Source organism: Lacerta agilis, chromosome 9 (genome assembly GCF_009819535.1).
Source record: "Lacerta agilis isolate rLacAgi1 chromosome 9, rLacAgi1.pri, whole genome shotgun sequence".
NCBI lineage: Eukaryota > Metazoa > Chordata > Lepidosauria > Squamata > Lacertidae > Lacerta > Lacerta agilis.
Window position 1 is genome coordinate 10,390,039 of NC_046320.1, and position 67,535 is coordinate 10,457,573.

The 67,535-nt window shown below is 47.1% G+C and overlaps 2 protein-coding genes across 2 annotated transcripts; one reads left to right on the top strand and one right to left on the bottom strand.

Moving 5' to 3' along the window:
- Positions 1–8,645: 8,645 nt before the first annotated feature.
- On the top strand, positions 8,646–21,870 carry CCDC33 (coiled-coil domain containing 33; the record flags this gene model as incomplete). Its single annotated transcript, XM_033160717.1, has 9 exons — positions 8,646–8,862; positions 10,242–10,330; positions 11,532–11,663; positions 12,763–12,853; positions 14,851–14,978; positions 17,073–17,159; positions 18,118–18,237; positions 19,669–20,298; positions 21,808–21,870. Coding segments are annotated over 8 exons (990 nt in total), but the record flags the coding sequence as incomplete, so codon positions are not given.
- A 1,260-nt stretch (positions 21,871–23,130) lies between these two features.
- LOC117053395 (cholesterol side-chain cleavage enzyme, mitochondrial) lies at positions 23,131–39,386 on the bottom strand. The gene is made up of 9 exons (XM_033161087.1): positions 39,112–39,386; positions 33,253–33,408; positions 31,759–31,958; positions 30,167–30,370; positions 28,102–28,262; positions 26,872–27,038; positions 25,878–25,956; positions 24,658–24,849; positions 23,131–23,683 (listed from the first exon to the last, which is right to left on the bottom strand). The coding sequence occupies exons 1-9, from the start codon at positions 39,384–39,386 to the stop codon at positions 23,561–23,563; spliced, it is 1,557 nt and encodes a 518-aa protein (XP_033016978.1). The 3' UTR covers positions 23,131–23,560.
- Between the last annotated feature and the right edge of the window lie 28,149 nt (positions 39,387–67,535).

A 67,535-nucleotide genomic window follows, 5' to 3' on the forward strand; every position in this document is an offset into this window, starting at 1 on the left:
ATCTAAAGGATTCCTGTTCATTTTATGCTTGTAGGAAGGGTGGGGTTGGGAAGGTGCAGTAAATGAATGCAGAGGTGAAGTAGCAGGTGTGTTTTGTAACAAATGACCCATTTTGCCAGATGGGGCCCATTAGGTTCAACAATTAAAAACAAATTTGATCCATTTTCACATGCTAACCTTACTTTGTGGGGGAACCCCATACAAAGAATTGCAAAAAAAAAAGATGGTAATGTGGAAAAGTTGGGTGGAAACAGGTGCACTGACGTTGGACCAACTGAGGAAGATGAATATTATACTTTTGTTGTTTTAAGACAAAATATCATCTATCAGATGCGGCCCAATGGCAATATCTTCAATTGCAACATCTCCTAACAAGTGTATTTGGGCTGTCAGCCCTTTCAGCTTCCAAGACACCTGAGATATTGGAGCAATTGGACAACTGATTCAAAACTGAAAAACTAACAATTACTTTCTATAGATATTTATCTATATATATATATATAAATGTAAAAGGTGGGTGTTTGTGACTGATCAATCTTCTCCGTAACCGCTTGACCGGTTCTGTTGAAATTTGGACACAACGTTCCATGGCCATATGGGAGTGTTTGTGCGTGCTTACATTGTACAGATAGCACACCTTTCACAGGTAAAAATGTGATTTTATGCAACAACAAAAAATAGCGCTCTCCAGTGGACGACAAAGACCACACACATCATCCCTCTCTTTCCTTTCTTTTCAATTTAACACACTAAGCCACAGCAACGCGTGTCCGGGTCAGCTAGTTAACAATAAATAAGTTCAATATGCAGACTGTAAGAAATGATTGGAATAAAGAATTGGAACTTTCAATACTACTCAGACAGTGGGAATATGTTTTAGCCTCATTGCCTAAGGTGTCAATGGATCTTAAATTAAGACTTATACAGCAGAAGATAATATTTATAATTTATTGGACTCCTTTACAGTTGAATAAAAAAGGATTAGCTAAGATAGCTCAGTTTTGGAGATGTGGCAAGGACAATGTCTCCCTGAAACATATGTTTGTACAGTGTTCTGTACCGACAAATATTGTGAGAAAGTGCTGGAATGTGTAACTATGACTGTGCCTCAGCCTTGTATACCTGAAGGAGCATCTCTACCCCCATCGTTCAGCCCGGACACTGAGGTCCAGCTCCGAGGGCCTTTTGGCAGTTCCCTCACTGTGAGAAGTGAGGTTACAGGGAACCAGGCAGAGGGCCTTCTGGGCAGTGGCGCCTGCCCTGTGGAATGCCCTCCCATCAGATGTCAAGGAAATAAACAACTATCTGACTTTTAGAAGACATCTGAAAGCAGCCCTGTTTAGGGAAGTTTTTAATATTTGCTGTTTTATTGTATTTTTAATATTTTGTTGGAAGCTGCCCAGAGTGGTGGGGAAACCCAGCCAGATGGGCAGGGTATAAATAATAAATTATTATTATTATTATTATTATCCTTTAATCAATGGATTGGTGATATGACATCGCTCACAACCTATGAACAGACTGCTTACAGGCGCAGACTCTGTTTGGATAAATAGGATAACATTTGGACAGAGTTATGGCACTTCCTAGAATCATAGAATTGTAGATGTGGTGGGAACCCAGAGGGTCCTCTGGCCTAAGGTTACCAGATGTCCCCGTTTCCTGGGGACAGTCCCTGGATTTACAAATCAGTCCCCTGACAAAAATCCATCTATTTAGTGGGAAGTTGAAAAGTGTCCCCGGATTCGTTGAAAAAAATCTGGTAACCTTACTCTAGCCCAACTCCCTGCAATTGAGGAACCTCAGCTAAAGCATCCCTGGCAGATGGCCATCAAACCTCTCCTTAAAAACCTCCTAGGAAGGAGGGTCCACCCCCCAGTGGCGGAGCTTCATGCTCCGGCACCGGGGGCGGGGAGCAGGCGGGGGCGGGGCTGGCACGTGTCCCAGGGGCGGGGTGCACCGCCCAAAGGGGCAGGGCACGTGTTCTGGGGGCGGGGCACGCCACCCACAGGGATGGGGTGCGTGTTCGGGGGGCGGGGGGCGCACAGCCTGCGGGGGCGGGTGGAACCCCACCGGGATCACACTGCCTGGGGCACTGCACTGCCATCGCCGCCGCCCCTTCCTTCACCCCTGCCACCACCTTCTGAGGGAGTTCATTCTACTGTCAAATGGCTCTACCACCAGAAAGTTCTTCCTGATGTTTATTTAGCTAGAATCTCCTTTGGGTCCTCCCCACAGAGTAGCAGAAAACAAGCCGGCCTCATCCTCCGCGTGACAGCCCTTCAGATATTTGAAGAGAGCTCCATCTTGGCACTACCTACAAAAAAAAAGCGGTGTGTTCCCACCCACCCCCAACCCCAAGAGGGGTTTACGAAAAGATAAAACAATAAAAGCAAGGGGGGGAATGCAACATCTACCCAAAGTTTAAATGCTAAGACAGGTTATAACTCACATCAACTTTCTAAGCATCTGGGTAGGTTTGTCTAAATAAGAAGGCACTGAAAAGAATACAGGGAAGATTGTGTCGAGTTGTGCTGTGCTGTGTCGTGTGCGATGTGCCTATGCACCGAAAATCTTTGGGAGAACATAAAGCCATTGGAAGCTTTTTAAAACAAATCTATTAAAAGAAAGATGCTGCCCTCTGCAGCAAAGAAGTAGATTTGCAGACACGACCCAGCAAGTAATAAATACTGTAAGCCTTCCCAATTTTCCCATGCTACAACTCACTGTCCTCTGGCCATACTGTCAGGGACTGATGGGTATTAGGGTTGGTATTACATTTCTATCCCACCTTTTCTCCCAAAGGGCAGTAAAAACCAAACTTTTAAAACAATGCATTTTTTAAAAAAACATATTTAAAGCACACCATACAGTCATACCTCGGGTTACAATAGCTGCGGGTTGCGTTTTTTCGCGTTACAAACGCAGCAGACCTGGAAGTGTTTACTTCCGGGTTTCACCGCACGCACAGAAGCATTCTGCGCTGGTCGCGCATGTGCAATATCGCCGCTCGGGTTGCGGACGTTTCGGGGTGCAAGCGGCACCCCGGAACACCTCTACAGTCGGGGGCACTAAATGCTTCTGGAAACCACAGAAGGGGTCTTGTGCTCGGACCCTACTTATGGCTTTCCCACAGGCATCTGGTTGGCCACTGTGAGAACAGGGTGCTGGACTAGATGGGTCACTGGCCTGATCCTGCAGGCTCTTCCTACATGTCTTTCCTCTCCGTTTGGCAGCCTGTAAGCAAGCACCCTACTGGGCACCCATCCATTCCCCTGCTGGGGGGCTGAGGCCTTCAGCTCTGATGCCTGGGCCGTGAGTCATATCAGGATACTGCCATACACAGAGATCTCCAGCAGGCTTCCTCGTCACCCTCCAGAAGGACAGGCATTCTCCCCCTCTCCAGAATTCCAGGCAGTCAATCTCCCTGTTCTGCAAGCAAGCAAACAAACCAAGCTTATCTCTTGGCATCCCATCGAAAGCTGAGGCAAGGCCGGGTGCCTGTGAGGTCAGCAGTCTGGCACAGAGGCAACTCTGTCATGGCCGCCCCAGTCTCCAAGTGCCCTCTCACCCCCACTGCCAAGGCAAACTGCTGCTCACATGTTTATTTCTGCCTTCCATTTCCCATGATCCGCTTTGGACTCCCTTCTGCCTCCACAGAAGCAGGAAATTGGGCTGCTATTTAGTGTGAGGCATGGGGAAAGGATTTGCATTTCAAGGCAAAGCTGCCTAATTAGTCGTTTTGGGGCGACTTCTGGGTCCACTCCTGTCGCTTGAGGCTCAAGGAAGTAACCTCAGTAGCACAGATTGCCTCAACTTTGACTGGTGGCCCAGCTGCGCCCCTATTTGGACAGGGGTCGCCTAACTTCAGTTGTCTATGCTGTGGTGACGGACAGGATCAATTACTGCAATGCATTGGGCACTGTTGTTGTTGTCCAGTCGTTCAGTCGTGTCCGACTCTCCGTGACCCCATGAACCAGAGCACACCAGGCACCCCTATCCTCCACTGCCTCCCGCAGTTTGGCCAAACTCATGCCAATCGCTTCGAGAGCATTGGTCATAGGGCTGCCTTTGCAAACAGTTCAGAGACTACAGCTGGTGCAGAATTCTGTGGCCAGAGTGCTGGCCAGGGCAAGGCTTTGTTGTTCAGTCGTTCAGTCTGAAGTTTGGCATCTGAGACCCTTGTCTGTGTGACCCCTTCAAGGCAAATGCAGAGGCGGGGGGAGACGTGAGAATGGGCCTTTTCAGTGCTGGCCCCCCACTTGTGGGATGCCTTCCCCAGGGAGCCACGTACCTTCACTATCTCCTTCTAGGCAGCATGGAAAACGCTTCCCAGACTTTTGGCCCTTAATTTTGAGGGGTTTAGCTATTTGTGCCCTCTTTCACTGTCCAGAATGGGTTAGACCTGCCTTTGATATGTATGGATGTGGTTTTAGGTTTTTATTTTTGTTTCATGCTGGTTTTAATCTTTGTGCTATTTTGTAAGTTGCTTTGGGTTGCCTTTTATAAAAGAAAAGCAACAAATAAGTGCAATTAAATTATATTATTATTATTATTATTATTATTATTATTATTATTATTATTATTATTCACACTTTCCAAAACAATATGTGAATCAAAACACAGCCATTCTTCAACATTCACACCTCCCCAATTTTGCAATGCAGTTCTCCAGCCAAAGTGTGTTCCAAAGTGCATATACTGAGGTGAGGTGTGCCTTCAAAATGCACGTTTTAGCATGGGAAAACCTTTAAAAATGTGCCATGTTAGGGGGAAACGGTTTGCTTAAATGTGTGCATATGGCAAAATTGCATTAAAAACATGTGTATATTAGCAGAAATTTGCTGATGAGTTTGCCAAGTGATGTGGAGAACTGAACTTAAGGTTGGAAAAATTAGAACGTTGACAGACTTGCCCGTCCTTATTTAGGGCCGATTTGGAATTTATTCTAATCCAGGAGGATCTCAGTTTCCGGCACCAACCTTAGGGATATGTGTAAGAACACAAAGCTTGCACTTTGCCTCTCTCATATCTGCTTTTGCGCCTACTTGCTTTCTATAGCAGGATGGGTCACTATCTTCATTCGGAGAAAAGCTGCAGGTGATTGGGAAAGGATCTTGCACTGTGTGGGAGGAAGGACAAGGCCCCTCTGCTGCGATTCTGCTGACCTTTTCGTGTGCAAACCACTTGCCTTTTGCTGAGAGACAAGCGGGAGGGAGGGAAAGAGGGAGGAGGGAGAGCAGTGTGGCTTGGAACAAGGAGGCAAGGTCACTCTCGTGCTGCAGGGTAGGATCTCGCTGAACCAAAACAGCTGTTGATCTGACACGGGAGGAGTGTGCAATCTGGCCAAGGTTAGAGGCAGTTGGGGAGGAGAATCCTTTTTAGATTGCTTACCTCGTGAGGGACGCAGGTGGTGCTGTGGGTTAAACCACAGAGCCTAGGGCTTGCCAATCGGAAGGTCGGCGGTTCGAATCCCCGTGATGGGGTGAGCTCCTGTTGCTCCGTCCCAGCTCCTGCCCACCTAGCAGTTTGAAAGCACACCAGTGCAAGTAGATAAATAGGTACCGCTCCGGCGGGAAGGTAAACGGTGTTTCCGTGCGCTGCTCTGGTTCGCCAGCAGCGGCTTAGTCATGCTGGCCATATGACCTGGAAGCTGTACGCCGGCTCCCTCGGCCAGTAACGCAAGATGAGCGCCGCAACCCCAGAGTCGGACACAACTGGACCTAATGGTCAGGGGTCCCTTTATCTTTACCTCATGAAAACAGAGGACAAGCCCTACAGCTAGATCAGGCCAAATGCTTGTCTTGTTCTCATAGTGGCCAGCTGGATGCCTCTGGGGAGCCCACAAGCAGGCCAGGCCTGACTGCAAGAGCAGCGCTCCCCAGTCTTGTGGTTCCTAGCAAATGGCATTCAGAGGCATACCACCTCCCATGTTGTTGTTGTTCAGTCATTCAGTCATATCCGACTCTTCGTGACCCCATGGACCAGAGCACGCCAGGCACTCCTGTCTTCCACTGCCTCCCGCAGTTTGGCCAAACTCATGTTAGTAGCTTTGAGAACACTGTTCAACCATCTCATCCTCTATCGTCCCCTTCTCCTTGTGCCCTCCATCTTTCCCAACATCAGGGTCTTTTCTAGGAAGTCTTCTCTTCTCATGAGGTGGCCAAAGTACTGGAGCCTCAACTTTGGGATCTGTCCTTCTAGTGAGCACTCAGGGATGATTTCTTTAAGAATGGATAGGTTTGATCTTCTTGCAGTCCATGGGACTCTCAAGAGTCTCCTCCAGCACTATAATTCAAAAGCATCAAAAGCATTCGGCAAGTCTTTTGCCTTTTTGCAAATCCACCATGTGAAAAAAGTGCCTTCATTATCTTTACATTTACAACATCTTTTGGGGGAATTTTATACATCTTTGCAATCTTTACCGGAGTTAAATACCAGCGATACATCATTTGCATATAATATTCTTTCAATATACTACACACCGTAAATTTCAAATCCTCTTTCCACAGCTTTCCCCATGACTCAAGTGGGATATTATATCCCAAATCCTTTGCCCATTTTATCATTACATCTTTAACCTCCAGTTACAGGTAGGTAGCCGTGTTGGTCTGCCATAGTCAAAACAAAATAAAAAAATAAAAAAAATCCTTCCAGTAGCACCTTAGAGACCAACTATGTTTGTTCTTTGTATGAGCTTTCGTGTGCATGCATGTATCTGTAGAAGTGTGCATGCACACGAAAGCTCATACCAAAAACAAACTTAGTTGGTCTCTAAGGTGCTACTAGAAGGAATTTTTAATTTTTAATTTTTTATCTTTAACCTCCTCATCTTTCGTCTCCCATTCCAACAGTAGTTTATAATAATGTTAATAATAATTTTTCACTATTCTCCAACAGTTCTTTTTCATACTTTGAGAATTCCTTCCCAAAGCCTTTTCCCTTATCACTTCTGAATATGTCATTTAGTTGGTGGTATTGTAACCAATCTGTTAACAGGTGGTTTATTTCTCCATACTCTTTTACCTTCAATTTATTTTCCACCTCTGTTAACAGATCTTTGTACCTAGGCCAATTCTTTTTCATGTTTATTTTTTTCATGAATGTATTGCCAAGACTGCTATTTATGTTTGAATCAATACCCGTAATCAGAGGAGCGGAACACTTCAAACAATGGGAAAAAAAATATTTTTAAATTTGTCTGGCAGGGGGGAAAGCCCAGAATAATATATAAATTATTAATGGATGAAAAACAAAAAGATTGGTTCTCACTGCCAGACCTGAAATTATATTATGAAGTGTCCTGTCTTTGCTGGTTGCGGGAACGGGTACCATTAAAGAATACGGATATACTGGATTTAGAAAGATATGATAACAGATATGGATGGCATGCTTATCTATAGTATGAGAAAGTAAAAATCCACAAGGGATTCCTGAACCACATTGTAAGAAAATCATTTTTTATCACTGAGATCCTTCCCCACGATGTTAAATCCATCCTTCTCCATAGCTCTTTTAATTCCATTCCACACGTTTACATAATTATCTTTTAAAATGTTTCTGTTTCTGTTTGTTAACCATATCCCTAGATACTTTACTTTCTTTACTACCACTAAATCCGTTTTTTGCTTAAATTCATTTTTCATTTGTTCTGACATATCCTTCAATAACGCTGTTGTTTTATTTTTATTAAGCTTGAAACCTGCTACTTGTCCAAATTTATCTATCTTTTTTACCCTTGGTATATTTTCTAAGGGTTGTTCCACAGTTATAACCAGGTCGTCCGCAAATGCTTTTAACTTGTACGCTTTGCTCCCTAATGTAATTCCTCTTATGCTTTCATCCAGTCATATTCCTTGTCACTGTTTCTAATACTAAAATAAACAATAATGGAGACAGAGGGCATCCCTGTCTCGTTCCCTTAGTTATTATACATTTTTCAGTTAATACGTTGCTTACTATTAAGTTCGCCTGTTGTTCAGAATAAATTGCACTTATACCTTTCATAAATGTCCCCTTCCAATGTACAACAAAACCTGTCCATCCAAACTGCACCAATGAAAATAAGAAGCTCTGGGTAACGTTTGTCTAAACAAGTTAAGGGGTGACATGATAGCCATGTTCAAATATATCAAAAGATGTCATATAGAGGAGGGTGAAAGGTTGTTTTCTGCTGCTCCAGAGAAGCGGACACGGGGCAATGGATTCAAACTACAAGAAAGAAGATTCCACCTAAACATTAGGAAGAACTTCCTGACAGTGAGAGCTGTTTGGCAGTGGAATTTGCTACCAAGGAGTGTGGTGGAGTCTCCTTCTTTGGAGGCCTTTAAGCAGAGGCTTGAGAGCCATCTGTCAGGAATGCTTTGATGGTGTTTCCTGCTTGGCAGGGGGTTGGACTGGATGGCCCTTGTGGTCTCTTCCAACTCTATGATTCTATGATTCTAAGTGTGTCTTCAAGAGCTGGCGGGATGCCAATGCTGATGGGGGTCTTTCGTATTTGAGCAGGAGAACATTCCACAACACAGGTGGCACCGGTGAAAAAGCCCGCCTCCATCTTGCCACAAGCTGATAATCACCAGGCCTTGTCAAAACTAACAGGGTGCAATTTGTGGATTCTAACTATCTTTACTGGGTCATGATTCTTCTTCTTTTCCAATGGCTGCCAGGAGACGGACAATTACCATGCTGCCATGCAGAGGATGGCGGATGATATCTTGTCCCTGCGCCAGCACGTCACCAGCCTAGAGTCTGAGAACAGCACCCTGCGACGCAACCTTGCCATGCATGAAGATGTGGGCCGCGTCCTGTTTCACGACATAGACCCTGACGTCATGACAAAGACCGAAATCATTGACAGGATATGTAAGGAGATTGCCCACTTCTCTGCCAATCCGTGTGACACAGGAGGGGACAGGTGAAGGTCCCCCATGGGGGAAGGATGTAGAGCTTGTTGGGTGGCAGCCGGATTGGGTGGCCATTAGGCAACATCCCCAAAAAACCTAAGGCTACTAGCCATGATTGGTGCATGCTTCCTCCTCTGTTGGAGGCAGTATACCTCTAAGTACCAGATGGTGGCCATCACAAACAGGGCCGTCTTAAGCATATCCGGCGGCGTGGTGCAAAGATCCCTCTGGCGGCGGTGCCCCCGCCCGTTTCCCAGAGTTGTAGACCTTTTCCCAAGCCTCTGCGGGGATCACTCTCCTCCTGCGGGGGATTGGGAAGGAAGCTGCACATCCGCCAGCCATATAGTTGGCGGGGCATAGCTTCCATCCTAAGCCTCTGTGGGGATCGCTCTCCTCCCACGGGGGCTTGGGAAGGAAACTGCACGCCCACCAGCCATATTGTCAACGGGGCACAGCTGGCAGGTGTGCAGGAGGGAAAGGGGAGGCTGCCGGCAAAGCCACGCAGCTCCCCCACTCGCTGGGGCGCCCCTGAGAGGTCAGCGCCCTGGCACAACATGCCAGTAAACCGAATGGGAAAGGTGGCTCTGATCACAAATGCAGGAAGGGCAGACAGGTAGTTGACAGAATGGCCCATCCTTGTTTAGGGCCAAGCTGGAATTTGGTCCTGACATAGGAGGACCAGTGCTTTGAAACAACCCTGTGTGATAACCAACCAGAGCCCTGTGGAAAACCCATAAGCAGAACACAAGAACAAGAGCACTCTCCCATCCTGTTCTCACATTGGCCAACCAGATGCCTGTGGGAAACCTGCAAGAAGTGACCCAAGCAGAAGAGAACAGGATACTGGACTTGGTGGGCCATTGGCCAAATCCAACACTTCCTTCTTATGTTCTCATCTATGGGATTCTTCACTTTTCCTGGTCATCCTCTGTATTGCTGAGAGCTAGAGCACACAATCTGCACAAAGAAAGTCCCAAATTCAACCCCTGCTGTATCAGGGGTTTTTTTAATTAAAAAAAAGGGAAACGCCCCTGGCTGAGTCCCTTGAGCAGTGCTGCCAGTCAGAGTGGGCAGTGACAGATGAGATAGTCCAATGGTCTCATTCTATATAAAGCTGCTTCCCGTGTTCATAGCCTCACTCACATGTTGAGAACTGGGACACATAAGGCAAGAAACCTCTCAAATCATGGAATCATAGAATTGTAGGGTGGAAGGGGCCCAAAGGGTCGTCTTGTCCAATCCCCTGCAATACAGAAGGCAGAACATCCACCATGGTGTATGAGAGCCATGGTCCTCCCTGGATGGGGTTTTCTCCAGGCTCTGCCATTTGCTTTTTAGTAACCCTCAAGCAGAAACTAAGTGCTGGGGCTCGGGAGATGGCCAGAATGAAGGACCGGGTTCAAAGGCTGCAGAACGAACTGATTCGGGTAAGCGCTTCTGTGTTTGCCATTCGTCACAGCTTTGGAGAGACGCTGCATTGTGGGTAGGAATGGGGCAGCGATTTATTTGGTCCATATTTTAATAGGAACCTACCTGATTCCCAAATGTGAAATGAAACATTGCCAGCCTCCCAAACTCACACTTCACTGCATTTTGCAATGAAGTTATCCAATCAAAAAATGCATACCCAAAGGAGAAAGTGTACACACGTGCTTCTCTTAGTTTTTTTTTTTTTTAAGTGTGTGTGTGGAAAAAATGATGATATATGGGGATATGATTTTGTATGCAAAAACGTGCTTACCGGTAATAGGTAAAATGCACATGTGTGCGATTTTGCATGTTCACTTAAAAAAATATCACACTAACATAGAAATTATCAGAAGTGAACTTAAGATTGAGAAAATGAGAAATGGAATTGGATAGATTTGTCCATCAGGGATAATGGGATTTGTAGTCCAGGAGCCTCTGGAAGATCACAGGTTTTCCACCTCTGTTCAGCAGAGGATCATTCGGTCCCCACTAGGTCTGGGTCTGGGTCTGTCCAGAGTAGGGTTACCAGACGTCCCCAGTTCCCAGGGACAGTCCCTGCATTTGCAGATCTGTCCCCGGACAAATTCCGTCCCCATAATGTCCCCAGATTTGCAAATCTGTCCCCGGGAAATGTGGCAGCGGCAGCCTCAGCAGCCTGGAGCCAGCCTGGTAGTGCAGTTGGCTCTGGCTGGCTTCAGGAGCTGCTCGCTGCCACTGCCACCGCCACTACTGAAGGGGAACCAGGGCGTCTGGTGGTACAGATCTCCTGCCCCCTTCCCCCTTTGTTTAGACCATGGGTGGCAAACTCCCAAGAGACTGCGATCTACTCACAGAGTTAAAAACTGGCAGTTTTTTTTAAAAAAAACTGCGCATTTATGTTTCACAGAGTGCAAAAGAGGGGCTTTGCACCTTTATACACTATGCATGTGTGCTTGAGCCCAGGGTCTTTTGCCTCACCATCTCCACTACTGACTCCTTGTTGCTACTCAGCTTTAAAAAAAAAAAAAACAAGTGTTCCTGGAGTCATTGAAAAAAATCTGGTAACCATAGTCCAGAGTCCTCCACAAAGAAGCCTCTACCACTCACTCCCCACCCCCAAAGAAATCAGGACTGCGGTTCCATCCCATCTCAAGGGCCTTGGTCCTTTCCCACCACCAGAAAAATGACCGAGAAAAAGACCTCGTGATGCTGCAACGAGCTCACCAGCAACAGCAAATGGTGCTGAGGAAATACCAGGCCAAGGTCGCCAAGATGCAATCTCTGGAAGATGCGGTGAAGAAACAGGAAAAGGTGAGGGGAAACGGTTGGGGAAAATGTGAAGACATCAGGGTAGGGCTTGGGGGCAGAATCTGGGGAGACTGCCCAGGAGGGACACAGAGCACAAATGGCAATTCAGGTTTCCTGTGGATTGCTGTTTCGTCTGATTCAGCAGTCAAGAGCGGGCTTCTACGGGGAAATCACTCGGTCTCAGAGCTTTAAAGCGCAGAGCTGGAACTGTGGCACAGAAAGATGTGTGGATGAGCCCTGAGTAGAGTAAGACGCCTTGCCATCTATAGGGCACTCACTCCATAAAAACATTAAGCCCAGAATCTGAATATGTCTGCTGGTAAGGTAAAGGTAAAGGGACCCCTGACCATTAGCTCCAGTTGTGTCCACCTCTGGGGTTGCGGTGCTCATCTCGCGTTAATGGCCGAGGGAGCTGGTGTACAGCTTCTGCGTCATGTGGCCAGCATGACAAAGCCGCTTCTGGCAAACCAGAGCAGCGCACGGAAACGCCGTTTACCTTCCCGCCGGATCCATACCTATTTATCTACTTGCACTTTTGACGTGCTTTCAACCTGCTAGGTGGGCAGGAGCTGGGACTGAGCAACGGGAGCTCACCCCATCGTGGGGATTCGAACCGCCAACCTTCTGATCAGCAAGCCCTAGGCTCTGTGGTTTAACCCACAGCGCCACCAGCATCCCTATGTCTGCTGGCACGACTTCATTAAATCACTGTAACGTAGTTGGTATCATGTGGCAGCTGACAGAATGGCCTATGAGATAGGTGCCAACTCCCTGGGGACCTCAGTGCCCAAGCACCCACAAAATTCCCCATGAAGGGGCCACAAAATTTGGTGCCAGGGCAGTGCACGCTGCATGGTGGCTATGGTCCCGGGCACCCATGGTTGTGGGGCCAAACTGGCACTCCTTCCCTGTAGTTCACTCAGAGCTGCTTCCTTGCCATTTCCATCTTTTGCAATGAAATGTGACTGCTGGTCTATGGCAGTGAGCAGGAGCACTGAGCCCATTGCTGGAGACCAACACATCACAACCGTCTCTCAGAAGCTTAGGGTGGAGTGAAGGGTCCCCTCCTATAAACTCACCCGTTGCTTCTTTCCATTGAAAGGTGATTGAGAGGATGGAGAGGATGCTGGAAGGGAAGATGAAGGAGCAGTCAAAAGAGGACACCCATTTTTCAGACACATCTCTCGGCTCAGGTGAGTGGACTGCTGGCAATTTGTGCATCTCCAGCATCTCTGCCGCACTTGCTGTCATTCAAAGTTGGCTCCCTGCGTTGGCAAGGCTCATTTGACAACATCAAGAAAGTGAGCCTTTTGTGTCATTGGCTTAGTCCTGGGGAACACTCTGCCACTGGAGATTCAGAAGGCAGCCTCTGTGCCATCTTTTAAACACCTGCTGAAAACTTTTCTGTTCCACCAGGCAATTAAGACTACATCCTTCCACAAGAGCTAATTGGTGTCTCGTTTTATGGTTGTTTTATTATTGTAAACTGCTTTGATATATTTTTATGATATAGTAGTATATATCTTTTTTGTAAATAAAGAAACCTGCACAGCCCATTCCCATTGCAAGCCAGGGGTGACCGGAGGGCCCACAGAGATGGGGCCCAGGATGTAGTGATGGCTACCAACTTAGAGAGCATATCTATCAAAGGCTATCACTCATGTTTGCCCTGTGCCACCTCCAGTTTTGGAGGCCACAGTTGCTGGGGACCATAAGTCACGGGGGAGAGTGCTGTTGTGCTCTCAACCTGCTTGTGGGCTTTTCAGAGGTGCTTGGTTGGCCGCTGTGAGAGCAGGCAGTGAGACGAGGCCTTTGGTCTCACCCAGCAGGGCCACAGAGCCACATGCAAAGGCAATCGATGGATAGATTGATCGATCACCATTTTTCTGGCGCTACTCAGTACCAGCACACACACAAACTCAGCATGGGGAGCTGCAGCATGTGCAAAGTCCCACTGGAGCTCGGCTGCCGCCACTACGCTGCAGAGCTGGTCGGAGCACATGAGTCCCGCTCCTTGAACAGCATGTGATGCTCTTCCCCCTCCACGCACTGTGCTCTGGTGCTGGTCATGTGCACCCTGGTCACCTTGCTGGCGGTACTCGTGGTGGCCATGGCAACTAGAGTGCAGGAGCTGCTGGTGAGTAAAAGGTAAAGGTAAAGGGACCCCTGACCGTTAGGTCCAGCCGTGGACGACTCTGGGGTTGCGGCGCTCATCTCGCTTTACTGGCCGAGGGAGCCGGCGTACAGCTTCCGGGTCATGTGGCCAGCATGACTAAACCACTTCTGGCGAACCAGAGCAGTGCACAGAAACGCTGTTTACCTTCCCGCTGGAGCAGTACCTATTTATCTACTTGCACTTTGATGTGTTTTCGAACTGCTAGGTTGGCAGAAGCAGGGACCAAGCAACGGGAGCTCACCCCGTCGCTGGGATTCGAACCACCGACCTTCTGATCGGCAAGCCCTAGGCTCTGTGGTTTAGACCACAGTGCCACCTGCTACCAGCACCCTTTTTTCTAGAAAAAAAAATCTCCCCCCCCCCTCTCTCTATATATATAGCATGGTGCCTCTGATCAACTCCGATCAGCTGCTAAGCACAGGGATTTGTTTTGCAATTCACAACTTGAGCTAAGCTTATAGTCCTTGCATATAAAAATCAATTGCTGGTTCCCTTGAGCCTTCTTCAATCCAGCAGCTAATTTGGCAGGGTTGAGGGGAGCAAGTTGTTTTGTCATTGCCACTGTTGAATCACGTCTGGAAAACCTGTGGTCTCCCAGAGGCTGGTGGATTCCTACTCCCATCTTCCCTGACCACTGACTGTGTGGTCTAGGGCTGATGGGAGCTGGTCCAGTACTATATGGAGGACCCATCCGTTTGTTAAGCACTTTGGAGTCAGAAATCTTTGTCAGCCTCCTGCAAATCACCCAGAGATCTACAAATAAATCTGCCTATCCATAGGTGATATGGAAGGGGTCAGTGTAAAGGAGCTTTCTGTGTTCTCTATGTGCTAATTAGCACTGTGGGTTTCAGTTCCACAGGTTACAGCATGGATTCAGCCAAGAGCAGGTAATTTCCAATCCACAAATCAGTTGAGCTTGCACCCCTGAAAACATAAAGAGGCTTCTCCCTATTCCTTTTTGCAACAGCTTTCTCTTTCCTTTAGCTGAGCATCTTCTGCTGTCTTTACCCCCAGTTCCAGGTGACAACTGGTCCAAGGGTCTCTACTCCACCTTGATGATGGAGAACATGAGGCTGCGAGACGAACTGGGCAAGTCCTCCTCCTTTCGTTCCCCTATCATATTGCAGCAGCAAGCACTGCCGGTAAGATGTTGCTGTTCAGCAACCATCCATCCTGTGCACTTACCCTGGACAAAATACCTTACAGAAATAAAACAGGGCATTTGTCCTGTGTAAAATACCTTACTGGATTAAATCAGGACAGTTCTCCTGTGCATAATACCTATTGAATTTACTCACATTTTACCATACTTTACAGTGGTAACTCGAGTTACAAACGCCCCAGGTTACAAACGCTTCAGGTTACAAACTCTGCTAACCTGGAAGAGTTACCTCAAGTTGAGAACTTTGCCCCGGATGAGAATGGAAATCATGTGTTTGCAGCGCAGCAGCAGCAAGAGGCCCCATTAGCAAAAGCATGCCTCTAGTTAAGAACAGTTTCAGGTTAAGAACAGACCTCCAGAATGAATTAAGTTTGTAACTAGAGGTACCACTGTACAGTTGTTGTTGTTGTTCAGTCGTGTCCGACTCTTCGTGACCCCATGGACCAGAGCATGCCAGGCACGCCTATCCTTCACTGCCTCCCACAGTTTGGCCAAACTCATGTTAGTAGCATCGAGAACACTGTCAAACCATCTCATCCTCTGTCGTCCCCTTCTCCTTGTGCCCTCCATCTTTCCCAACATCAGGGTCTTTTCCAGGGAGTCTTCTCTTCTCATGAGGTGGCCAAAGTACTGGAGCCTCAACTTCAGGATCTGTCCTTCTAGTGAGCACTCAGGGCCGATTTCCTTGAGAATGGATAGGTTTGATCTTCTTGCAGTCCATGGGACTCTCAAGAGTTTCCTCCAGCACCATAATTCAAAAGCATCAATTCTGTACAGTTAATTAATAATATTTATTTATTTATTTATACCTCGCCCATCTGGCTCGGTTTCCCCAGCCACTCTGGGCATCTTCCAACAGAACCCTAAAAACAGAATAAAACTTCAAACATTAAGAACTTCCCTGTAACTTCAAACATTAAGAAGGTCCTCTGCCTAGTTCCCTGTAACTTTACTTCTCACAGTGAGGGAACCACCAGAAGGCCCTCAGAACTGGACCTCAGTGTCCGGGCAGAATGATGAGGGTGGAGACACTCCTTCAGGTCTACTGGGCCAAGGCTGTTTAGGGATTTAAAGGTCAGCACCAACACTTTGAATTGTGCCTTTTTCTACACATTACTTTGCTGGAGAACTGCATTGCAAAATTTGGTTGTGCCAATTTCAAAGGATGGCTACAGTTCAGTCTATGGATTGTTTAGAAAGTCTGAATTAGGTATTGCCTTTGAATGCAAACTGAATTACCTTTAAATGCAAACTGAACCAATTTTCTCCCTCATCCCTAGTGAAATTCCAGGTAAGGCTGCTTTCTGATCCCCGGAGTAGTGTGGATTAGGTCAGTTATTATCAGAAAGTGTAAAGAACAAATTCCTTGAGCATCCATGGTATTAGCTAATCCAGCCCTGGACTGAGACTAAAGTGAAGGAGAAGGTGACTGCCCTGTTTGCCAGTAGCCCATAATTAATCTACTGTGACTGGGTCTCTTCCCTGACACCTGATCCTTTTGATCAGAAATCCCAGGCAGTGGCGTAGCATGCAGGGTGAGGGGAGCAACCCACGCTACACCACTGCCCAGAGGTTGGACATCAGAACCTCTGCATGCAAACACACCACAAAGCTGCGGTCCTCCACTAAAGAGATGGGAATATAGCAAGAGGGGGGCCTCAGTAGGCTGATCTCCAGCTGAGCAGAGCTGGGTAGGTTTTCAAAGGAAGAGAGATTGAGTACGCAGAGAAGTGGCTGTTTCAGAGTTACAGGCAGCCTGATTCCATTGGTCTTTGCAACGAGGGCTGGGGATTAATTTGATTTTGCTTGCATCTAAATGAGAAAGTACCTAATTTGAACTTTTTGAACTAACAAGTGAGCCCAAAACAGCTGTCCTAGGAACTTTGCAGCTTCCAAATTTTGTGATGCAGCTCCCCTAGCAAACAGCTGATTAAAATGCACAGTTTGGGATGGGGGTGATGTGCATAATATTTGTGAAAATAACACACAAAATATATGGGGAGATTGCTTGCAAAAAAATACTTGCTGCTTCCTCTGTTCTTGTGTTATAAAACTTTCTCTCCCCACCCTACAGGATACATTTTCCAACAGCAACGAAAAGCTCTCTTTGATTTCAAAACTGGAGAGGGCAGAGGCTCGTATCAATGCTTTGGAGTACCAGGTAAAGGGGCCTGTGGGAAAGCCGCCAGCTGGATTTGAGCCCAAGAACCAGTGTGGTGTAGTGGTTAAGAGCGGTAGACTCGTAATCTGGTGAACCGTGTTCGCGTCTCCGCTCCTCCACATGCAGCTGCTGGGTGACCTTGGGCTAGTCACACTTCTTTGAAGTCTCTTAGCCCCACTCACCTTGTGGGGGATGAAGGGAAAGGAGAATGTTAGCCGCTTTGAGACTCCTTTGGGTAGTGATAAAGCAGGATATCAAATCCAAACTCCTCCTTCTCTTCTTCTTCTTCTTCTTCTTCTTCTTCTTCTTCTTCTTCTTCTTCTCCCTTTCTGTGGTTTCCAGCAACTGGCATCCAGAAGCATTGGTGCCTCCAGCTGTAGCCCTCTCCTCCTCCATGAATTTGTCCAATCCTCTCTAGGTTGTGTCCTTCACTGCCTCCTGGCGGAGTGAGTTCCAGAGTTTAACTATACACTGCACGAAGAAGGACTTTCTGAATCTTCCAATATTCAGCTCCGTTGAATGTCCCTGGGTTCTAATGTTATGAGAGATGGGGGAAAGCTTTTCTCGGTCCTCTGTCTCCAAGCCATGCAGAATAATATACACTTCTATCATGCCACCTTTTGTCTACACTGTGTCCCAAAAGTAGGTATACATCAATCAATCCATCAATTAATCAATATTGATTATTTTTCTTTACTTATATTGTGAATGTTGAGAACTTGAGTCAAGAACAAAGGAAGTGGATTCTCAAGCAGTGTACAGTACCTACTCTTGGGCCGCCCTGTACAAAATCCCAAATATTGCATCCTTTCTTCCTAGTGGAGTCTTTCCATCCCCTCAATCATTTTGGTTGCCCTTTCCTGAAACCTTTTCCAGCTCTATGGTATCCTTTTTGAGACAAGGCAACCAGAACAGTGCACACGTTTGTCACAGGGATTGTCTGTTCTCTCTGCTACAGCTGGAGGAGTCTTCCAGGAAATGGGGGCGAGAGAAGCAGGACTACAGCACCCGACTTCTGGAGCGCGATCTTGGGTTGGACCTGTCACCAACCCCTCTACTCTTAGGGGACACATTGCTGGTGAGTAACTAGCATAACTGGGCTGCATCACTAGGAGTATAGTGTCTAGATCAAGGGAAGTAATAGTACCACTATATTCCGCTCTGGTCAGACCTCACCTGGAATACTGTGTCCAGTTCTGGGCACCACAGTTCAAGAAGGATGCTGAAAAGCTGGAACGTGTCCAGAAGAGGGCAACCAAAATGGTCAAAGGCCTGGAAACAATGCCTTATGAGGAACGGTTTAGGGAGCTGGGTATGTTTAGCCTGGAGAAGAGAAGGTTAAGGGGTGATGTGATAGCCATGTTCAAATATATAAAAGGATGTCATATAGAGGAGGGTAAAAGGTTGTTTTCTGCTGCTCCAGAGAAGCGGACACGGAGCAATGGATTCAAACTACAAGAAAGAAGATTCCACCTAAACATTAGGAAGAACTTCCTGACAGTGAGAGCTGTTCGGCAGTGGAATTTGCTGCCAAGGAGTGTGGTGGAGTCTCCTTCTTTGGAGGTCTTTAAGCGGAGGCTTGACAGCCATCTGTCAGGAATGCTTTGATGGTGTTTCCTGCTTGGCAGGGGGTTGGACTGGATGGCCCTTGTGGTCTCTTCCAACTCTATGATTCTATGAACTGTATCTGAAGAAGTGTGCATGCACACGAAAGCTCATACCAAGAACAAACTTAGTTGGTCTCTAAGGTGCTACTGGAAGGATTTTATTATTATTATTTTATTTTGTTTTGACTATGGCAGACCAACACAGCTACCTACCTGTAACTAGCATAACTGTGGACAGGAATAGAGTTTCCTGGGGCAAGTTATGATGGCTTTCTGGGTAGGCCTTAGGGAGACATCTATGTTTAACCGTTTTCACCGGGGGGGGGGGGGCAATTTATCCCATTCCTTCCTGATCTAATTGAAACAGGTATTGGTTGACATCCAGACCATCACAACTTGGGATAGAAGCATCTGTCAATTTCTATTCTCTTAGTTTCTCATTTTTCCAACCTTAAATTTGGTCCTCCACATTTCTGCATTAATTTGCAAAATAAATAAATCATGAAAATGCACCAGCAATTTTAGTGCCAATTTTCCCTAACAAACACATCTTTGTACGCAGTTTTGATTAACATACGTATTTTTTGCAAGCAATTGCTTCTAATATAATGCATTTTTGTATGTTGTTTTCACCACTATTTTCATATTTATAGGGACTTCCCCCTAATAGATGTATTTTTGTAAAAATTGTTCAGTTGGAGAAGTGCGTTGAAAAATTGGAATAAGTGTGAATTTCAAAAGGTGCTGATGTGTCTTGGTTCTCAACTTATTTTGGAAAGAGAGAATTTTATAGTTACAGGTTGGTCTGCCATAGTCAAAACAAAATAAAATAAAAAATTCCTTCCAGCTTCATATGCCAATTGAATTGATTTTCTCCCCGATCCCTCATCACAACTATCTAGCACACAAATAATTCCACTGGAAACAGAAATAGGGGCAGAAATTCCTGTAATCTGCTTGTTCACCTGAGGTCAGGAAAGTATATATGCTGTATTTGCATATATCTTTTTTCAGTCCACAAACATTAGATACATAATTACATTATTTCCTGCATTGTTTTTGACGTTATCCTTCCACTGAAATTAATGACATAAGCTTCAGCCATAGTGGATAGTAAGACGAAAAGCATTAAGTTTTTGCAGAAGCTGAACTGCAGCAGAATGGAAACCACACCGATTGCAACAAAACCAGGATGGGACCGAAACTGCTGCCTCCTTGCATCCCTACATCTGGCCAATAAGAGCCACGAGGGAGCTCTGGTGTCTTCTGGACCTTGGAAACTGCATCCCTTCAAAAGGGAAAGTAGAGAGGGAGTTAGGGTTTCATCTGTGCACAACTCCACCCACCCCCAAAGTTCAGCCTACACTTAGCTTGGAAAGTTCTAGTATGTCTCTAGCTCATCAGTGTGCTCCCTTACCCACTCACAGGATGAGAAGGAAGGGAGAGGAGATGAAGAGCAGAAGAACGCAAAGATATATGGAGTGAGGGCAAGCGCCCCAAAGTAGCCCAGTGCAAGGTCGGCTCCATTATAGGTCAGTGCAAGGGCTGCTCCTTGTTGGGCAGGTGTCTTGAGCCAGCAGCTCAAGGGCAGGGAGAGGGAGCCCTGTGTTGCTGAATTCCAGCTCCCATCATCATCCCTGGCCATTGGACAAGATTGTCAGGGCTGATGGGGGAGTCCAGAGTCCAGCAACACACCCAGTCTCATGTTGCACCAAGGGTTTCCCCAGGAATCTGACAACCAGAGATGAAGTTTTGGTTTTGGAATCTCAGGTGCCCTAATCCCCTACAAACGTGGGGTTCTGCCTCATGCAAAACCAATCCACGGAGTCCCTAGTTTTCATTAATTGGGGACAGGTTTTACAGAGAGCAACCTGAGAACCCATTCCACATGCCTGGTCCAAAGGATCAGCATGGCCTAATCCCACCTAACCTATCAGTGCTGAGGGATGCTCCTTTGCGAGAAGCTTCTCTGCAGGAATGAGACAGGCAGTGAGCTCCCACCTTCTCCCCGAAGACTCAGCTAGTAGTCAGGGTAGGCCTCAGCCTTTTCACAGGGTCCTCCCCCCACCCACACACAATGCCAGCCTCTCCTTCCTGCCCACCCACCCACAACAGCCACGGGTCCCCCTGGGTCATTCAACCTTACCTTGCAGCAATTTGTGACTTTCTGTCAGTGCTGTCAAGTATCCCGTTTTCCCCGGGATTCTCCCTTATTTCAAGCAGTTTCCCGCTGCTCTGCCTTATTTTTTATTTCCCTTAAATTTCCCGTTTTTAATGGAAGCAGCTCCTCCCCTGCTGGCCAGGGACTGGGTGGGAAGACCTCGCCTACTTGGAGAGATAAGCCTCAGCCCTCAAAGAAAGTGGGAGCCGTTTCCCGTGCTTACAGGGGGGTGTATTCCTCCCCCTGCATCAGCCCCTATCCGTTGCCGCCGAGCCCCTCAGCCGGCCAATAGGGTTAGCTGGCGGTGGAGCCTGGCTGCCCTTGAGCAGCTGCTGCTTCCTGTCCTGTTTTGATGGGATCAGACAAGAAGACAATGGGGCTCCATTGCGCGGAGCACATGGCTGCCCTCCTCTTTGCTGGCTGCCCTCCTCTTTGCTCCGCTCCGAGCCCGATTGGAGTTTACATTGCTGCTCCGCCCACTTTTGCTTCTGGCTCCGCCCACCACTGACATGTGACTGTCCCTGGGATAGGTGAGACTGCTGATCCCTTATTTTCAAATCCGAAACTTGACAGCTATGCTTTCTGTACCAACACATCTGATGCCTGATCTTTCTAAATAGGCTCCCTGGCAGATTGGGGGCATGTCTAGAGGTCATTCTGCCCAGAGGGTGTGTGTGCAAGGAAACCTCTACATCATTGCCTTTTTGCCACACACAGAAATGTTGAGTGAAATTTTGCAACCATGTTACGGGGTGCACCCCTTGCGGCAATCACATTGTGCAGGCCCTCAGAATGCTAGACAGAGCGGGTAGGAGATCTGGCAACTGGGTCACGGAGTTCTAGACACCTTTCCTGACACCTGCTCTTTCCCTCTTCTCAGAAGACTCATCCAAATTAGCAAACTCAGCTCAAGAAGCGTCGGAGCCTTCGTCCTTTGTGCAACCTGTGGCGATTGTACGCTCGTTGGCAGGGCAGATCATCTGTTGTAAATATACCCCTTGCTCAAGAGACTGAATGGAGCATAGCATAGCATTCCCTAATAAAGTTTATTAAAGTTTTGGCATACATTCCCCGCAAATGGATACTTTCCAGATCAATGGACTCCCACCAGCTGATGTCGATTTGCTTGGGAAGAAGAAAATTACTGGAGGTGCAGGTGGGGGGGGGGGGGGCAGAAGCATCCTGGGGGTGGGGTGGAGGTGCAGTGCTTGCTTACCAGGAGGGAGAGAGGAGGTTGTTGCAGTGCATAGACCCTGGTGGATGCCAATCCTTTGCTCCTGCTGGGACCATTTGCCATGCGCAAGAGCTACCCAGCCACCTCCCTCCTCTCCCTCCTTGTAAGTGTCAAGAAAATCTCTAATTAAAAAAATAAATAAATAAATAAATAAATAAATAAAAGATAAACTGGCTGAGTCAGGAAGGATGATGCAGAGGGAGGATTCACCAATGATGGGGGCGGGGGGGGGGTTGGCTCTGACAAGAGTGGGTGGATTTGCCAGGGAGGATCCTGAGGGTGGGGGCTTCCTCAACCTGCCCTCTCATCTCCGTCCCCTGTGAGTTCTGCCACATTTTTTGTCCCCTGCAAGAAAGGGGGTGGGGGCTTGTTGAATGATGCTGAGGTTGGGGGGGCAGTATCCCATTCATCATATTAAAAAGGATGATGGCTAACAGAACAAAGTCTGGCAGCTAGCTACATCCCCAGACAATGCCTGCCTGAATAACGGGTGCTCTTAACGGCAACAAGTGAGTTCCCCCAAACTCAGATCGGATCGCCTTGGCTTGGCTTCTTCTGTTTCCCGGACAAATTTGGGGGCTAGTTTGGGCTGAGTTCTAAGGCAGTCGAGACTGAATTCCAAACCAGATGCCCCTCGGAAGTGAACATTTCACCCACTGAAATTGATTGGCGGGGGGTTAAAGACAGGGGAAAGAACAAATTTCTCCACACAATAGAAATAGAATAGAAATACTTTATTGTCACTGTAGCACATGTTCACAGTGCAGTACAACATGCGGTTGATTTGTGACATTTGCCACCAGTGGCTTTAATTGGGAATTCAACAAATTTATTGGAGTGGAAGTCAGTCAACAGCTGCTGGCTCAGTAGAAGACCCGTCTTGAGAGGCAGTCATGCCCCACTGTTGCTGGACGAGGGGGCAGCAGCTTAGGAGACCTAAGGCCTGTTTGTGGAGCCCCCCCCCCCCACAGCACTGCAAGAAGCTGGGTGTTGAACCGCTGATCTGCCTGATCTAGCAGAGTTTTCTAACATTCTTAAGCCTTCTAGACTTGCATCTGGCTTGGCCCTAAGACTTTGGGAAGACCTGTGCATCAAGCATGCTTTTTCCTTCCAGTGTCTAAATCGGGGTGGGCAACCTTTCTCAGCTCTGGGGGCCACTGTTCCAGTGGTGGGCGGAGCCCTGGTCTAAATTGTACTGCATGTGAGTCAAGGAGTCCCACCCCAAATTATTTACCTCAATGCTAGTGTCTCCCATTTTTGCATTTGGGGAAAGCGGCCACTGGACACCCAGGGATCTTTATGCACAGATATCAGTGGAGCGGTCAGGCAGCTCCCCATCCCCCTTAGAGTGCTTGAAGGAGGCTCCGTGTGCCTTGCCTAGCCCCAACTCCCTCTGTTTTCACAGCTGGGAGTCCAGAGGCCGTAGGGTCAACTGGATGGGCTTGTCTGGAACCAAGATGAGGTTGAAAGTGGTGTTGATGTCCACTCCCCTCTTGGTCTCAATCTTGAAGTTCTCCAACATCTAGAGAGATGGAAGGAAAAGGAGTCAAGAGAAGCATTTAGTACCAGGGTGTGATCAAGTGGGCTTGTGAGGGCATAGCCAGGATCCCCAAGACTCACATTTGGAGGACCATACCCAGGGCAGCAAGTTTTAAATCTCAGAGACTAAGATAGATAGATAGATAGATAGATAGATAGATAGATAGATAGATAGATAGAGATCCTTTTTCTTTCACTGAACAGAAAAATACAGATTGTGTCTCAGTATTACTGACAGTAAACCCAAATCCATGCAATTAGTCCGGGATCCGTTCCAGAGCCCTGGACGCTCGACGAAAGGGACACTCGACAAAGTGTCGCTCTGCGCATGAGCGGTTTTGCACTTCTGCACATGCGCAAAGCTCAATTTAGCGCTTGTGCACGAGCAGCAAACCCAGAAGTAACCTGTTCCGGTACTTCCAGGTTTGCCGTGGGCGGTCCACGAAATGGACGCTAAACGGGGCAGACTCACAACTAGGTACTACTGTACACGATTGATTTCAACAGGGCTATTCTGAACAGGTAAGTTGGATACAGCAGTATGCTCTTGGTAGCTGTCTTTGTATCAAGATGCCACCTGCCACATCTTTCAGTGGAAAGATGGGATACAAATTTAAGCTAATAAAAAAAAGAATTGGGTGTGATGAGCCTTTTTCAATGGCTCCTTAATTTTCCATTCCTTTGGTACTCAGAACTGGACATGGGACTCCCGGTGGTGTCTGACCAAAGCAGAGCAGAGAAAGTACCATAACTTCCCTTGATCTGGACAAAAGACTTCTGTGGGTGCAGCCTAGAATTGCATTGGCCTTTTTTGCAGCTGCATCACACGGTTGACTCATGCAGTCTCCTAAGACCCCTAGCTCCTTCTCACACGTCTTGCTGCCAAGCCAGGCATCCCCCATCCTATATTGGCGCACCTGGTTATTCATGTCACAGGGGAGGCAGGGCCAGACTCACGTTTGTCAAGAAGAGCTGCATCTCTAGCTCAGCAATGCGGCGCCCAAGGCACTGGCGTGGGCCAAAGCCAAAGCCCAGCCCCCGGAAGTACGTGGAGTCCGTCTGGAGCCACCTGTGCGGGTTGAACTGCTCGGGCTTGGTGAAAAACCTGGGATCCCGGCCCATCGCGTAAAGTCCCACCTGGACCAATGTCTGTGCAGAGGAGGAAAGGGGTTAGTGAATATTTACCTAGGTTTTCAGATTTTTCATGTATGTTGCCACATGGCGGTTCGGTAACACCAGACATGGAGCTTCGGGGACACCACAGCAGGTGCCACAACTATGACGTCCCATGGAAGGTGAAAGGTGGGGGGAGCACCGGATTTTGGAGTTGCACAGGGTGCCACTGAAATTTGAGACGGCAAGGTCCGCCATTGATGCCACCCTACTCACACATCTTGCTGCCAAGTACGTTTCCGAGCACAATTCAAAGTCTTGGTGCTGACCTTTAAAGCCCTAAATGGCTTCGGTCCAGTATACCTGAAGGAGCGTTTCCACCCCCATGATTCTGCCCGGACACTGAGGTCCAGTTCCGAGGGCCTTCTGGTGGTTCCCTCACTGCGGTAAGCCAAGTTACAGGGAACCAGGCAGAGGGCCTTCTCGGTAGTGGCACCCGCCCTGTGGAACGCCCTCCCACCAGATGTCAAAGAAAAAAACAACTACCAGACCTTTAGAAGACATCTGAAGGCAGCCCTGTTTAGGGAGGCTTTTAATGTTTAATAGATTATTGCATTTTAATGTTCTGTTGGAAGCCGCCCGGAGTGGTTGGGGAAACCCAGCCGGATGGGCGGGGTATAAATAAATTATTATTATTATTATTATTATTATTATTATTATTATTATTATTATTATTATTATTATTATTATCCAAATTCCCCTTTGGTGGTTAGATTAGGCTTGGCTTGGCTCACTTTATTAAATATATGTTCCTCTTCCCACTAAAGTCCCTAAGCGAGTCACAACCAAGTAGTAGTAATAATGAAAATGCAGCCATCAAGTCACATTAAGATATTTAAAATGGGTCTAAGGGTACAATCATATCCATGATGCCACCCTAAGGCCCAGGAAAACAGAAAATCTTTGCTGATCACTGAATTGGATCATGGCATCGTTATCAACACACAGCATCACAACGGTAATGATAGATCAAAGAATGGTGCCTTTCCAACCTGGCTACTCACCTTGGCAGGAATATGGTAATTCTGAAGAATGATGTCTTTCACCAGGTATCTCTGTAACGTCACTGCGACCGGGTGGAGCCTTCGGGAAAGAACGGGGGGGGGGGGAGACATTCATCCACTCAGCCCTAATCCACTCTGGAGAGCTTGACCCCAGGGGTAATAGCATAGAATTGCAGAACAGGAAGGGACCCCCAAGGGTCATCTAGTCCAACCCTCTGCAATGCAGGAACCCCAGCAAAATAATCCCTGACAGATGGCCATCCAACCTCTGTTTAAAAATGACCAAGGAAGGAGAGCCCGCTACCTTCTGAGGGAGTCCGTTCCACTGTCAGACAGCTCTTACAATCAGAAAATTCTCCCTGGTGTTTAGTCAGAATCTCCTTCCTTGTCGTTTGAATCTGCTGGTTTGGGTCCTGCCCTCTGGAGCAGAAGAAAGGAAGCTTGCTCCCTCTTCCCTGTGTAATGGTTACGTGATCTTGAGCCAGGCCTCCCAAAGCTCAGAGGTGGAGCACATGCTTTGTTAAAGCTAGGGGGGGGTGCTTTTCTCCCTCCCCATTCCTGCCAACCCCATTTGTTCTTGAAGAAGAGTTTGGATTTGGATTGGATATCCCGCTTTTCACTACCCGAAGGAGTCTCAAAGCGGCTCACATTCTCCTTTCCCTTCCTCCCCCACAACAAACACTCTGTGAGGTGAGTGGGGCTGAGAGACTTCAAAGAAGTGTGACTAGCCCAAGGTCACCCAGCAGCTGCATGTGGAGGAGCGGAGACGCGAACCCAGTTCACCAGATTATGAGTCTACCGCTCTTAACCACTACACCACACTGGCTCTACACCACACTCTCTCTCTTGCTGACTTCCTACCACCCCCCTCTTCCCCTCCTTGCCCCCCACCCAAAGTTAGACCGCAGGCAGCCTTTGGAGCCTAAGTGGTTGCCCCCCTATGCAGCAATCCTCCCACCACAGACAGGGACCGCCCCATCGCCCGCTGCCCTACCTCAGTGTCTCCTTGATAGCAGCTTTGATCAGCGGCACAGATTTCAACATCTTCAGGACATCCCCCTGGGAAGAAGACCTGGCAGCAAGGATATCCGACCGCAGCTGCTCCTGCAGGCCAGGAGCCCGGGCCAATTCATACATTGCCCACTGGAGGGTCATTGAAGTCTGGAAGCACACCAGGAATCAATGGGGGGAGAAGGAAGGAGATACTGGGCTGGCTTCTGTCCCAAATATTTGTACACTCTGGATTGATACCTTCTTCAAACGTATCAGCTTGTTTCATAAAATTTATACACTGCTTGGTTGTAAGATAAACCTCTCAAAGCTGTTTCCAGCAACAAAGCATAAAATTATCAGTAAAAACAATTATTTTAAACAAGTCAAAAAAATCAGTGATAGACTAAAAACAGATTAACATTGTTATAAGAATTTACAATTCTTTTATATATATATTATAATTGTTATTAATTTTCCAAGCTAACAGGCCACATGTCTGAGGCAGACAGGCCTCACACCATTTTGACTCTCAAAATGACCAAAGGAGGGTTGAGGGATTTAATTGTTCCAGGAATTAAAGAAGATTAACATCTCAAAGGAATGGCCAGGCTACTGAGAAGAGACATCAGATAACGCCTTTTTGTGTAGTGTAGGTGTGATGCATCTCTTCCGTGATTGATGTTCCTGGGGGTGGGCTAGACTCCAGGGGGATTTTGAAATGTCTTTATAAGAGCATGCTTGCTTTGTTCTGGGTCTTTTTCCCTGAAAACACCATTGTTGCAACAGCTTCAATAAAGATCAAGCTTACTAGTTGCTTTGCTTCTTAGTTTTCTCTGGTTGGCCTCTGTTTTTTACTCCTACCAATGGAGAACCTGCAGAGGACTTTGCAAGGGCTCTTGTGTACCCCATAAGGGAATAAGGGCAGATTTTCTCTTACAACAACATTCACATCGACTTTCTAAACATCTGGTGGACTTGTCTCGACAAGGATGTTTCACCGAATAGAGTACAGCGAAGGTGCCTGCTTGATTTCAATAGGCAGGGAGTTCCAGAGTGTAACACTATAAAACTAAGTTCTTACAAATGTGAAACGGGTGCTATGTGTTTCCTGTAACCGTTTGGTTTAGAGGCAGGCATCGCTGAGAAATTCAGTTCAGGACTCCTTTAAAGCCAGCATCTCTACAACTCACACTTGTTGCCAACAGCCCTGGCTGCCAGCCTCTCCCCTTACCGTGTCTACACCCCCTGCCATCATCTCTGTGACGCTGGCTTTCGTATCCTCGAGAGGCAGCTTGTTCTGCAGCAAGAGGCTGGACAAAATGCCTGTGTACTCTTGGTCACTTCTCCGTTTCAGGCGGACGTCTCGGTAGATGTTCTGGATACACTTGTCAGCTGGTGAGACGGAGAGGAAGAAAGTGGGTGCTGTGTGTCCAGTTCTGGGCACCACAGTTTAAGAAGCATGTTGACAAGCTGGAAGGTGTGCAGAGGGAAGGTGACCAAGGGTCTGGAAACCAAGACTTAGGAGGAACAGTTGAAGGAGCTGGGGGTGTTTAGCCTGGAGAAGAGGAGATTGTCACATGGAAGATGGAGCAAGCTTGCTTTCTGCTGCTCCAGAGGGGAAGACCCGAACGAACAAATGAGATTCTAAGAAGCATTTCATAGGCCATTGTGAGAACAGGATGCTGCACTAGAAGGGCCATTGGCCTGATCCAGGAGCCTCCTTCTTCTGTTCTTACTGTTCTTTTACAAGTTAACGAAAAGCATTTCCAAATAAATTAAGACCTCACTTTGTGACCTTGGAGAACGCAGCATGGATAGCACAGGGCAAAACGGATAAATGACCATATGTCAGCTTCTGATGTTTACACGTTCCTAGATGTAGCCTTGATGCTGAAGGCAAGCTGGGGATCTGAGTCTCCCTTGCTCTGTCCCCCTCCCCTTCTCCTTCAACTGCTCAGACAACCATTCCTGCGATTCATTGAAGCACCTCAAAGGCCTTCTTTCCCACTCCTCCACCCCCAGGTGGAGCTTGGAGCTACTCTTTGCCATGTTGCTCTTTCAGGTGTGGGGCACCTGTGGCCCTCCAAATGTCCCTGGACAACTCCTCCCATCATCCCTGGCCACGGCCCATGCCTCTAACTAATAGCAACTGGAGGGCCAGCGGTTCTCCACTCCTGCTCTCGTTTTTTCCCATATCAGTGGGAAATGAACATCTCTGGCCTGGTGTGACGGACAGCAGAGCCAGTCTGGTGGTGCCATGCCTCGGAATTCCGCCCAAGGGCCGGACCCTCTCTCTGATTGGCTATCGAGAGCCATCACTTTGGGAGAGAGAATAAAAGGAGCCGTTTGAAGGGAGGGGGAGATGTTTTAAGAGGGAGCTGGAGGGAAAGTTAGGGAAGGCTGGCTCTGGTCTGTGTGTGCGACATCCACCCTGAGGAAAACACCTATGGCTAGAGAAAGGAGTCTGGAAATAAACAGAGCATTTACCATCTAGTCTAGGAACCTGTAACACCTAATGGAAGAGCAATGACAGAAATAAGCTACTGAAGTTTAAAAGAAGCCGTGCACATCAAAGTGCAAGGAGATAAATAGGTACCGCTCCGGGGGGGGGGGGAGGTAAACGGCGTTTCCGTGCGCTGCTCTGGTTCGCCAGAAGCAGGTTAGTCATGCTGGCCACATGACCCGGAAGCTGTCTGCGGACAAACGCCAGGTCCCTCGGCCAGTAAAGCGAGATGAGCACTGCAACCCCAGAGTCGGACACGACTGGACCTAATGGTCAGGGGTCCCTTTACCTTTACCTTAGAATACTGTAGCATCCACTAGATTTAGTGTAATTATTAACAAGTTATCTGTTTCCTGAAAGACCTTGATCTCGTGACACTTCATTTGTTTTACCAACTTTGTTTTGTAAAATAAATCAGAGTCAGGAAAAATAAATCGGAGAACTCTTTTCTAGTTGTAGATATTTCCCTTAGAGTGGATGTGTTCTTGAACTCTGATAATCATAGAATCTTAGAACTGGTGTTGGAAGGGATCACAGAGGTCTTCTAGCCCAACCCGCTACAATGCAGGAAAGCAACTAAAGCAACATGTTTCTTGCTGACCTGAATGAAGGAGAGGGAGAAATCTGAGCGTGTTTAAGGACTAGCCTACTGCACAAAGGTAAAACTTGCATTTCCTGTTCTGCCCCACCCATGGCTGGCATGCGACCCCTGGGAGGTTGCCCAGAAGGGCAAGCGGCCCTTGGTCTTAGAAAGGTGCCCCATCCTTGGGGCTCCATGTAAACACATGCTCACCATGCTGGAAGATGATGTCCCAGGCCTTCACATGGTCCACCCAGATCTTGGAGTTGATCCTGCGCAGAAGGCTTGGCGGGAGATACAGCATCGGCGAGGTAGTGTGGAACATCATGGTTACGGCATCGATGAACTGCTGGCTCTCTGGGTCAATGACATCCTGCAGGAGGCCCAGGCGGGTACCGTACAGGACATTGCACACCGCTGGGCGAAAGGGCAGAGGGAGAAAATGAATCCCTGCTGTACAGAAACGTCCCATACTCTGTCCAAATGGGGGTGGGAGTCAAATGGGTAGCACTTTGGCCGCACATCCCACAGATGACCCTTTGGGTCCCTTCCATCCCTACAATTTTACGGTTTCCTGTGGCTGGGTGTCGTTGCACAGTGGACTTTTAAGATCTCAAGAACATCAGAAAAGCCTTAGCCCAGCATCCTCTTCTCACAGTGGCTGAACCAGGCATGTCCAAAGTCCATTTCGGGGGCCTAATCCGGCCCACCGGTCGGTTTAATCCAGTCCCCGTGGCAGTTTATTTCCTGGGGTAAAATCCTAAAAAAAAAAGCTCAACAACTTCAATCCTAAGAAAAGCTCAACAACCACGGTTGGCCCTCTGGCCGGCCCTCACTGCCCTTCACTTCATCAAATCTGGCCCTCTTTGAAAAATGTTTGGACACCACTGATGTATTTAGGGCCAGTCCTACAGTGAGGCAGAGTGAGGCACCAGGTGCTGAGGTAGCAGAAGAGGCCAGAGCTGAGTGGCGTGTGGCCTGCCCTGTAGCCCCTAGGCTAGCCTGCAGTGGAAGACAATGTCCTATGGAAGGTTTCTGCATGTGCCCTGTGGGAGGGCGCCATCTTGTCCTTGGCCTCAGCAGCACCATAGCAAGGACAGGCAGGGATGAAGAATCATAGAGTTGGAAGAGACCACCAGGGCCATCCAGTCCAACCCCCTGCCAAGCAGGAAACACCATCAAAGCATTCCTGACAGATGGCTGTCAAGCCTCTGCTTAAAGACCTCCAAAGAAGGAGACTCCACCACACTCCTTGGCAGCAAATTCCACTGCCGAACAGCTCTCACTGTCAGGAAGTTCTTCCTAATGTTTAGGTGGAATCGTCTTTCTTGTAGTTTGAATCCATTGCCCTGTGTCCGCTTCTCTGGAGCAGCAGAAAACAACCTTTCTCCCTCCTCTAGATGACATCTTTTTATGTATTTGAACATGGCTATCATATCACCCCTTAACCTTCTCTTCTCCAGGCTAAACATACCCAGCTCCCTAAGCCGTTCCTCATAAGAAGAGTCTGCTGGATCAGGCCAATGGACCATCTAGTCCAGCATCCTGTTCTCACAGGGGCTGACCAGCTGCCCCAGGGAGAAACCCATAAGCAGTGGAAGACCTACACACTCCCCTCCTGTGGCTTCCAGCAACTGGTATTTGGAAACCATGCTGCCTGTGGTAGTGGATGCATCAGTTTCCTTTCTCAAGACACTGTTTATTCCTGGAATCATAGAACGACAGAGTTGGAAGGGAACCTGGGGGTCATCTAGCACACCTTCCTGCAATATATTCCCTCCTATCAAGCCCCCTTGCCCACTCACACTCCAGAGCAAACCGGAACAGCTCGTTGCTAAGGTCAGCCGTCCATCTTCCCTGCCCACTTCTTTGGATCTGTGTGTGCACTCTCTGGACAAAATCTTCCGACACCTCGTTCAGGAGAGGCACAAAGTGATTGGTCATCTTGAGGGACAGGGCCTCCTTGTTCATGGCCAGGCGGTCATGGCGCCAACTCTCGCCACTCCTAAGCAGGCAAAAGAGAAACAGAAGGATCAGCGAGGAGGCATCCCTGGGAAATGGAGGAGAAACTTATGCAGGGTCTTACATCATTTCATATTACTTATTTATTTCATGACATTTATTATTGCAAAAAGAAAACCCTCAAAACAGGTTTGTTTTAATGAAAAGATAAAGCGATAAAATTCATAATAAGGAGAATTAATAAAAATGTAAGACTTTCAAGATGTTAAAATAAAAATACAGTGGTATCTCGGGTTACAGAACCCAGAAATAGTACCTCGGGTTAAGAACTTTGCTTCAGGATGAGAACAGAAATCTGGTGGCGGTGGTGCGGCGGCAGCAGCAGGAGGCCCCATTAGCTAAAGTGGTACCTCAGGTTAAGAACAGTTTTAGGTTAAGAACAGACCTCCAGAACGAATTAAGTTCTTAACCCGAGGTACCACTGTAGACTAAAAACAGGTTAAAAGCTGCATCAACTACCAGTATCTAAGCATCTGGGTAGGCTTGTCTAGACAAGAATGGTTTTAGCCAGCACTAAAAAAAAAAAAAAGTCCAGTAAAGGCAATTGCTTGATATCCATCGGCGGGGAGTTCCAAAGTGTAGGTGGTGAAAGGTGGAGGTCTTGTGAAAGTGGAGCAGGTGTTATGTGCACCAGGGCCAGTTCTGCCCATCGAAGTGATCAAGTGGGGTAAGGCATCCTGTGTTGCCCCACATGATCATCTTGAGGGACAGTGCCTCCTTGATCCCAGGGAATAATCCCTGGTGATCCCAGCGAATAAACTGATCCCAAGTTTACACTAATAGCAATTACCTGGACTCCCAATAAGTGTTAGCAAACAGCATTTACAGGAAGTCCAGTGACTGCATGGAGAGGGACTCCTGACCTCTGTGACCTCCTCATCTGAATGTCAAAAGGGGTCAGATTCACCCAAATACCTGGGTAAACAGGAATATTTTCAAATCCCCCCTGAAAGTTATTAATAATTAGGTTTCAGGGTTGAACGGTCCTCATTCCTAACCCTCTGACATGCTGGCAGGAGTTAGCATCCAAAGCAGTGGTTAGGGAAGGCAGCACTGAGCTGGATGTCCATCAACTTCAACAGATCTACTCTGAGCAGGACTCAAACATAATACTTCCCAGTGACTGGCGGTCACCGTTAAAATGAACAGTGGTCCCCTAAGATTTCCTGCAGGTGCACTTTGTATGCTTTTCTGCAGTTAATCCCCACCCTAATAGATTCCCTGGTCACTAAATGCCCTCTTGCCCCCCCCCCCCCAACACATCGCTGGGGCCTTACTTGAGAAGCACTCCGTATGCCTTATTGCGGAAGTCGCGATAGGCCGTCCAAGGTGGTACCAGGAACCTCTCTGGGTAAATGCCTTCCGCTTCAAAGACCAAAGCCGCATCCTCGGGATCAATGGTGTTGACGCTTTCGTAGGTGCCCAGTTTCTCCCTGCAGAAAGAGCAACGAGGGACACGGGTCAATTGCAACTGCTCACAACCCAGGCGTTCTCTCGGGGGCATACCCAGGATCAAAACTAGGGAGGGGGGGCAAGCCATGGTCGTTCAGGTTCAAAAACAAAAACAGCTTCAAAAAACAGAAAAACTTCCCCCCCCCCAAACAGAAAGCCCCAAATGGCTGAAAAACTCGGTTTCCCAGGATCCTCAGTCCTTGCAAAGGAACTACTCACCACGCAAGGGAACTCAGTTTCCCAAGCTCCCTTGCAACGATGAATCCCGGCAAATTTAGAAACTGTTCCTCTTGCCAGCACGATGTAGCGTGGATACAAAAAGCAGGCAGACGAGGAAGGATGAGAACCCAGGCTAAGACCATGGGTCAGCCCTCAGATTCGCCCCCTGACACTGCCCAAGTCTCAGCCTGCATCCCCATTTGACCAAGCAGGGTGCAGGCTAGGATCCGGTCTCTGATAGGCATGCCAGCTTTTTGTCAGCATGAGGGAGGGGGAAACAGCCGGCGCAAAACACACACACACACACACACACACACACAGTGGCCAACTGTGTCTCGGCAAGAGCGGAAGAGCTCAATTGTTATTGAGATTTTGGGAGGGGGAGAAATACCAGTCTTGAGCCTTTTTTTCCTTTTAGGCTGCCAATAACCATTTAATTTTTTATTTTAATTTTTTTTTTTGCTTCTGGGGGGGGGCAGCTGCCTCCCCTGGCCGCCCCCCCCCCCAGGTAAGCCCATGCCTTCTCTTCTTTGGAGGAAGAACGTAAGGAGAGACCGCTGGATCAGGCCAATGGCCCACCTAGTCCATCATCCTGCTCTTGGAGTGGCCCGCCAGTTGATCCAGTGGGAAACCCACATGGAGGACCTGAGCACAAGAGCATCACACTCTGCTCCTGTGTTTTCCAGAAGCGCTGCTGCCTTCAGCCTTGGAGGCAGAACACAGCCAGCCGTCACGGCTTGCAGCAGTTGACAGCTGTATCCTTCACCAACTAGAGTCATGCAAGAAGGAGAAAAGCCTTTCTCCATCCCAAAGAATAAAAGTACAAAGACTCGGCCGTGACAATCCCTGAGACGAGATGGAGAAGTTGCGAAGATATAAACCAAAATAAACTAAACTCAAATTCAAAAAATCAGGGTGAGGGCCCCTAAACAGCTATATATGGAATTTAACAACAATATATCCAACTAAAACGAAAACCCTAACGAGATGCCGGCTCTTTTCTCGTTTCACTGGATATAGTCTGTTTCCTCAGAGGGAAATTAATTATAGAGACTGTAGGACAAGGCTATCAAAGCTGCAAAAACCAACTAACAAAGCTGCAAAAAAACAATGAAAGAATAAAGAGCAGTAGGGGGAAATTACTCCCAAACTATTTTATGTTAGTTGAACTAAGGTTAGCTAACCTAAAACGTTGTTGATAACAAGACTCATTACTTTGAAAAAATGAAGCCACACGGGCTCCTACAACCAGCTGCTACAGAAACATGATTGAGAAGCAGTCTTAAGTTCCCTTCCAACTCTACAATTCTATGACTCACTTTACAGCCCTCTGTTTAAAAGACTGTCAAGAGCATGGGTCGGCAAACTAAGGTCCACAGGCCAGATCAGGCCCAATTGCCTTCTGGATCCGGCCTGCGGATGGTCCGGGAATTGCTGCATGGATTGCTACCACGCATGTTCTTTCCCTCTCCCTCCCTTCCCTCTCACATGGCGTTGGTGTCTCCTCCCTCCCTCCTCCTGGCTTCTCCCCGCCCTGCCTAGAGGAGGAAGGGGGCTGGGCTTTGTTGGTGCCAGCAGCAGCAGTGCTCGAGCGGCCGCCGTTTTAAGCATCCCCTCTCCGGAGCCCTTTCACACGCCGCTCATCGTCCCACTGCCACTCACAAGACACAGGTAAGCAGCCACTGGGGCTCATGGTGCTCTTGCATCATTTCCCCCCCAAAATATAGTCCGGCCCCCCACAAGGGCTGAGGGAGAGTGGACCGGCCCCCTGCGGAAAAAGTTTGCTGACCCCTGGTCAAGAGGGCAAGTTCCCATGCAAATGCACCCTCTGTTCAAAAGGTTCAAGGCCAGTTTAAAGACAACACACACCAAATTAGTAAAAGGGCAAGAACTCAGGCCACCGAAGTAAAATAATTTTGGATAATAGTTCAAATGATATAGTTGTTTCAAATAGTTTCTTCTGCAAATGGATTTATTTATAAAAGTTTGTACAACAGATGGAGTATGTAGACCAGGACAGGGCCCTGTTTCGACAATTCTTCTTCAGCAATCTTAAAGTCAACGTGTACGATCAAACTACATACTTCATCTGTTGTACAAACTTTTATAAATAAATCCATTTGCAGAAGAAACTATTTGAAACAACTATATCATTTGAACTACTATTATTATGCAATATTATTTTACTTCGGTGGCCTGAGTTCTTGCCCTTTTACTAATTTGGTGTGAGCTTCAATCAAGAACTCCAACTTCTTTGCTTACAGTTTAAAGACAAGGCAGTGAGAGAGGAGGAGCCTTGAAGTTACCTGTTCACAGTTAGCAGGTGGACAGCTGACTGACTGAGCTGGCAGACAGGTCCTCTGGCCACCCAGCCTTGTGAAATGAATCCCTGTTAACATTATGATACCTGCTATTTCATTCTCTGATGCTGAAATTGTCCTGAAGCAGCACGGTTAACCCATGGAACTCTCTCCTGCAAGAGGTTGTGGTTGCCACCAACTTGGGCGGCTGCAAAAGAGGATTGGACACATTTGTGGAGGAGGAGAGGACTATCGATGGCAGCTAGTCGGGACTGCTATGTTCTGACTCTACAGTTGGAGACACAGTGTTTCTGAATACCAGGTGCTGGAAATCACGGGAGGGAAAAGGATCCTGGTTTCAGGTTTCGCATAATGGGCCCCTGGAAGAACAGAGGGTGGAACTAAGATGGGCTCCTTTTGTCCTGATCCAACAGGCTCTTATGTTCCTAAGCAAAAACAAAAACCGCACCAAAATTGCTGGCAGTAAATTGTATTTGATGGAACGATCATTTTGAAACACCCTGTACTGCTGAGGCCTAAAATATTTTTTATTAACTTATCTGAAAGACACACACAATCTCTAAAGACAGGGTGAGAGTAAGGAGCCAGGATCTGATGTGCAAAGTAAAAAGGTAAAGGCCCCCTGGACGGTTAAGTCCAGTCAAAGGTGACTATGGGGTGCGGCATTCATCTCGCTTTCAGGCCAAGGGAGCCGGCGTTTGTCCACAGACAGCTTTCCGGGTCATGTGGCCAGCAGGACTAAACCGCTTCTGGCGCAACAGGACACCGTGACGGAAACCAGAGTGCACAGACTTGCACTTGTGTGCTTTTCAAACTGCTAGGTTGGCAGAAGCTGGGACAGAGCAACAGGAGCTCACCCCGTCGTGCAGATTCGAACCACCGACCTTCTGATCGACATACCCAAGAGGTTCAGTAGTTTAGAGCACAGCGGCACCCATGTCTTCCTCTATGCAAAGTAGGGGCTGTGTGGGCAAGTGCTTTCTCTTAAGGAAAACGTACACGAAACAATGGGAACTGGGAACTTTGGGCAACCCAGTCAGATGGATGGCATAAATATATACAGTCATACCTCATGTTGCGAACGCTGTGGGTTACGTGTTTTCGAGTAGCGCTTACACCGAACCCAGAAGTACCGGAATGGGTTACTTCCGGGTTTCGCCGCTTCACGCATGCACAGGAGCACCAAATCACGACCTGCGCATACGCAGAAGTGGCGCTGCGGGTTACAAACGTGCTTCTCGCATGGATCACATTCGCAACCCAAGCGTCCACTGTATGTATGTATGTGTGTGTGTGTGTGTGTGTGTGTTCATATTCCCCTGGATCTAAGATGTCCAACAAAGGGGAAACAAGGAAACAGGTCTGAATCAGGATAGGCAATGTTTAAAGATCTTTGGAATAGTAAGCCGATGGTAAGAAGCTGCAATGGTTTTTCGGTCTTCATGGTCTTCTTGATATACAAAACCAAAATTGGGGGGGGGGGATCAAATAAAACAAACTCTACAAACTGAGCAGGCTGGTTTAAACATTCCCCCTCTTTAATTGTAATTATTGTGACAATTCCAATTATAACTGTGAGTTATGTTTAACTAACATTTACTCAGAGGAGACGTAAGAGCCATGGCTAATTTCAGCCAGGATACTCTGTGTTGCAAGAATTGAATAGAATTCTGAACAGGTCTTATTTTTGTTCTTTCTGTTTAACTAACATCACTCGACTGTTTTAATTGTTTGACTGATAATTGATTAAGCTACTCTGTGATTTATTGCATCTTAATTGATTTTATTTGCTCTGACTTTGGCATTGTATAAATGTGTGTGTGTGTGTGTGTGTTTATAGCTATACATATCAATTAGCAAATAGTATGCAAAACGGTATCCTCTTTTCTGGCAATGCCATTCAGCAGCCACCCTTTTGTCAAAGGGCCAGCCAGTTTGGGCCAGACTTCCCTTTGGGTCAGTGTGAGATTCCAGGCTAACAGCTCAGGGGTGAAAGAAATGGCTTTTTGCATGACCCACTGAAGAGGCCAATAACACTATACAATTCAAAAAACAGCAACATTCAATTGCACATTTATTCAAAATCCAGTTAAAACTATTTAGTTGAATTGACCAAAATTGATGATCCCGGGAGACCAGCTTTTCAAAGTCTGAAGCTCATTTACACCTCCAGCGCCCGCCCACCCCCCTTGCCTCTTAGCGCCCCCCGGGCAATCCCGCTGCCACCCCCTGCTCTAAAAGGACAACTGGAGCACATTTGCCCACCCAAGAGGCCTGGGAGCTGTAGTTCACCCCTCACATAGCGCTGCTCCCAGCACTCATCGCAAACTACAGTTCCCGGGAATCGGAGCGGGGGGCGGGCGGGGAGTTGATGTGTTTTAAACAGCAACCTAGTCTTAAGTGGTCCCATGAGCAAATCCAATGCTTTTTTTCTTGGGAGACGGGAACCCCTGAACATTTTGTGCATCTAAATGCGCCTGGGAAGGAGGCGGAGGAAACAGCGACGGGCGGCAGCGGCAGAAGCGGCCACCTGCGAGCTTCCCGGTCCTGATCCTCCGTCCTTGGACGCCCCCGCCAGAACCTCCCTCCCCTTGGAGATGCGCCCTGCACCCCTTCCCTCTCTTATTTCACTAATTTTCTTTCTCTTCTTCCCATTCCAATTGAAAGTATACGGCAATGTCTGGTTGTCGTCCCCGTTTTACCATTTATTTTTGGATACAGGAAGGCTTCCCCTTCTTTTCTGGATATCTTTTAAAAAATAATTTCTGTGGTCCTTAATAATCAGTTCTTTCTTTCTTTCTTTTTTGGCAGAACTACAAATTTTGGTCTGAGGATTTGTGGTTTCCCCCCTCTGGGTTTCCTTTTTTAAAAAAAATTAAAAGCCATCTTTTGGAATAAATCTTCTCTTTCCAGACCATTTATTTTTCCCGATTTGAACTATAAAATTGTGATATATATATATATATATATATATATATATATATATATATATATATATATATATATATATATATATATATTAGTGAAAATGAAAGTATCCCTAAACATATTTTTTTAAGGGGGGAAAAGCAATGAGCAAATCTTTTCAGAAAGCCCAAGAAATGAGAGAGGGTGGAACGTATCAGCCAAAAGAGACCCCCTTACCTGTAGATCGGCCCAAATTGCTGGAACTTCTTTACCATGATGTTGTGGACATTGTGGAAGCCGTCTTCCTTCCAGAAGTGGTACAGGTTGAGCCAGCTGTTTCTCCAGTGACCAGGTAATTGGTCAAAGGGCCTCCCCACTTTCTCCCGTATTGGAGAGGGGTACAACTCTCCAGAAGCTGCATGAACTCTGCGGTGGCCCAGAGGCTGAGTAGTTTCAGACCAGTATAAGATCCTCAAGCTACTGGGGATGCAGAAACCATGTCTGGCTTGCATTGCAACAGTAGGGAATAAAAGTTAAAAAGGAAGAGAGAAGAAACGAGCCAGAGGAGGAATCCTTTGGAAATGATGCAAGTTCTCCAAACACCAGGCTCTTATAGCAGCTGGGCTGCTGTTTCAAGGATGCAGAACGGCCAGTAGCATTCGGCTTGAAATCCCAGCCCATTCGCCCTCCCCCTTTTAAGATATTACTCATTTGAACAATGTTTAAGGACTTTTGGCTAAGATAAAGTGTAGGTTTGAAGGGAAATTATGCACGAGATGAACCAAAACAAGTCATTCTAAATACAAGCAGATTCAGTGATGACGATGAGAATCGCAAGGGAAGCAGAAACCTTTTGCATTTTAAATCTAGACCTTAGGAACGGTTTCCTTGAAACGAAGGTCACTGGAGACAGATGGCATTTTCGTTGATGCAAGGTTTATTTAAACATATATACAGGCTGAATGTAACACTGGAAACCGTTTGTAAAGCATTTTAGATACAGAAAATCAGAGGGCTGGGTGGGTACTTCCTTTACTAAAATTATATTGCAGTCATATATCAAAACCCCAAAACACAAGCAATGGTCCAAATGGAACATACTTCCTTGCAACAGGATCCTATTTATTAGAATAGAAATTGTTCAGTTGAAAATCACAGGATAGCACCACAGAGAACAATTTTGGAAGTCTGGAAGTACAGAGGTCTTTATTCCGGGCGTTTCCCCAATTATCCCATCACATGAACATCCAAGCTTTTACCTGAAGGGTAGGGAAAGACGCATTAATGCATTAAAAGAAATTAATATTAACTTGCAAGATTTATATACAGTGGTAAAAAGGTAAAGGTCAAGGACCCCTGGCAGTTAAGTCCAGTCGCGAACGACTCTGGGGTTGCAGCACTCATCTCGCTTTACTAGCCGAGGGAGCCGGCGTTTGTCCGCACACAGCTTCCGGGTCATGTAGCCAGCATGACTAAGCCACTTCTGGCGAAACCAGAGCAGCGCACGGAAACACCATTTACCTTCCTGCTGGAGCGGTACCTATTTATCTACTTGCACTTTGACGTGCTTTCCAACTGCTAGGTGGGCAGGAGCAGGGACCGAGCAACGGGAGCTCACCCCGTCGCGGGGATTCGAACTGCCAACCTTCTGATTGGCAAGCCCTAGGCTCTGTGGTTTAACCCACAGCGCCACCCGAGCCCCTATGTACAGTGGTACCTTGGTTTAAGAACAACTTGGATTAAGAACGCTGCAAAGCTGGAAGTAGGTGTTTTGGTTTGTGAACTTTGCCTTGGAAGTGGAGCATGTTCTGCTTCCTGTTGAGTGTAGATTGAGTCCCCCGCTGCTATGGGAAAGCACACCTTGGTTTAAGAATGCTTTGGTTTAAGAACAGACTTCTGGTACGGATGACATTCATAAACCAAGGTACCACTGTATATATGCCAGACCATCATTCAAGAGACGTAAGGGATTGTTGGTGGGAATTTGAAATTGAAATTGCTTGGAAGTAACATGCACATTCTCCTTCATGGATCACTGCCTTGCCGTGGCAAAGGGGCTGGAATATCTCAGGGAAGCTATGAGCTATGCCATGCAGGGCCACCCAAGATGGACAGGTCATAGCGGAGAGTTTAGACTAAATGTGATCCACCTGGAGAAGGAACTGGCAAGCCACTCCAGTATCCCTGCCAAGAAAACTCCATGGACAAAGACAACAGGCTTTGCAAAAATCAGCCCTGAGTGCTCACTGGAAGGGCAGACCCTGAAGTTGAGGCTCCAGTACTTTGGCCACCTCATGAGAAGAGAAGACTCCCTGGAAAAGACCCTGATGTTGGGAAAGATGGAGGGCACAAGGAGAAGGGGACGACAGAGGACGAGATGGTTGGACAGTGTTCTTGAAGCGACTGGCATGAGTTTGGCCAAACTGCGGGAGGCAGTGAAGGATAGGCGTGCCTGGCGTGCTCTGGTTCATGGGGTCACGAAGAGTCAGACATGACTAAAAAACATGCACATTACTTTGTAGATTTATTAAGTCTCTTATTGCCACTAATTTTATTGTCACCAATTTCCTTTTAAATTTAATTGTGTAATTGCTGTTCCTGCGTTGTTGTTGTTTTTTTGTCTTGTCTTGCTATGAGCTTAAAGCTTAAACAGGGCCGTCTCGTCCACAGGGGCTGGTGGCGCGCTGCGCCAGGGCGCAGGGCCCCCAAGGGGCGCCCCTGCGAGCCCGCCAGCATACTGGGCACCCCCTCCCCAACCCGCACCTGCCCCCATGGGCGGGCGGGCTGAAAGCCAGCCACCCTCGCTCCCGGAGCCCCAGCTGGAGCGCTGGAAGGGCGCGCAAAGCCCCGCGCCGCTCCAGCGCCACGCCCCTCATCCCCCGCTCGCCCACCCCCCCTCCCGAGGGGCAGCCAGCGCGGGAGGGAGGTGGGCGGAGAGGCGGCGCGCCGGGGGATCGCCACGCCATGGCGGCCGATCCCTCTAAGATGGCCCTGAGCTGAAATAAACTGATTGATTGCCAGAGCATTACCCAGAGATGTGTGGAATCAAATTAGTACACACAGTCACCAGACAACAACTATTATACAGCAAGGTAACAGATGCTTAACCCAATCTGAAAAATTATGTCTTAATACAAGTGACCAGGAGAAATGGTTGATATATGTCTTATAAACCATGTTACCTAAACTGACATGGGATCAAGAGGCCCTGAAAGGAGTGTGGAATTCAGCTGCTATAGATAATGAAGACTGGGACCTTAGGATGAAGGGAGGGTAATTACTACTGATGATGATGATGATGATGAAAATAATAAGATTGGGCAGCTGTGTAGGTAAAAATCCTTATAACACAACTTTAGCTAAATTAAAAGAAAATTCTTTGAAAACAGTACAAAAATGAAATCGAATGGTTATCAAAATGGAGTGGTGGGACTGTGCCAAAGTTGCCCAGTTTGGGACAAGATATTTGCAAAAAAAATAATGAAAATGCTGGGAAAGTCTGTGGGGGGAAAAAACACCTCCCCAAATAGCATTGTTGAGTGCATTCAGCGGAGACAACCAGGAGCTATTATCAAAATGTTTAATTGATTGCTTATTTATGGCTGCAAGAATTTTGATAGCTAGAAAGAAGAGAGGGTTTAAATGCACAAAAGTAATCTGAGACATTGCACATTCTGAAGAACCGACACAAAAACTTTGTGCGGCTACAGGGCAACCCCCCCCCCCACACACACACCTTGGGAGCCCAGTCAGACAACATTATTATTATTATTATTATTATTATTATTATTATTATTATTAATGGGACCTTTCCCTGAGCTGTACAATTAGTGATGGAGCATTCGAGGGACAGACTAAGCATGTGCTTAGGTTAGGGGGGGAAATATGAGAAAGGTATATATAAAAAAAGGAATTTGACATTTAAAAAAAATAAAAGGCATTATAGCAGTCATTGTGGGAGGAAATCAGAACTTGTTTAGACTTCTTTCGCTCCATCCTTGCACTCTTACTCCATTTTGTCCTGCTCTCTTTTTGTTACTTATCTCCAGCTAAGGGAAGGATCCTATTAACATATGTAAGAATGCAAGGAAATCTCATGTGTTGAAATAAATCTTTTTATTTTAGAATGTTGTTTTGTGGTTTAGTATTGTTTTAATTTTGAATTACGTATAGCGGGGGCAACATAATCTCTTCAGTGCTTAAAAGGCCTCTGAAGGTCTTAATCTGACCCTGTGTACATTCTGTTCTGGCACAGCAGCAAAATGTTCCTGTCAGCTTTTCCCGTTGAAAACAGGAGGTTTCAAAACTCGCCTTTATAGAGTGCATAATTATTTGATTAACACTTTTCCTTTCTTTTTTATTACATCCCTGTGTATATTTTATTAACAAACAATATAAATAAATAAAAATTATGGGCATAAAGAAATACTATGGCAGCAGGCTGAAAGCAGCCTAAAATTGGACATTATCATTGAACTTGTTGCTCCAAAGCACTGCCAAAAAATACCATTTCCCTTCACAAACCTGGTTTATATGTATTCCTTTGTAATAAGTGAATTTATTAATAGTTACTAGGGACCACCTTGCCGACAAAGGTCCGTATAGTTAAAGCTATGGTTTTCCCAGTAGTAATGTATGGAAGTGAGAGCTGGACCATAAAGAAGACTGATCGCCAAAGAATTGATGCTTTTGAATTATGGTGCTGGAGGAGACTCTTGAGAGTCCCATGGACTGCAAAAAGATCAAACTTATCCATCCTTAAGGAAATCAGCCCTGAGTGCTCACTGGAAGGACAAGGTCCTGAAGTTGAGGCTCCAGTACTTTGGCCACCTCATGAGAAGAGAAGACTCCCTGGAAAAGACCCTGATGTTGGGAAAGATGGAGGGCACAAGGAGAAGGGGGCGGCAGAGGACGAGATGGTTGGACAGTGTTCTCGAAGCGACTAGCATGAGTTTGGCCAAACTGCGGGAGGCAGTGGAGGATAGGGGTGCCGGCAGTGGAGGATAGGGGTGCCTGCTAGGGTTTCTTGTGCCCTAGGCGAGACCACCTTCTGGCGCCCCCCGCCCCCCGCCAAATCCTGCTTTAGCGGGAGGTGGGGGTGGTGTAGGGGGCAAGCAGCACCTCTCTGCTACAGTGGAGAAGCTGCTGCTAGCCCGTCCTGCTGCCCCCCGCCCAAGCCTGGCCAGCGTCCCCTCCATTTTGGCGCCCTAGGCAATTGCCTATTTTGCCTTAATGGACGCACCGGCCCTGGGTGCCTGGCATGCTCTGGTCCATGGGGTCACAGTCAGACACGACTGAACGACTGAACAACAGGGACCACCTTTTCTCAATCCATTCAGATACAGTAGGAGATACGCTTTCCTCCTAATTTTTAACAGCAGTCCTGTTTGTCTCCCTTGGGGTCCATTGGGGCAACTGAAGCAGCTCTGGAGCCTGAATGGAGGGCCAGCTTGAAACAAGAACCCCCTGCAATGCAGGAACTACGGCTAAGGAATCCCTGGCAGGTGGCCTTCTGATCTCTGCTTAAAAACCTCCAGTGAATCATAGAATTGTAGTGCCATAATGGACCCCAAGGGTCATCTAGTCCAACCCCCCTGCTATGCAGGTTTTTTTAGGAGTAAGCACAATTCTATGATTCACTGGAGGTTTTATAAATAAATATGTCCCAATCAGGGCTGTCTTAAGTAAATCCGGAGCCCTGGCACGAAGATCCCTCCAGTGCCCATTGCGCTCCGCCGGGCAGGGCCAGGCGCAGTGGGCAGCCGGAGGGCGCGGAGGGGCGGGTGGGGACGCGGCCAGCTGTGCTCCACCTCCACCTGCTCAGCCGAAGCGGTAAAGCGGCGCTGCCGTCCAGGGAGCCCTGGCTGCAGTGCCGATGGGAGGCTCGCCGATGGCCTCCCTGCGTCCGCAGCCTGAGAAGAGGTGGGCAAGAGAGGCGCTGCCGGCGGGGCTGGAGGGCGCAGGCACCCTCCTCAGGCTGTGGCGCCTTGCGCCAGTAGCCTCAATGGCTAAGACGTCCCTGGGAAAACTTGTGGGAAAATAATTGGAAGTTTACAACTTGTTATACCCTGAGAAAAAATTTCTTAAAAATGCAACATAGATGGTATCTAATACCTTGGAAATTTTCTAGGATGTGTAAAAGTGTCCCAGGCGATTGCTGGAGATGTGGAGAAAAATCAGGCATTTTTTACCACGTGTGGTGGCAGTGTAAGAAAATTGAGGTGTTTTGGGATGACATCCATTTTTAAAAATCTATTTCAATAATTAAAAAAAAACCCAGAAGCTTATCTTCTGGGGATTACAGATCTGGACTTTCTTCAGAAAATAAAATATATCTTTTTATACACTACAGTCGCAGCAAGAATATTAATTGCTGCAAATTGCAAATCTGACAAACTTCCATCTATGCATGAATAGATTTATTTACAAATTCCAATGCCTTGCTGTGAACATTATCAAATGTTCTTGTCTGATCCTTCAACTTTGTTATAGCTGAATTTACAAAACTCCATGCAGTAAACGTATCTAAACGACTTGTCGGTAAATAACTTGATAACAGGGCTGTAGTTTCTAATATAAACAAGTAAGTAAATGCTGTCAATGTTTTTTCAAACTTTGGAAGACTTTGACGTAAAACATTTGCTTCTTGTTTTGTTTGTGCATCAAACTTGTCTGAATCTTGCATCATTGATAATAAGCACATCAATAGATTTATGGATGTACTAACAGCAGCAGCAGCAAATCACCCAAATAAAGTCAAGACATGGTCATAGCACCGTTTGGGAACATATTGATCAGCAACATCAGTAATTTTACTTTGTTAACCATTATACTGTTTTTATAATTATACTGTATATTGTTTTTAGCTGCCCTTTATACAGTGATGTCAGGAGAAATTTGTTGAGCCCACTGGTCCAAAAATTCTCTGGACTTCCAGTTGAGATCCAGCTTACCCTTTTACTCCAGGATTCTAACCCAACAGTAACCTTGCAAGTGGCAAGGTATCTGACTTCGGTTCTGAACCATAAGAGGCGAAATGGCCTATTAAAGGAATCCTAATGGTTCTTTTCCATCCCTTTTGGGCCTATAACTCCTGATGGTATCATAGGTTGAATTATATTTATTTCTCCTGATTGTAAATATTTTATGTTATTATTTCTATTTTAATGTAATTATTTTAGCTGTTTTTGCATGGATTGTAAGGCAGGTATGATTTGTGTGTCTATTTATGTATGAGCTTATAGCTGCAATAAAGTTTTATTATTATAACCATTATACTGGCCATGGTAGCCTGAAGCTCCCTCTGTACTATCAGACAAACATTTTGGGGGATCAGTTTTAAGATGCTGCCGTGTTTCAACAAATCAAAAAGTCCCTGTCCTGTACCATCATTACTTGGCACAACTGAAAGTAAAGGTAAAGGTAAAGGGACCCCTGACTGTTAGAGGTCCAGTCGCAGACGACTGTGCGGTTGCGGTGCTCATCTCACTTTACTGGGCGAGGGAGCCGGTGTACAGCTTCCGGGTCATGTGGCCAGCATGACTAAGCCACTTCTGGTGAACCAGAGCAGCGCACGGAAACGCTGTTTACCTTCCCGCTGGAGCGGTACCTATTTATCTACTTGCACTTTGACGTGCTTTCGAACTGCTAGGTGGGCAGGAGCTCGCACCGAGAAATGGGAGCTCACCCCGTCGAGGTGATTCGAACCGCCAACCTTCTGATCAGCAAGCCCTAGGCTCTGTGGTTTAACCCACAGCGCCACCCGCAATCCCACAACTGAAAGTAGTCGCTCACAGATACCCCTTTAAGTACATACCAGATAAAAATGCTTAACTGATGGATGGAGGAATTATCTTGTGTTGAATAAACTTGAATAGAATAATATTCTGCTTGAGAAACTTAATGACTAATTCTTTCTTGTATCATATTCTTAATAATTTGCATTAACATGTTAATAGTTGTTTCATAGTTGAACTTGGAACTTCTATTTTCAAGCTGCTCAAAGGTGGTTGTTGTTTAGTCATTTAGTCATGTCCGACTCTTTGTGACTCCATGGACCAGAGCACGCCAGGCACTCCTGTCTTCCACTGCCTCCCGCAGTTTGGTCAGACTCATGTTGGTAGCTTTGAGAACTCTGTCCAACCATCTCGTCCTCTGTCGTCCCCTTCTCCTTTTCCCAACATTAGGGTCTTTTTCAGGGAGTCTTCTCTTCTCATGAGGTGGCCAAAGTATCGGAGCCTCAGCTTCAGGATCTGTCCTTCCAGTGAGCACTCAGGGCTGATTTCCTTCAGAATGGATAGGTTTCATCTTCTTGCAGTCCATGGGACTCTCAAAAGTATGCCTGTTGTTTTTGTCCATGGCGTTTTCTTGGCAGGGATACTGGAGTGGCTTGCCGGTTCCTGCTCCAGGTGGATCACGTTTAGTCCAAACTCTCCACTATGACCTTGAGCCACTCTAGAGACTTTCTTGCTGAAGGGTAGGATATAAATTATTATCTATATATATAAAATGCAAGTGTCTCTGCGTCCAGTCCGTGTGTCTCTGGGTTTGCGCTACTGCGCATGTGCCCCAGGGACACAGGGATTGACGCAGAGAGACATCGGGCCACGAGCAGCGTCGGCAGTTCAAGCGGGGCGGTTGAAATGGAACGTCGACGCTGCAGAGGACGAGGGAAAGCGGAAGAGGGAGGTCACGATGCGAGTGGCAGCTGCTGAGTTTCTTGGAGGTTTCTTTGTCCGTACTTCTCCCTCCCCCCCCCTGCAGTCTCCTTTTACACACAGCAACAGGGGGTGGGGTGGGGGGCAAAGATGGTTCCCCTTCAGGCTGGGTGGTGTGGGTGGATGCTGGTGGGGTTTCCCCTCCCTCCTCTTTCTCTGCTTATTGGGGGAGCAGAGCGGAGGGAGGCGACTCGGGCTCCACGCGGCCAGCCGGCGGGCGCCGGCGGGCCAGCAGCGCTCCCTCTTTCTCCTCTCGGCGGGTGGAAAGTTAAACCCCTTCCCCGCCCTCGCGCCCAATTCCCTCCTCCCGCCTTCCCCGCAGACTCCGCTCTGGGCCGCAGCAGCCCGCAGCCATCCTTCTCCGGCGCCAACCCGGCTGTTGTCCTCCTCCTCCTCCTCCTCTCCCTCGGCCCCTCACCTGCCCCGCATGAGCCTGGCTCACAGTCCCGCTCTCGCGCACACCTCAGCGGCTGCTCCCTCCCCACCGGGTCTAAGTGAAGGCAGGCTGTCGCAGCAGCAGCCGCATCGCTCCCGCTCTCTCTCCTCCCCACAATCTGTGTCTCCGGAGAGGGAGGCAAGCAGACACCCGCTGCTGCTGCTGCTCGGCCTCCTGCTCGCCTCAGTCCAGTCTCGAGGCGCAGGCTCTCCCTCCCCGCCAGCCGGGATGTTGTTGCTCTTGCGGCGGATGCCCATGTTCTAGCGCCCGTTATTGTAACGGGCTGAAACCACTAGTTAATTATATTTATTTATGTCCCACCTTTCCCCCCCAACAGGCACTTAAATAGGAACAGCTAAAACATAGATTATAACATGCATATAATTACAATAAAAACGGCACCAGCCCTTTCCTTAAAAACAGCCAGTTCATATGGGAAGATATGGTCCTTCAGATAGCCTAGACCTGGGGTCAGCAAAAAATTTTCAGCGGGGGGCTGGTCTACTGTCCCTCAGACCTTGTGGGGGGTTGGACTATTTTTTTTGGGGGGGGTGAACTTAATCCTATGCCCCACAAATAACCCAGAGATGCATTTTAAATAAAAGCACACATTCTAGTCATGTAAAAACACCAGGCAGGCCCAACAAATAAACCAGAGATGCATTTTAAATAAAAGGACACAATCTAATCATGTAAAAACATGCTGATTGCCAGACCATCCGTGGGCCGGATTGAGAAGGCGATTGGACTGGATCCGGCCCCCGGGCCTTAGTTTGCCTACCTGTTGCATTGGGCGAAATGCCCTTCTTCTGAGCTACGCCAATAAAACTCAGAGACTAGAGGAGCTTGGAGTCCATTTTGTTTTCTTTATTGCAAAGCAATAAGGGTTACAGTCGAATCCTTTCGCAAAGGTCTGGGCAGGGGTACTTATAACATTTCAGACAAAGGATTTCAATTTAACCAATCATATTTCATTACCTCATTTCAGTTTAGTACACATGTACATTACCTAATCTAATACGCATGCGCAATAAGCATTGCTAACTAAACCTTGATTCTCAGAGATTGTTACATTCTGTTAGTGTGCAATGCATGGGAACCTGTGTTACGTGTGGCCATTTTCATGTATCAAATTATGTTCTAGCTTATGAATGCGTCTTATTGATTGATTGATTGATTGATTGATTGAATGTTTGCTTGTTCTTCTATCTCAGTGTGAAATGGCATCTTGCCAAAATCATCGGTTCCTTAAAGCAGCAGGTTACCATAATTCTCTATTAGAAGTATATTCAATGATTTAAAGGGGTTCACATTATCACATTTTCATGACCCTTTGGGGCACTGCCACATACACATGGCCTGGATCTAAGCCAAGCAACTATTTCTACGTCATAACCAGCCCTTTGAATTGTGCCCAGAGACGCTTTGACAACAGAGAGACAGAGAGAGAATGCAATTTTCCACAGTTGTCTGGCACATAGCAATACTTTTGACAGGTGAGCTTCTACCTACAAGTAGGTTTCATCCTCACAACCCTGTGGAGAAGTGAAGTGCCTTCCTCAAAGGAGCTTTGTCACACAGCCCAGATTTCCCTGAGATAAAATGGCCAGCTATGCCTCATGGATATACTCAGCTTTGTCAGCAAGGCTCCTTATTTCAGAACCACCCAGCAGAGCAAACTTAAACACCTATATATTTTAGATAGCAGCTTGTTCGCTACCATCTGAACACCTCTAAATATATCATATCCCAGTGGTTCCCAATTAGCTAATTACAGAGGACCCCCTATTTTTCAAAAGCCAAGCCACGGACCCCCGACTTCTGAAAATTTTGATAACTCTATCATAGTAACCTCTGCAATTTTTTTGAATAAAATGTGGGGTAGACCCTAATAAGCAAATAATTTTAGCTATACCCCTAAAATCCCTAGACCCCTAATTGGGAACCACTATCATAACTAATTTCTGCATGATGGTTCCTAAGTTCGAGGAGCAGGTTTCCCCCTCTATGTTTGGGTACAATCAGGTGCATTTTGAATCGAGATGGTGGACTGGGCCTTTCAAAACTGCCCTGATCATAACCACTGATTTCAAAACGGCACCAACATTTAAGGTGCTTTGTGGGGTTCCACCTCTTTTGCTACATTTGGAACACTTTTACTTGTTTCCACAAAATGTACTGTTTTTATGACAGTACTTTTACTGCTAAATTTTGGTTTCATAATCTTTTTATTCAGTTTCACAAACATACAATATATTTACAATTCGTTACATATTGAACATTCTATATTTTGGCCTTTCTAGGCCCTGACTTCCCTCAAACCTTCCATCTGGTTTCCACAATATACTTTCTTTGTTTTTATATTTATTCAATATATTATTGCTTTATTATTCATAGCTAAGATAATCTTTGTTTATTCCATCATACAATAATATTTATTTTTTACTACAAAGCTTCCTGTAATCCTACTAACGTATTCAATTGTGTATATTTCTTTAAATAATTTACAGTTTTTTTCCAATCTTCAATAAATTTTTGATCTCGCTGTTCTCTAACTCTCCCTGTCATTTTATCCAACTCCCTGTCATTTTATCCAACCCGCCCTGTGAATATCTGGTGAACGACAAGGAAGAAATCCTACAAATCAAATCAAATAAATTTACCACTAGATGGCAGACTCCACCCACAGCATGAGAAATCGCCAGCAATGCATTTAATCCACGGAGACCAAGTCAGGAATCTCCAGCAACTGCCTTGACACAATATAGAATCACAGGTTTCTTTATCACATGTACTGCATAACTCACTCTTTTCATCTGAAATTCAGATCTGTGGTGGAGGGCAATGGCATTGTGTCTCCAGTCGTACACTGGACTCAAAATTGAGCCCATAACTCCTGCCCCAACCCTATGCAAAAGATTGTTGGCAAGAGTTAGGGAGAAAGGAGAAATTTGCTGAGTTTCCATTTTAGTGCAAACCTACCTAAGGGCTGCATCCAGTGTAAGTGGTGTGCAGAGTTGTTGACATCTGTCTATCTCAATAGATGTTGGAGTGCACCTTGGTAAGTGAAGTCAAACCGCTGTGTGAACAGCACCAAAGTGACCTCCCCAAGGCGCAAGCCTGGTCAGTGTGTCTGGAGGTCCTGGGCTGCCCAGACAACAAGACCCCCCTTCTCAGCCTTGCTGGTATGGTCCAAAGAAAACAGACCAATATGTTTGGCACCAGCTTGGCTGCAGAAGTTGCTGAAAGGAGGTCTACAAAGCGCCATCCAATCATATTGGGGACTCCACTCCAGATTTGTGTAGGGTTTACTCCTGAGCCTTTTCTTTTCCTGAAGATATTCCACAAGGTAGCAGAGTTTAGCACCAGAATTTTCCTTCTCCTAGATGGGCTACCTTCCCAGGTGGACGAGCCCCATCTGCCCCCCACTTCCCTCTATAGCACATGCATAAACTGCCTTCTTGACTGTTGGACCCACTCAGGGCCGTCTTAAGCCTATCCGGCGCCCTGGTTCAAAGATCCCTCTGGCGCCCCCCCCCCCACTCCCCTGTCAGCTTGGGACTTCCATTTTCACTCAGGGACCCTGCACTGAGCTCCTGCATCTTCATCCGCTGCAAAGCAGGCAGCAGCTCGCTAGGTGCAGCTCCCCTCCTTTCCCCCGTTGGTAAACAGCCTTCTCATAAGGTGCAGCGGGCAAGATCCCGCACACATCTGTGGCTAAGTTGGCATCAATGGTGACAGACAGGAAAAACAGGCTGACCTCCCTGGCCGGCTGCTTGGGCAGCTGAAACCTTAGCACGGCCACCTCGCCTTGGAGGAAATGGGCAAGGGTAGCACTGCCGGCAGGGCTGGAGGGCACTCCTCCGGCAGGGGGGAGGCTCGCGGCATGGGGGCGCCCGGGGGGAGAGCATGGGCGGTGCAAGCACCCGGCCACCTGTGGGGGCAGGGGGAGGCCGTGGGCTGGGCAGCCAGGGAGCAGCCCGCCGGGAAGCAGCATGGGCAGCAGCGGCTGTGCCGCCGGCGCGTGAGCACCCGCCCGTGGGGTCGGGTTGGGGAGGGGGCACCTGGTATGCCGGCGGGCTCGCGGGGGCGCCCCTGAGGGCCCGGCGCCCTGGTGCGCCGCGCCACCCAGCCCCTATGACAAGACGGCCCTGGGCCCACTCTTGGTCTCATCTGCTCAGTCCGCCGGAGTCTGTCTTTGCATGCAGGGCAGGTCCCTAACTCACTGAAGGTTTGAGACCCATTGGCGGCCCTCACCTGGTTTAGCTGGCCAGTCGAAGTTGTTTCCCAGTGTGTGGCCGCTATCGCCTGCTGACAACTTCTAGGAGCCACAGCGGAGAGCTGAGTGCAGGATGGGGACCAATGGTGGACAATTACCTCAAAAGGAGCACAACGTGCCCCCCACCAGAGGTACCACCCCCTCCTTGAAAATAATACACATGCCAAACTCATTTCTTTTTTTGATAGTGTTACAAGTTTGGTGGATCAGTGGAATGCAGTGTATCTTGATTTCAGTAAGACTTTTGACAAAGTCCCCCATGGTATTTTTGTGGAGGAGAAGCTGATAAAATGTGGGCTGGATGAGGTAACTGTGAGGTGGGTTTGTAACTGGTTGCCTCACTGACAATTTCATTTTCCCAGAAGTTTGAAGAAGCAACAAAGGGATCATCTGTCTTTGACTTGGTCCTCACCAACTGGGAGGAACTGGTTGATGAAGTAATGGGAAACTTGGGGGGAAGTGATGGCAAGGGAAAGCTAAGTGTAGTCAGACATGTGGTGTAGTGGTTAAGAGCGGTAGACTTGTAATCTGGGGAACCGGGTTCGCGTCTCCGCTCCTCCACATGCAGCTGCTGGGTGACCTTGGGCTAGTCACACTTCTCTGAAGTCTCTCAGCCCCACTCACCTTGTGGGGGGTGAAGGGAAAGGAGAATGTTAGCCGCTTGGAGACTGCTTCAGGTAGTGATAAAGCAGGATATCAAATCCAAACTCCTCCTCTTCTTCTCTTCTCTAGACTTTAGGAAGGCCAACTTCAAAAAGCTTAAGGAGCTGAGATCCCATGGTCTGAAATACTCAAAGAAAAAGGAGTCCAAGTTGGACTGGAGTTTCTTAAAGGTGAAATACTGGAGGCACAAGAAAGAAAAGTAGGATGAGGAAAGTGGGATGAAGAATGGCAGATGAGGTTAATGGACTATGCAGAATTGGATAAGATGACAGGAAGAATTCGAAACCGGCGGGACCAGGAATTCCTGAAGGATTGGACTAAATTCGAGAAATATTTGAAAGACAATTGTAAACAACAAATTACGCTAATACGTTTACAAGAAGTTTTGTAAGGTTAATTTTAGGAAATATTACGGAGATAATTTTGGAAGGTAATAATTAGTTGTTGTGATAAAAAGTTATAGTGTAGTTGGAAATACAAGAAGATATTAGGAAATTTGAAAATCTTGAGATGTGGTTGATGGAAGTCAAAAATATGTATAAGAGATGAATACTATTGGATGTTTAAAAGAATGTATGTAAAATTTAATAAAAATTATTATAAAAAGAAAGAAAGAAAGAAAAGTAGGTGACATCTAAAGAAGCCGTTGTGGCTGCATAAGGAGATTAACAGATGAGCTGAAATTAAAGAAAGGCGTGTATAAGAAATGGAAGAAAGTAGGAATCACAATGGAGGAGTCTACATGAATAGCCAACAGTTGCAGGCTGAATGTCAGGTGGCTAAAACTAAGAATCAGCTCAGGCTTGCAAGAGAGGTCAACAATAAATTTTTAAAAAAATGTTTATTCAGCTATGTTTGAAGAACATATGCAAAAGCCCACAGACAAACACGAGGACAGACGAAGACGCCTGAGAGACTTTGCACTACCATTTTACAGTATATAAATATTGCACATCGAACTCTGCACCTTCAGAGCTGATCATTTGGATACTAAGCCACAGATCACGCCTTCGAGTAGATACTTGCATACACGTTTTATGTGATTTCAGTCTATTTGTTGATATAAATAATTTCTAGTTTAAACATTTTCATAATATTCTTGTGGTTCATATTGTAGTGTCTTTCACGGTTTTGTGTATTTTATATTATGTTTGAAGAACAAGCAAGTTGTAGTTCCTCTGGATGGAGAAGACGGGGAAATACTATTAGGGAACAGAGAGAAGGCAGAACTGCATCATCATCATCATCACCATCATTATATTATTATTATTATTATTATTATTATTATTATTATTATTATTATTATTATTATTATTATTATTATATTGTATACCACCCTATACCCACAGGTCTCAGGGCAGTTCACAGGAGAAAATCACAATTAAAAAACACAAAATGCATAAAATAAAAACAACCCTTAACACCCCTCAAAAACACATTTTAAAAGGGCGTTGAATATCCGTGAACCAAAGGCCTGGTTAAAGAGGAATGTTTTTGCCTGGAGCCTAAAAGGTGTGTAATGAAGGTGCCAGGCGAACCTCCCTGGGGAGAGCATCCCACACCTACTTTGCCTTGTCTTCACCCAAAAGGAAAGTGATGCCCAACCAGGTGATAACAGAATAAATGATGTTAGGAGGGAGCTGCATCCAAGATAGGAAAAGAGGTGGTAAGGGAACACCTAGCTGCTTTAAAAGAATTCAAATCTCCAGGTCCTGATGAGCTGCACCCAAGGGTACTGAAGGAGCTTGTGGATGTAATCTCAGAGCCTCTGGTGATAATCTTTGAGACTTCTTGGAGAACAGGTGAGGTCCCTGCAGACTGGAAGTGGGCAAATGTTTTCCCCATCTTCAAAGGGGGGGGGGGGGAGAAGACCCAGGTAGCTACCAACCAGCGAGCTGACTGATACCAGGGAAGATCCTAGAACAAATAATTCAACAGTTGGTCTGTGAGCACTTAGAAAAGGATACTGTGATTACCAAGACCCAGCATGGGCTTCTCAAAAACAAGTAATGCCAGATAAGTCTCATTTCTTTCTTTCTTTCTTTTTGACAGGGCTTGGTAGATATGGGAAATGCTGTGGACATAATGTATCTTGATTTTACTAAGGCTTTGACAAAGTCCCCCATGGTATTCTTGCAGAGAAGCTGGTAAAATGTGGGCTCGGTGAGGTAACTGTGAGATGGATTAGAAGCTGGTTGGGGTTGACCAAACCCAAAGAGTGTTCACTAATGGTTCCTCATCATCCTGGAAACGAGGGGCAAGTGGGTGCCACAGGGTTCTGTCAGGGGGCTGTTGTTGTTCCGTGCCTTTATAAAAGACTTGGGTGAAGGAATTGAGGGGATGCTCATCCAATTTGCAGATGACACTAAACTGGGAGGGGTAGCCAGTGCCACTGAAGACAGAATTGGACCCAATCAGATTGGAGAATTGGGCCTAAACTAACAGATGAAATTCTATACAGTGGTACCCCGGGTTGCGTACGTAATCGGTTCCGGGTTACAGTTCGTAACCCGAAAAGTATGCAACCCGAACAAGCGCGCGAAAAACCCGGAAGTAGCAGTTTGTGCATGCGCGAACTGCGCAGAACGCTTCTGCGCATCCGCGCGTTGCGCACGCTCTGGGTTACCGGAGTTCGTAACCCGGAGCGTATGTAACCCAAGGTACGACTGTAGAGACAAACGTAAGATTCTTCACTTAGGCAGGAAGAACCAGATGCACCAATAAAAGATGGGAGACACCTAAGGCAGTGTTTTTCAACCTTTTTTGGGCAAAGGCACACTTGTTTCATGAGAAAAATCACGAGGCACACCACCATTAGAAAATGTTAAAAAATTTAACTCTGTGCCTATATTGACTATGTATAAAGTAATTCTCTTGAATAGGAATCAAATAAACACAATTTTTCCCACGGCACACCAGGCAGCATCTCGCGGCACACTAGTGTGCCACGGAACAGTGGTTGAAAAACACTGACCTAAGGTACCATACTAGTAGTACATGTGAAAAGGATCTCGGGGTTTTGGTGGACCTCAAGCTTAACATGAGTCAACAGTATTTTACAGCAGAGAGAGAGAGAGAGAGAGAGAGAGAGAGAGAGAGAGAGAGAGAGAGAGAGCGCTAATGGTGCATCAACATCGTGTCCAAATCAAGGGAAGACATTGTGCCACTCTATTCTTGGTCAGACCACACCTGGAGTACAGTGTCCAGTTTTGAACTCTACAATTTAAGAAGGATATTGACTGTTTCTCTGTCAAAGGGAGCACCGCTGTCGCCTGCCGGCTTTTCTCATTGAGTTTGTGGGTGCCCAGCCCTCACCATTATGTTATTGTGGGTGCCTAAGCAGCCACGGCCTCCTGGAGTTGGCCGTGGCTGCCAAAAAATCCCAGAGTTCCCTGGGAAGGTTGATTGATTGTTAAACCCCTTTGGGAAATGTAGCTTTGTGAGCTCTCAGACCCCTTACAAGATACATTTCCCAGGAGTCTTTGGGGGAGTTTATGACTGTTTATAGTGGTATGATCCTGTTTTAAGTGTGTAGTGCAGATGGAGTCAGAGACAGGTGTAGAACCAGACATTTTGAACCCACAATAAACTGCAGCCTTATGATAGAATATAGACATTTATTGGTCCTTTTTATATGATTTTGTGCAGTGGTACCTCGGGTTAAGAACTTAATTTGTTCTGGAGGTCCGTTCTTAACCTGAGGTACCACTTTAGCTAATGGGGCCTCCCGCTGCCACTGCGGCGTGATTTCTGTTCTCATCCTGAGGTAAAGTTATTAACCTGAGGTACTACTTCCGGGTTAGCAGGGTCTGTAACCTGAAGCATCTGTAACCCGAGGTACCACTGTATTTTGATTTTTGGTTCATGAAAGCAGACTATAAATACCATGAATAGAACAAATAGGTAAATAACCTTCCATGTGTTTCCGCTAATGGGAAGTGACCTTCGTCATTCCCAGGAAGAAGAGGAAGCAATTGAAAGAATGTGGCATTGTACCTCCAAGGGCTTTGAGAGGGGGGGGGGGTTATTTCTTTATTTATTTTTAGCCCCGTGATCTCAAGCAGGAAGGAGACACTCGAGTCTGAATTGGTCTGTCCAGAGGAGGAAGAGACCAATAAATGAGAAGTGAAGACTTTGCTTCTGACCGGTGCTTTTTAAAAAGAAGAAGAAGAAGAAAATTTCATGCTGGTGCTCACCATGAAGTTGTTACATTAAGTGCCACACTTTTAACATGGGGGGCCGGTACTGCGTACCCTTGAGTGCCCCCAGAAATAAAGCATTGCTTCTGACCAAGCATGACCAGAGGAAAACAAAAGAGCCAAATAAGTTTTGTGGAGAGATAAACGGATGCCGGAATAGCCTTCTCTTCTGATTTATCTACAGTGGTACCTCAAGTTATGAACTTAGTTGGTTCCGGAGGTCCGTTCTTAACCTGAAACTGTTCTTAACTAGAGGCGTGCTTTCGCTAATGGGGCCTCTTGCTGCCGGCACACGATTTCCGTTCTAATCCTGAGACAAAGTTCTCATCTTGAGGTAACTCTTCCAGGTTAGCGGAGTTTGTAACCTGAAGCGTTTGTAACCTGAGGCATTTGTAACTCGAGGTACCACTGTATTTATCTATGTCATGAAATGTATGCACTGCCTGGTTGGAAGAAAAAACCTCCAAAGCTAAAACAATGAAACAAGGAAAAACTTGCAAGACTTTAAAACAGGGGTCAGCAAACTTTTTCAGCAGGGGGCCGGTCTACTGTCCCTCAGACCTTGTGGGGGGGCTGGACTATATTTTGAAAAAGAAAATGAATAGATTCCTATGCCCCACAAATAACCCAGAGATGCATCTTAAATAAAAGGAGACATCCTACTCATGTAAAAACACGCTGATTCCCAGACTGTCGGTGGGCCAGATTTAAAAAGCGATTGGGCCAGATCCGGCCCCTCGGCCTTAGTTTGCCTACCCATGCTTTAAAACATACAGAAAATTAAAATACTAAAACAGGTTAAAATTCACAGCAGCTTTCTATTTCTGGGTAAGGTAAAGGTAAAGGGACCCCTGACCATTAGGTCCAGTTGTGTCCGACTCTGGGGTTGCGGCGCTCATCTCGCTCTATAGGCCAAGGGAGCCGGCGTTTGTCCGCAAACAGCCTCCGGGTCATGTGGCCAGCATGACAAAGCCGCTTTCTGGCGAACCAGAGCAGCGCACAGAAACGCCATTTACCTTCCCGCTGGAGCGGTCCCTATTTATCTACTTGCACTTTGATGTGCTTTCGAACTGCTAGGTGGGCAGGAGCTGGGACCAAACAACAGGAGCTCACCCCGTCGCAGGGATTCGAACCGCCGACCTTCTGATCGGCAAGCCCTAGACTCTGTGGTTTAACCCACAGCACCACCTGGGTCCCTAAAGTTCTGGGTAGGCTTGTGTAAACAAGGATGTTTAGCTGCTGCAAAGCCGCTGGAAAGAATACTGGGAAGGGGCCTGCTTGATCTGAAAGGCAGGGTGCTGCTGCCCCACTAAACGATTGTGGAGCGGAGATTGTGTGGGCCCTGCAAACGAGCCCAAGTGATTGGGTGGGCACCAGTGCGGCAAGGCAATTTCATAGGTAACCTGGTCCCAAGGTTTTATATGCCAATGGTAACACCTTGAACTCAATGCAAATCCTGATGCAAATGATGCAAAACATGGCAAAGAAGGGGGGGGGCAATTGGGTCAAGTCCCCTCCATACTTTGCAAGTTACCCCAGTTATTCCAAAGACGACCCACTGCAACAAGCATCCATCCACACAAAGCTTCCTGCATTTCTGGTGCAAGACCAGGAACAGTCGGTTTCCTATGCAGGCAAAGGACCAGACGAGATGAACTTTGAGGTCGTCAATTTTTTTGTGGCCAAAGAGATAAATAATTCTATACAGTGATACCTCTAGTTACGAACTTAATTCATTCCGGAGGTCCGTTCTTAACCGGAAACTGTTCAGTTCTCATCCTGGGGCAACGTTCTCAACTCGAGGTAACGGAGCGGAGTTTGTAACCTGAAGCGTTTGTAACCTGAGGCGCTTGTAAATCGAGGTAGCACTGTATTCTATATGCATTACTGTGCATAACTTTTAGACTTCAGTAGATAATCTGAGACAAGAGAGTAATAAAGGGAGAGTAAGTCTCCATCTGCACCTTACACGTTAAACAGTCATGGGTTCCCCCAAAGAATCCTGGGAACTGTAGTTTGTTAACGGCACTGAGAGCTGTTAGAAGGCTCTTTGTTCCCTCAACAGAGCTGCAATTCCCAAACCTCTATGCAAAGAAACCCTTTGGGAATTGACTTTAAGATTGGAAACATTGAGAAACGAAGAGAAACCAAGATTGATAAACCAATAGACGGACGCTCTTGTTTCTTTGTTATGGGTTACATACTTTTGTACTGTGTACTGGAGTGAAATTTGTATAGCCAAAATGAAACAAACCCCATCCTTGCACCTGATGAGAACCTTTGAGGGAGAACAATGGGCAAAATATGAGCATAGACTTAGTCAGAGAGTTGGCGAGTCATGCTGCAGTGTGGCACATGCAGTCATAGATCCTGTAGCCCAAAAGGGAGACTCACCTCTGACTTGGCACAATTACGTGCAAGCCCATTCTTCTTCTGTCCCATTTCAGGATGTCCCAGGTAACCTCTGCTTTGCATGCCTGCAGGCTTCCTGTTGACAGAGGGCGAGGCCTGCTTGCCTCAGACCCCGAAATAGAAACTCCCTCTACGTGCCACAAAAGGGACATTTCCTGAATGTCCAAAAGCTGCCACAGTTTTCCGTGAAACTGAAAGGCAAATGGGGAGTGAGTGGGCGAAAAATCACGGCATTTTCTTTCCTGTATGCTGCCAGTCAAGCGGAAGCAGACCAAGGTGCGAGAGACATCAGCATTATCTGGCTTGGTCCGGGTCGCATTTGGTATGCCAGATCGTCATCGGATTTCATGTCCCAGTTAAGCAATCAAAACCCTGTGCTCAGGCCACCTGCCTTTGATTTCACTTACCACTAGAGACTTCGGTGTTTGGGCAAAGAGAAAAGACAGACACCTTCATTGGAACAGGTAAAGGACGCGGGTGGCGCTGTGGGTTAAACCACAGAACCTAGGGCTTGCCAATCAGAAGGTCAGCGGTTCAAATCCCCGCGACAGGGTGAGCTCCTGTTGCTCAGTCCCTGCTCCTGCCAACCTAGCAGTTTGAAAGCACGTCAAAGTGCAAGTAGATAAATAGGTACCACTCAGGCGGGAAGGTAAACAGTGTTTCTGTGCGCTGCTCTGGTTCACCAGAAGCGGCTTAGTCATGCTGGCCACATGACCTGGAAGCTGTCTGTGGACAAATGCCGGCTCCCTCGGCTAGTAAAGCCAGATGAGCGCCGCAACCCCAGAGTCATCCGTGACTGGACCTAACTGCCAGGGGTCCCTTGAAGCAATCAAAACCCTGTGCTCAGGCCACCTGCCTTTGATTTCTCTTGCCACTAGAGACTCCAATGTTTGGCAAAGAGAAAAGACAGGCTCCTTCATTGGAACAGGTAAGGGGGCAAATGGAGTGCCCCCCCAAATGTTGCCAGACCCTCAATGATCAATGGCCAATGGTCACGGATGAGTCTACTTCATCAGATGCCTTGAAAGATACAATCAAGCCATTCAAACTCATTGTTGTTCCGTAAAACAACAAATAGGCAGCTTCCAATGGAATAATACAAACCTAGACAGCATCTTAAAAAGCAGAGACATCACCCTGCCGACAAAGGTCCGTATAGTTAAAGCTATGGTTTTCCCAGTAGTAATGTACGGAAGTGAGAGCTGGACCATAAAGAAGGCTGATCACCGAAGAATTGATGCTTTTGAATTATGGTGCTGGAGGAGACTCTTGAGAGTCCCATGGACTGCAAGAAGATCAAACCTATCCATTCTTAAGGAAATCAGCCCTGAGTGCTCCCTGGAAGGACAGATCCTGAAGTTGAGGCTCCAGTACTTTGGCCACCTCATGAGAAGAGAAGACTCCCTAGAAAAGACCCTGATGTTGGGAAAGATGGAGGGCACAAGGAGAAGGGGACGACAGAGGACGAGATGGTTGGACAGTGTTCTCGAAGCGACTAGCATTATTTTGGCCAAACTGCGGGAGGCAGTGAAAGATAGGCGTGTCTGGCATGCTCTGGTCCATGGGGGTCACGAAGAGTCAGACACAACTGAATGACTGAACAACAACAACAATGGAATAACTCCCTCAAAAGTTGGAGGACTCTCCATGGGAGTTTTTAAGCAGAGGTTGGATGGCGATCTGTCGGGGATTATTCCTGCATTGCAGGGATTAGACTAGATGACCCCAGGATCCTTTCCAACCCTACAATTCTATAGATCTCTAGTTCCACTGTGATCATTGTAAGTAGAGTTGGGAGGCAATGCTGAGATGGGGCCCAGTACCACCAGCCAAGGGCCCCCAAAACCTGGCACCAGCGCTTCTCAGGGCCCACCAAGTCCTGGAGCCAGCCCTGAGATAGACACCGGACTCATGAAGTAGGTGCACTCTGAACTTCTGCACGGATTGCAAATCTCATTGCCTTACACCCACAGAGTTTCAGTGTGTGTGGGAGGCCTGTGGAAGGAGAAGGAAGCCATTGCTTAGGGAAACCAGGTCTCTTGGCTGAACACCAAGTGAGTCAGGGGCCATCAATCCCTCCAGCTTTATAGCTGCATTGCAGGAATGAAGTCGCACAGAAAGGTGGATGAATCAGTTTCAATTTCTCTTTGTTTGCTTTTCCCTGTCTTACGTTGGGGGCTTCACTGTTCCATATCAGCTTGTGGTTTTTCTTTTTAAAAGTCCCCCCCCCCAAAAAAAATCACCAGCACTTCAGTGTGGGTTTCTCCTGATACAAACCTTTGCATACAACACAGCCAAATCTTTTGCGAGCAATTTCAAGAAGAGAATCCACCTTCAAACTTTCATTCTCACTATGATATTCATTTTTTTATGCATAGTGAATGCATTTTGGGGACATGTTCCTTGGGCAGGTCAAATACCAACAAATATAAATTAATTGTAACAAATCTACATTAACAGATAACATTAACAGACTTTAACAGACTGGAAAACTGTGTGCAAGCTAACGAAATGAATTTCAACAGGGACAGATGTAAGGTTCTGCACTTAGGCAGGAAGAATCAGATGCACAAATATAAGAAGGGAGGACAATTGGCTTACTAGCAGTACAGTGGTACCTCGGGTTAAGTACGCTTCAGGTTAAGAACTTCGCTTAAGAATAGAAATCGTGCTCTGGCGGTGTAGCGGCAGCAGGAGGTCCCATTAGCTAAAGTGGTGCTTCAGGTTAAGTACGCTTCAGGTTAAGAACGGACCTCCAGAACGAATTAAGTACTTAACCCGAAGTACCACTGTGCATGTGAAAAGGATATAGGGGTTTTAGTGGACCACAAGCTTAACATGAGTCAACAGTGTGATGCAGCAGCAACAAAAGCTAATGCTATTCTAGGCTGCATCAACAGAAGTATAGTGTCCAGATCAGGAGAAACAATAGTACCGCTCTATTCTGCCTTGGTCAGACCATACCCGGAATACTGTGTCCAATTCTGGGCATCACAATTTAAGAAGTATGTTGACAAGCTGGAATGTGTGCAGAGGATGGCAGCCAAGATGATCAAGGGTCTGGAAAACCGTACAAGGAGTGGTTAAAGGGGCTGGGTATGTTTAGTCTGGAAAAGACACTAGAGGAGACTCAGTGGACCAGTTGAGAACTCTCCTTCCTTTGAGGTTTTATTAAAGAGAGAGAGAGAGAGAGCATTGCAGTGAGATCCTATGCTTTTAAAACAAAAACAAAACAAAAAAACCCAAAAACTTACAAGTACATCCTTTTCATATTGTCTGGATGGAGAGCTAGGAGTGGGGGGTGGGGTAGAAAACCACTGACTTCTGTGTGACTCAGATGTGACTACTGTGCACAACTTTTACTCCATCTACTGGTACTTTATTTTTATTTATTTCATAAAATTTATACACTGCTTGATTGTGAGAAACAAACCTGAAAGCAGTTTACAGAAATATAAAACTGGGATAGCTCGGTTGGTAGAGCACGACTCCTAATCTCTGGGTCATGGGTTCAAGCCCCACATTGCGCAAAAGATTCCTGCACTGCAGGCAGTTGGACTAGATTACTCTTGTGGTCCCTACCAACTCCAAAATTCTATGATTCAATAAAATTATAATGTAAAAATTGCAATAGTTTAAAACATACAATAAGTTACAACTACTAAAAGGTTCAAATTCACATCAGCTTTCTAAACATTTGGGTGGGCTTGTCTAAGCAAGAATGATTTTAGCAGGTGCTGAAAATAATGCAGGAAAGGCACCCACTTGATATCAATAGGCAGGGAGTTCCAAAGTGTAGGTGGGTGAGGTGATCTCGTGGGTAAACCAGTCCCAAGTTGTTAAGGGATTTACATCAGGGGTCGGCAATTGTGCTGCAGCAGACTGTTCCAACTGCAGCTTCTGGGTCAAGCACAAGAGAAGTCCCACTTTTGCCTCCCACTCCCACCCTGCACACGGCCCCCGAGGAAGGACAGCCCTCGAACCGGAGCACGTTCCTCGCCACAGGTCGGCAGAAACATGTTTTGCTCCTTACTGTTTGGGCAAAAAGGAAGCATTTCCAAACAATGCTGGGACTATTTTTGCCAGTTCTCATTTTGGTCGCTTATCATAACAGGAACCGCAACACAATATCAGCAGACGCCAGTTGAGGAACAATAGTTTGGGGAAGGCTTATTCCTTCCAAGTAAGGAACCAGCTCAAATGGAAATTCTTCCCCAAAAGGAGTTGAAAGCGAAACATCCAAGCTATAAAGCTGCACCCAGTGACTCAGAGCATAAAGGGCATCAGTCATGGGGGGGGTGCTGAACCCCTCAGAGTTGGAGGGACCTGAAGGGTCATCTAGCCCAGCCCCCTACAATGCGATAAGAAGCCCCAGCCCAAGACTGCTGCAACACCTGAAGAGCGCTTGGTCAGGAATGATGGATGCAGCATCATAAAAGGGGCCTTCTGTCCCCAAATCTGGCAGTGGTGGCTTTCCGCATTTTGAAGGAAGCAAAAAGCGTGTTTATGGCCACTAAGTCAGAGCAGAAAATGGACTCACTCTGACAATCTTGGCTGTAGGTTTCCCACAACCCCCTTATTTGGCTCTGCGAGAAACAGGATGCTAGATGAGGTAGTTCAATCCTGCGGGACTCTCCTTACTCACTTTAGCCTTGAGAAAACTACTGGATGAGCAGAACACTTTGTGGCGTTTGCCTGAGGAGCGGCTTCCCTGCCAAACCCAGCGTGAGGCAGTTCCCATTAGCAGCAGGTGCTTCTGGCAATGAGTCACCGGGGAATCTTGCTGGTCTCCGTCACTCAGCCTCATTGTCTGATGACTTTTCCCGCCAACAGGTTGGGCAGCTCCAGCGTGGCAGCTCTCTGGCTTTGTGTCATAGCTCATGCTTCCATGCACTTGCTCTCCTTGGACACGGCCCAAAGTGAGTCAAGAGAGCTTAAAGCCCTGGGCACGTTCTCCAACCAGGCCTTTAGCTAAATAAACAATCTATATCTTGTGTATTTTTGTGTTTTTATAGTGTAAACTGCCGTGTGTTTCTCAGATGAAGTGTGATATAAAACAAACAAACAAACCCTTTCAAACAAAGAGAAAGAAAAATTAACCAAAGAGGAATGAGTGGTCCAAGCCCAGAGGAATGGGCCCAAATCCAAAGCAGCAGTTTCCAAGTTTCTAGTCCCTATGGAACTGGCTTTGGGCTTTTAAAGAAAGAAAGGCAGGAAATCTAAATGATGGCAGTCTTGAGAAACCAGAGTAGGAGAGAGAAAATCCCTCCATCTCACTCAGATGGAAACTCCCTAAGACTTAACAGAAATGTATTGTCCTCCAACAATACTCATGTTCAGTACTCCCAAGGGGTGGGAAGTCCAATGATCTGTGCGACAGAATTCTGCTTCCTCTGTATGCGAAAACCCCCACAATAGGGCTCGGTGGTGCCTGGTGGAGCTGGCCAGGATTCTTGCAGGAGAGAAGGACCATAACTGTTAAAGTAATTTCTGAGTGCTTCAAACGTATGGCATGGATATGACCATTGTGTCAGAGCAAGTGTTTCCCCAGTTTCTAGTGCATTGCTCCCATCACTTGCTTTTTGGGGAACACAAGAATGTAAGAGCCTGCTGGATCAGACCAAAGATGGCCCCAGTGGCGGAGGAACCCTCTCTGGCATCCAGGGCGGGATGCCGAGGGGCGAGGCGAACTGCTCGGTGACGCATGCGCAACATCCATACAGAGTGCGAACGCGCAGCAGCCCACCGCTTGCACGGTGAACGTACGGGCTGCCGCACAAGTGGCATCGCATACGGAGTGTGCATGTGCAGCATCCTGTATGGAGTGTGTGCGCACAGCATCCCGTATGGAGTGCGCACACGCGGCAGCCCATACGGACGGCGTGTGAGAGCGGCAGCCCGTATGGGCACCGTGCAAGTGGCCCCTATACTGACTGTGCACGCCCTCAGCCGTTCTACAGCTGGGAGGAGGCAGGGGACATCTTGTCACCTCCCCCCCCCCAGAGTGGCACCCGGGGCGGCCTGCCCCCCACTTCGTACGCCCCTGGATGGCTCCTCTAGTCCAGCATCCTGTTCTCACAGCAGCCAACCAGAAGTCGCTTGTTGGAAATCCCCAAGCAGCATTTGAGCCCGGGATCCCTCTCCTCTCCTGTGGTTTCTAGCCGCAGGTATCCAGAAGCATTGCTACCTCAAACTGTTGGGAAAGGGCATAGAGATGGGCGTAGTATTCACCGATAGCCCTCTGCTCCAGGAAAGTGGGTTTGTTGCGCAAGACCTCCCAATCAACTACAATGGCAAAACCTTCATTTGTCAATAGATAGATGACTTAAAAGACAGCTAAGAAGGACCCAGGTGGCGCTGTGGGTTAAACCACAGAGTCTAGGGCTTGCTGATCAGAAGGTTGGTGGTTCGAATCCCTGCCACGGGGTGAGCTCCCGTTGCTCGGTCCCAGCTCCTGCCCACCTAGCAGTTCGAAAGCACGTCAAAGTGCAAGTAGATAAATAGGGACCGCTCCAGCGGGAAAGTAAACGGCGTTTCCGTGCACTGCTCTGGTTCGCCAGAAGCAGCTTTGTCATGCTGGCCACATGACCCGGAAGCTGTTTGTGGACAAACGCCGGCTCCCTTGGCCTATAGAGCGAGATGAGCGCTGCAACCCCAGAGTCGGACACGACTGGACCTGATGGTCAGGGGTCCCTTTACCTTTACCTTTAAGAAGAAACACTTTCTCTCCAGTTCATTTTGACAAAGCTTTATTTATATAAAAAATACATTATTTCCGCTACAATGCAGCTGCAAAGCACAATACAAACAGTATGTTAATATGTTAACAACTCATACTATTTTAAAGTGCATGGGCGGGGAGAAAATTCATTGCAGTTAAGAGGAATGGAGCTTAAAAGCATTTTTTGAAAAAATTGTAGTGCAATGGAGTGTTGTCTCCTTGGCCTGAAAGCAAAAGTTACGGAACCATCCCTTGCTAAGCCGAAAAGGAACACTCTTAAATTTCACAGTTTACGCTTGAGGGGACTCGTTTGCAGGTAGCGACTCAACAGTGGCGCAAAGGCAAGCAGGCAGAGCGCACAGGTTAGACCTCATCCAGAAACTGGCCTCCTGGCTCCAGGTGGCAAGGGAGTCACCAAAAGCCATTTGCTATGCAGAGGGGGCTTTCGGATTTCTGTTTCATTTCCCCCCCTGTATTCCTAAGTTTTTCAGTCTTAAAGTTCAGTTTGCTACGTTTCTACATCACTTTGCAATATTTTTTTTTAAGTCTGCATGAAAGTTTATCAACCTTTTACCCTGCATTTCATAGAACTTTCACTGGAAGTGACCCAAATTGCTCATCTATGGTAGTCCAGAACATCTATATTCCTCCAAAGAATGACATTTTTGCAAGCTAATTTCCCAAGCATAAACAGCGTTTTTTGGGGGTATGCCATCTTCACCAATCCATGCATTTTGGGCCACACTTCCCCCCAAAGAGACACTTTCTTTGGTTGGAGAACCGTGCTGCAAAATTTTGAGAAGTGCAAACTTCAAAGGACAGCTGTTTGGGGAAGTGTGAATGAGGTAGGTTTGCGTTTAAAGGCAAAGCGAATCAGTCGTCGTCGTCGTCCCAATGCTCCGCTCCCCCAGCAAAGTTGCTGCTCTCAAAATTAATCTGGTGAGGAAGGTTTTGCCAACCTGTCAGGGTGCTGCCTGCTTGCACTTTGCCCTGCGGCAGAGGCGGCCAGCGGCCTCGCTGGCAACCGCTGCCCATGCAATGACCCTCCTTGTTTAGCTGCAACCCAACTGTAAACCCTTCAGTCAGTAGCTTTCAAGTCTCTTTGGTTCTGACATCAAGGAAAGCATACTTGGAATATATATGCAAGGTGTTAGATACAGATTAAATATTTTGCTTTTTTTGCTGATGTGACTGAAGGCACAAAACAGGGATGAGGAATCTGACAAACCCCCCC

Coding starts and splice junctions, on each gene's coding strand:
- LOC117053395 (XM_033161087.1), bottom strand. CDS start 39,386: ATGCAAGCCAGACATGGTTTCTGCATCCCCAGTAGCTTGAGGATCTTA. Junction 31,959..33,252: donor GCATACGGAGTGCTTCTCAA/GTAAGGCCCCAG, acceptor TTGCCTGCTTAG/GAGTGGCGAGAGTTGGCGCC. Junction 23,684..24,657: donor TGCAGCTCTTCTTGACAAAC/GTGAGTCTGGCC, acceptor CCATCTCTCTAG/ATGTTGGAGAACTTCAAGAT.